This window comes from Camelina sativa, chromosome 8 (genome assembly GCF_030686135.1).
Source record: "Camelina sativa cultivar CO46 ecotype springtype chromosome 8, ASM3068613v1".
Taxonomy (NCBI): domain Eukaryota; kingdom Viridiplantae; phylum Streptophyta; class Magnoliopsida; order Brassicales; family Brassicaceae; genus Camelina; species Camelina sativa.
In genome coordinates this window covers 12,563,553-12,633,124 of record NC_141887.1, presented here as the reverse complement: position 1 = coordinate 12,633,124, position 69,572 = coordinate 12,563,553, and the positions used below count along the sequence as shown (strand labels likewise).

General features: G+C 39.8%; 7 protein-coding genes, 1 long non-coding RNA gene, 2 other non-coding genes and 3 pseudogenes across 16 annotated transcripts; 12 read left to right on the top strand and 1 right to left on the bottom strand.

Moving 5' to 3' along the window:
* The first annotated feature begins 3,266 nt into the window (after positions 1–3,266).
* On the top strand, positions 3,267–6,753 carry LOC147940017 (uncharacterized). The gene is made up of 7 exons (XM_087461110.1): positions 3,267–3,953; positions 4,104–4,332; positions 4,919–4,995; positions 5,159–5,899; positions 6,204–6,214; positions 6,364–6,488; positions 6,545–6,753. Exons 1-7 carry the CDS (start codon positions 3,267–3,269, stop codon positions 6,751–6,753), a joined length of 2,079 nt encoding a protein of 692 aa, XP_087317236.1.
* An 8,269-nt stretch (positions 6,754–15,022) lies between these two features.
* LOC147940016 (uncharacterized) lies at positions 15,023–18,936 on the top strand (annotated as a pseudogene).
* Positions 18,937–23,871: 4,935 nt separating this feature from the next.
* On the top strand, positions 23,872–26,420 carry LOC104773821 (zinc finger transcription factor YY1-like). 2 transcript variants are annotated; one of them, XM_010498487.3, is made up of 6 exons: positions 23,872–24,191; positions 24,279–24,337; positions 24,434–24,633; positions 24,742–24,831; positions 24,975–25,118; positions 25,616–26,420. In XM_010498487.3, exons 1-6 carry the CDS (start codon positions 24,100–24,102, stop codon positions 26,192–26,194), a joined length of 1,164 nt encoding a protein of 387 aa, XP_010496789.1. In that variant the 5' UTR covers positions 23,872–24,099; the 3' UTR covers positions 26,195–26,420. The 2 variants fall into 2 exon arrangements, with proteins under 2 accessions (XP_010496789.1, XP_087319145.1); XM_087463019.1 differs by having other exon boundaries at positions 23,987–24,191; positions 24,962–25,118.
* Positions 26,421–27,728: 1,308 nt separating this feature from the next.
* Positions 27,729–28,169, top strand: LOC147940015 (uncharacterized). Its single transcript, XM_087461109.1, has one exon. It carries the CDS (start codon positions 27,729–27,731, stop codon positions 28,167–28,169), a length of 441 nt encoding a protein of 146 aa, XP_087317235.1.
* A 9-nt stretch (positions 28,170–28,178) lies between these two features.
* On the top strand, positions 28,179–39,770 carry LOC147940013 (uncharacterized; annotated as a pseudogene).
* Positions 35,083–35,189, top strand: LOC147940014 (small nucleolar RNA R71). Its single transcript, XR_015564947.1, has one exon. It is a non-coding gene; the product is annotated as a small nucleolar RNA R71 (small nucleolar RNA).
* Positions 39,771–46,287: 6,517 nt separating the features above from the next.
* On the top strand, positions 46,288–47,289 carry LOC104709439 (uncharacterized protein At4g02000 pseudogene; annotated as a pseudogene).
* A 335-nt stretch (positions 47,290–47,624) lies between these two features.
* Positions 47,625–49,367, top strand: LOC104706980 (ubiquitin-like domain-containing CTD phosphatase). The gene is made up of 6 exons (XM_087462082.1): positions 47,625–48,045; positions 48,129–48,273; positions 48,357–48,471; positions 48,568–48,631; positions 48,722–48,887; positions 48,966–49,367. Exons 1-6 carry the CDS (start codon positions 47,771–47,773, stop codon positions 49,209–49,211), a joined length of 1,011 nt encoding a protein of 336 aa, XP_087318208.1. The 5' UTR covers positions 47,625–47,770; the 3' UTR covers positions 49,212–49,367.
* On the bottom strand, positions 49,346–52,150 carry LOC104774735 (uncharacterized protein At4g06598-like). 6 transcript variants are annotated; one of them, XR_015564008.1, is made up of 6 exons: positions 52,042–52,150; positions 51,818–51,848; positions 50,734–51,419; positions 50,271–50,473; positions 49,643–50,063; positions 49,346–49,550 (listed from the first exon to the last, which is right to left on the bottom strand). XR_015564008.1 is itself a non-coding variant. In XM_087462081.1 (5 exons), the coding sequence occupies exons 3-5, from the start codon at positions 51,417–51,419 to the stop codon at positions 49,888–49,890; spliced, it is 1,065 nt and encodes a 354-aa protein (XP_087318207.1). In that variant the 5' UTR covers positions 51,818–51,848; positions 52,042–52,150; the 3' UTR covers positions 49,346–49,887. The 6 variants fall into 6 exon arrangements, 3 of the variants coding, with proteins under 3 accessions (XP_087318207.1, XP_087318206.1, XP_087318205.1); XR_015564005.1 differs by lacking the exon at positions 52,042–52,150 and having other exon boundaries at positions 51,818–51,959; XR_015564006.1 differs by lacking the exons at positions 51,818–51,848; positions 52,042–52,150 and adding an exon at positions 51,552–51,662.
* On the top strand, positions 51,599–52,631 carry LOC147940012 (uncharacterized). Its single transcript, XR_015564009.1, has 2 exons — positions 51,599–51,872; positions 52,315–52,631. It is a non-coding gene; the product is annotated as an uncharacterized LOC147940012 (long non-coding RNA).
* A 1,438-nt stretch (positions 52,632–54,069) lies between these two features.
* On the top strand, positions 54,070–54,176 carry LOC147940011 (small nucleolar RNA R71). The gene has a single exon (XR_015564837.1). It is a non-coding gene; the product is annotated as a small nucleolar RNA R71 (small nucleolar RNA).
* A 2,219-nt stretch (positions 54,177–56,395) lies between these two features.
* Positions 56,396–58,067, top strand: LOC147940010 (uncharacterized). Its single transcript, XM_087461108.1, has 5 exons — positions 56,396–56,742; positions 56,830–56,956; positions 57,036–57,341; positions 57,427–57,648; positions 57,726–58,067. Exons 1-5 carry the CDS (start codon positions 56,396–56,398, stop codon positions 58,065–58,067), a joined length of 1,344 nt encoding a protein of 447 aa, XP_087317234.1.
* A 5,899-nt stretch (positions 58,068–63,966) lies between these two features.
* LOC147940009 (uncharacterized) lies at positions 63,967–64,698 on the top strand. Its single transcript, XM_087461107.1, has one exon. The coding sequence runs from the start codon at positions 63,967–63,969 to the stop codon at positions 64,696–64,698; it is 732 nt and encodes a 243-aa protein (XP_087317233.1).
* Positions 64,699–69,572: the final 4,874 nt, after the last annotated feature.

The following is a 69,572-nucleotide window of genomic DNA, read 5'->3' as shown; positions in this document are numbered from 1 at the left end:
TTCTACCTCCAGCCACTTCTTTGCACTGTAAACTTGAAACATAAAGCTTCAGACCGCCTTGTTTTCAATCCTTCATCGCAATCGTTTAGTGAGCAAGAGTTAATGTTTCATTTTCTGTTTCCTTTCGAGATCACGTTAAGCGGGGAGAAGAGTTGGACGTCTCGTTTTCACCGTTTAACACCAGCTTCATTTAATTGGTTTTAGTGAAGAAAAGGAATGTAGAAACAATGTCAAGTAGTGGTTTTGGTGATTTGTTTCCCATCAGATCTGAAGGAACCAGATCACGCTTTTGATGTCGTTGGAAAGATCTTTCTACAAAGAAGAAGCAGCAACAAACGGTACTTTGATCCGACTTTGCAGTTTCAACCTGAGGTTTTGGAGAATTTAGGCGATACCTCTGGACTTTAAAGCAATTTGACGATTGTTTCAGATAGAAGGGGTGTTAGGGAAACTTGAAACGAGCCGACCCATTTTTTAAAAAATAAATAATATATAATAATAATAATAATAATAATAATAAATACTCTACAACTAGTGGTCCCATACCCCTTAGCCACCTAACCACACACACACCAAGACAGCGGAAATAACAATACCAATAAATCACCAATAATTCGATAACCAATAAATAATATCCAGTAATAATTCCAATCATAAACTAATGATCCAATCAACATAAACTAGAGAACCAACAATCTTAAACAACATTCTAGGACTCAACTCTAGCAACCTAACAGAAGCCAGACAATCAAGCGAACCACTAGAACATCCTCCTCTTCATTGTCTTGATTCCACGATCACACTTTGCCTTTACCTGCACCACAAACACAAATTGCAATGCATGAGTATTTTATAAACACTCAGTAAGACAATCCCTCCATCTACTGGGCTATACACTTGCATCGACCGACGCATGCTCGACATAGCACGAAAACCCTAGGTTTAAAGCGCCGTCCTTGCATATGCATCGACCGACGCACAAAATGCATCGACCAATGCACATGCCGAGCATCGTTTTTCTCCAAAGCTTCTCACTGGATCTTCGTTCTTACAACCACAAAACTCGATGCCAAGCCACAAGAAAGCTTCCTAACGTCCCAAATAACATTTTAGCAAGCCAAACAACACATAAACAAGCAGATCAGAGAACTCTCCAGCTTAGATAAGCCATGGTCATGCACTTACCTTTGCCAAGATGATTTTGAACCTCAAACAAGCAAGAAAACACTTCCAAGAAGCTCCTACAACGATCCCAGCTACAGATCTTTACAGGAACAGCTTCCAATCTCCCAAAATCCTCAAGAACACTCAAGAACACTTAAGAACACCTTTTCTCTCTTTTCTTTCTCTCAAATGCGGCTAAACCCGACTAATGAGACAGAAACTCAAGTTAAGGGTTTTCCCTAACTCAAAATGCAGCGTTTAACTTAAACTCGCCCGCACAAAACCGACCTTGCATCGACCGATGCACATAGTGCATCGATCGATGCATCTTAGCGGATGTTACAATTCTCCCCCACCAACATAGATTCATCCTCGAATCTCGAACAACCATCAGCCAAGGATTCACGTGCAACCTTCTCCATGGCCTGCACTACCTCTGACCGATGTACGGAAGGTCACCTCTAGAAGATAGACTCACGTTTCAGGCATTATTTGCTCTCGACTTTTGGAGTTTCCTTTACTCATAGGTCTTAACCTTGAGTTTTTATTGGCTCCTCATCGGCCTAACCCGCATGCCATAATATATAAAGAAGTCCAATATTTGTCTCTCGGGTTGCCACCCTACAGCGCGCCCCCGGATCGTCATCTGAATTCGATATACCAACCATACTTCCAAGCCACAAAGTCTCAGAATATGGTAGTACTAGAAGAACTAAAGTCCCCCATGAGTCGCGAGCAAACAATTCTGAACACGTCTGAGTCCTATCCCTAATCAGGTTTCCTTCTTGTGGCTCGCGTAAAACAATACAATGTCCTACCTTACCACATATTCCCTCACTAGAATACCTCATGACCACACAAGGATCATCTAAAATGCCACAAGGGCCGCCACAAAGGCCAACAAATGTCCTAAACAGGACGTCACAAGGTCATTCGTCCCGAAGGACCGTCATGAAGACCTCTCGTCCCGAAGGACCGTCACGAAGTCGACTCGTCCCAAAGGACCATCACAAAGACCTCTCGTCCTGAAGGACCGTTACAAATATGAGAGTTCACACCACCGTCCGTACGTCCCCACAACACTCGAGATGGGCCATCTGTACAGAATAAAGATCCATCATGACAAGCCCTGAAGAGAAGCCTCTAACGGTCACAAAGTCCCTAGATCCTTCCATCAAGTGACCGTTGTCGAGCTCAAGCATGTGGGAACCAAAGAGAAGTCAAACAAGAGTCACATGTTTGTTTAAGGAAGGCATGTCACTTTCAACCATGTAACTTGTGCATAGAATCTTGTAGAGAATATGCTACTTTGTATAGTCTATAATTAGATTGTAACAGATTGTCAAAAAAAAAAAAAAAAAAAATAGATTGTAACTAGGAACCAATTTTAGTAAGAAAAGAGATTATCTCTTTCTCCACCATACTCTACTCTCTCGCACACTCTCTTTAATCTTCTTACACTCTACGGTTTCTACTCTTCTTCCTTACTCTACACATTCACTCATCACAAGTTCATTCTTTCTACATCAAAACTTACATAGTATCAGAGCAGAACGCTCCTCTTTTTGATTCTCACACCCACCAAACTCTTCCGCACCAGAATTCTTAGTCCTTTCGTCGAATTCTAAAATTTTCTTTCTCTTTACCCATTGGACAATTCACTTAACCAACGGTCAGTTTATCAAGGAGAGCGCCAAAACCTTGATTGTTCCAGTCACTCTCAAAGGAGAGAAATACTTATTGTGAGCAAGGACCACAAAAACAGCCCTATGTGGCCGAGGACTTTGGTCCCATATCACTACAAGTGAAGCTCCGAGTAGCAAAACCACTGAAGACAACAAGGATCTTGTCACCAATGGAGAAGACAAGTGGTTCCAAGAAGATCAAGGTGTTCTAGCCATCATCCAAAACTCCCTTGATGCGCCTACTCATATTGCAAAACCGCAAAGGATCTATGGGACACACTCCAAAATGTGTTTGGAAATGTCACAAATGTCAACCGCATCTTTGAGATGAAACACGCCATCAACAACCTCAATGAAGAGGATATGGAGTTCACCAAACACTTTGGCAAGTTCAGATCTCTTTAGGCTGAACTAGAGATGCTTCGACCACCGACTGTTGATCCGGCAGTCCTAAACGAAACGCGTGAACAAGACAAAATTTTTGGCCTACTCTTGACACTAAACCCCTCTTACAGCAACCTCATCAAGCACATTTTGAGGTCGGACAAGCTCCCAAGCCTTGATGATGTTTGTAACCAGATTCAAAAAGAACATGGCTCTATAGGGCAATTTGGAGGCAAAGGAGAGCTTGTGACAGCCAACAAGGTGGAGATTGCTACTGCAAACAAAGGATACTTCAAGCATGAAGACAAGAATCCACCATTTTGTGAACATTGCACGAAGACTGGTCACTTCAAGAGCCGATGCTGGATTCTTCATCCCCATCTTCGTATCAATCGTGGAGGACCAATTCGTGGAGGACCAAGAGCTCACCAGGCAAACATGGTGGGAGAAACAACAACCTCCACACCAAATGGCCATACTCCGAAGGGTAATAGGGCTGCTTTAGCGGCGTCTTCGGAGCTGGTGAGGAAGTCGAACCTGGACGTTCTTATCAAAGCCCTCAAAGAGGCGTCCAGTAACTCTTATCTCGCCTTAAACTCTACTAAACCTCTTATTATTGATTCTGGAGCTTCTCATCACATGATTAGCGATTGTAAGTTAATTAGTGAAATTAAACCAGCAAATGGAAATGTGATTATAGCTAATGGAGAAACAGTCCCAGTTAAAGGCATTGGTAACCTAAAATTATTTGATAAACCCTCTAAAGCTTTTTACATGCCTAGCTTTACTTCAAATTTGTTATCAGTCAAGAGAGCTACTACTGATTTAAATTGTTATGCAATATTTGGTCCTAACAATGTCTATTTTCAGGATATTGACACAAGTAGAGTGCTTGGCCAAGGAGTCTCGAATGATGACCTCTATGTGCTTGAGGATTCGAACCTAGCTCCGTCTCTATCTTCTTGTTTTAGTTCAATTATTGTTAAGGCTAATAGTCCTGTTTGGCATGCTAGACTAGGACATCCTCATTTCCGAGCTTTAGAACTTATGTTTCCCAATATGTCTTTTAAAAATGAAGATTGTGAGGCTTGTCTTCTTGGTAAACATTGCAAGTCTGTTTTTCCTAAGTCTATGACTATTTATGAAAATTGTTTTGATTTGGTTCATTCAGATGTTTGGACATGTCCATGCCTATCTAGAGAAAATCAAAAATATTTTGTCACTTTTATTGATGAAAAATCCAAATATAGTTGGTTAACTTTGCTTCCATCTAAAGATAGGGTTCTTGAGGCATTTACTAATTTTCAAATTTATGTGACTAACCACTATAATGCAAAGATTAAAATTTTGAAATTAGATAATGGTGGGGAGTACACAAGTCATGTCTTCACACAACATCTCGCCAATCATGGAATTATTCATCCAACAAGTTGTCCTTACACATCACAACAAAGTGGGGTTGCTGAAAGGAAGAATAGACATCTCATGGAGGTAGCAAGGTCCATGATATTTCACACCAATGTTCCAAAACGCTTTTGGGGAGATGTCGTGTTAGCCGCATGCTATCTTATCAATCGAACACCTACCAAGATCCTTCAAGACATCTCACCATTTGAGGTATTGAACAAAGAAAAACCAAGTTTTGCTCACTTATGAGTCTTTGGTTGTGTGTGTTATGTCTTTAGACCACGTGAGCATCGTGACAAGCTCGACGCAAAGAGTATTAAGAGTATGTTTATCGGCTACTCTACCACGCAAAAAGGTACAAGTGTTATCAGCCGGACACAAAGCGAGTTCTTGTCTCACATGATGTTAAATTTGTGGAGTCAAAGGGATATTTTGATGAGAAGAATTGGGATACCATCAAAGACTTGACTACATCTCCATCCGATTGAGCCAACAACCTCTGAATTATCCTTGAGAAGCTTGGGGTGGAAACTACTCGGGCCAGACCAAATTCATCGGAGTCAACATCACCTACAATGCCTACTCAAGACGATGGCACCACTCAGCAACCGCCCCTGGCTGATAACAACAATCTTGGTGTCCAAACCGAAAGTGTATCGCCACCGTCCCACGATGATGACGATGGTTTAAATTCAGTTCATATAGATGACAACTCCGGTGAAGCTGAATTTGTACCAACAGATAATGAGGATGAAGTGAGTGAAGTTCTGGAGGCTATAGTTCCCTTACGCAGAAGCGAACGTCTCAAGCGTAATACACGGGTCTACTACAACAATGTGGTCGTGGCTCACCCTATCCAAGCTGTTTGCACTCTTGAACATTTTCCATTGGATCATCAGGCGTTTCTTGGTAAAATTGACAAGCATTGGATCCCACATAGCTATGATGAAGCCAAAGAGCATAAAGAATGGCGAGACACTGTAAGTTCTGAACGCTCGGCCATTGAATCTACCCACACATGGGACGAAGCTGACCTTCCTAAAGGCAAGAAAGTCGTGACATCACGCTGGATCTTCACTATCAAGTACAAGAGTGATGGGGAGATCGAACGCTATAAGGTGCGGCTTGTCGCAAGAGGATTTACACAAACGTATGGGGAGGACTATCTAGATATGTTTGCACCAGTTGCAAAGCTTCATACATTTCGAGTGGTCCTCTCCTTGGCAACAAACCTAGATTGGGAACTGTGGCAAATGGATGTTAAGAATGCATTCTTACAAGGAGAACTTGAAGATGAAGTTTACATGAGACCTCCACCGGGCTTAGAAGACACCATTGGTCCAGGACGAGTACTCAAACTCAACAAGGCTATCTATGGTCTCAAACAGTCTCCAAGAGCGTGGTACCATAAGTTAAGCACCACCTTACTTGAGAGAGGATTTCGCAAATCGGAGGCTGACCATACTCGTTTACGTTGATGATATGTAAGATATAAAGCAGGAGTGCCAAGAGACAAAGGTATTGTAGTCATTCTCGTTTACGTTGATGATATTATCATCACAGGGAATGACAAGGTAGGAGTTCAAGACACAAAAGACTTTCTCAAATCAGTTTTTGATATGAAAGATTTAGGAGAACTTAAATATTTTCTTGGAATTGAAGTATATAGATTTGAAGAAGGATTATTTCTATCACAAAGGAAATATGCTCTTGATCTTTTGAGTGAAGCAGGGAAACTTGGATCAAAAGCAGTCTCAACACCACTTGAAGAAAACTATAAAGCAGGAGGAAAGGGGGAGCTTGATGTAGCTCCATTCAAAGATGTCAAACCATATCGGCGTCTAGTAGGTAAACTCATATATCTTACTATCACACGGCCTGATATTTGTTTTGCCGTGAACCAGGCGAGCCAGCACATGCAAAATCCGACCATACACCACTGGAACATGGTGAACCGGATACTCAAATACATCAAGAGCCACCGGGACAAGGCATTTGGTTGGGACGCAATGAGAGTACTGAACTTGTGGGATATTGCAATGCTGATTATGTGGAGATCGTGAAGACCGTCGTTCAACCACTGGCTACTGCACATTCCTTGGAGGAAACTTAGTCACATGGAAAAGTAAGAAACAAAAGGTGGGCTCACTATCAAGCGCTGAAGCCGAGTATAGAGCCATGAGAAAACTCACTACCGAACTGATGTGGCTCAAAGCTCTACTAAAGGACCTTGGAGTCGAATCATCAAAGCCAATCACAATGCACTGTAATAACGAAGCCGTCATCCATATAGCAACAAACTCGGTGTTCCACGAAAGGACCAAGCACATTGAAGTCGATTGTCACAAAGTCCGAGAACAAATCAAACTTAGAGTTGTTCTCCCATGTCACACTGAAAGCTCGGAACAATCGGCTGATGTACTCACCAAAGCCGCCAGTCCACGAGTATGTGAGTACATTCACTCCAAGCTTGGCCTTAAAGATCTTACTCGGCCATAGGTTCCCAATATGGCACCTACACTTTTTTCCCTTATGTATAGTTTTTCCCAAGTGGTTTTCTACACTAAGGTTTTTTTAATGAGGTGGGTGTTCATGAGTCCAAGCTTGATTGATGTTGTCGATCAAGCTTGAGGGGGAGTATGAGAGTTCACACCATCGTCCGTATGTCTGTACAACACTCGAGATGGGCCATCCGTACAGAATAAAGGTCCATCATGACAAGCCCGGAAGAGAAGCCTCTAACGGTCAGAAAGTCCCTAGATCCTTCCATCAAGTGACCGTTGTCGAGCTCAAGCAAGTGGGAACCAAAGAGAAGTCAAACAAGAGTCAAATGTTTGCTTAAGAAAGGCATGTCACTTTCAACCATGTAACTTGTGCATAGAATCTTGTAGAGAATATGCTACTTTGTACAATCTATAATTAGATTGTAACTAGGAACCAATTTTAGTAAGAAAAGAGATTATCTCTTTCTCCACCATACTCTACTCTCTCGCACAGTCTCTTTAATCTTCTTACACTCTACGGTTTCTACTCTTCTTCCTTACTCTACAAATTCACTCATTACAAGTTCATTCTTTCTACATCAAAACTTACAACAAAGACCTCTCGTCCCAAAGGACCTTCACAAAGACCTCTCGTCCCGAAGGATCGTCACAAAGACCTTTCATCCTGAAGGACCGTCACAAAGACCACTCATCCTGAAGGATCGCCTAAACAGGCCAAACGTCACGAGGGACCGTCACAAAGACCAAACAATTGGCTAACAGCCCGCCATGAAGGCCACACACGTCTCACAAGACCGCCGCGCTTGGAAATTTCTATTTTGGGAAACTTTCCTTTTCCGATATCAGTTTCGCGGAACTTCATATTCCGAACACCACCTCATCTTGTTACTTAGTCGCACAACCAACCATCCCTAAGCGACCAAGTAAACAAGAGAGATGGGCTGGAATACTCCATTCCCGCTCCAGCCATGAACTACAACTGGGACCAGGCTAGACAAGTTCAAGTCGCGACCTGCTTCTTGAACCACTTCTTGAACCTTGCCTTCATCCTCCCCTTTGGCTCCCAAGTCTGCTCCTCAACACCATCACAGTCCCATAGGACTCTCATCAAAGGAATCTTCTTCTTCCGAAGTTCCTTGATCCTCCTCTCGAGCACCCTCACTGGTCTCGCCTCCAAAGTCATGTTAGGCTGAAGATCCTCATGGAGACACTTCCGCAACATAGACACATGGAAAACCTTGTGGAACGCACACATAACCTCAGGTAACTCCAGTCTATATGCTACCGGTCCCACCCGCTCAATCACTCTGAACGGACCCATATACCTCAGACTCAACTTAGTCTCTCTCAATGACCTGTTTGGACCCAGCAACATATCCATCTTGAGGTACACTCTATCTCCCACCTGAAACTCAAGATCTCTCCTCCTCTTATCAGCATAACTCCTCTGCCGATCTTGAGCTTCCTTCATGTTCAGTTGGAGGACCTGAATCTTCTCTGAGGTCTCCTGAACAAAATCTGCCCCGTACATGCTCCTCTCCCCCACCTGAGTCCTGCATAACGGTGTACAACATGGCCTCCCATACAAAGCCTCACAAGGAGCCACCCTAATACTCGCCTGATAACTATTGTTATAAGCAAACTCTACCAAGCTCAAGTGATTTGCCCAATGGCCACCCCAATCCAGCACACACATCCTCAAAAAATCCTCCAACGTCTGGATTGTCCTCTCTGACTGTCCATCTGTCTGTGGATGATAAGCTGTACTCATATGCACCTTAGTGCCCATCTCTGCCTTAAACGCTCTCCAGAACACCGAAGTGAACTTGGAATCCCTATCAGACACAATACTAGCTGTCACCCCATGCAACCTGACTATCTCCTTCACATACTTCTTAGCCAAGACTATTGCTCCATCAGTCTTCTTAATGGCCAGAAAATGTGCTAACTTAGTCAACCGGTCCACAATGACCCAAATAGCATCAAACGTCCTAGACACTGACAAACCCACCACGAAGTCCATAGTAATCATATCCCACTTCCACTCTGGAATGGGAAGACTCTTCATTAACCCTTCTGGGACCTGATGCTCAGCCTTCACTAGCTGACACACATCGCACCTTGCGACCCAACTAGGCACATCCTTCTTCATCCCGACCCAATGATAGTACCTCTTGAGATCACGGTACATCTTAGTCGCCCCTCGATGAATAGAGAACATGCTCGCATGAGCCTCTCTCAGGATCTCCTGCCTCAACTCCTCATCCTTGGACACATAGATCCGCCTATGCACCAAAATAGTACCATTAGCTGAGACCTCATACTCCGAACCAACATCCTTAGAGGCATTCATCAGCCCCAAATCCTTCTCCTGAGCCAACCGCACTCTGCTCAAAAGATCTGATGTATCAGCTATAACCAAACCCAACGGCTCCTGAGAAATCACACACAAACTCAACGCACTGATCTCTCCTACCAGAGACTCCATATCCTGCGCCTGAGCCGAAGCTGCCCGCTTCCGACTCAGAGCATCTGCAACCAAGTTAGCCTTACCATGGTGATAGGCTATCTCCAAATCACAATCCGTCACCAGATCCATCCACCGCCTCTTCCTCAAGTTCAGCTTGGGTTGAGTGAATATGTACTTCAGGCTATTATGATCTGCAAACACTTGTACCTTTACACCATAAAGATAAGATATCCAAATCTTCATGGCAAAAACTACAGCAGCCATCTCCAAATCTTGAGTAGGATAGTTGCCTTCATGCTTCCGCAACTGCCGCGAAGCGTATGCAATCACCTTCCCATGCTGCATCAACACACACCCCAAACCAACTCTGGATGCATCTGTATAAACCACATAGGATTCTCCATGCTCAGGCAAAGCTAATACTGGCGTAGTAGTCAACATCTCCTCCAGGCTTGCAAATTCCTCCTCGCACTCCTGTGACCAAACAAAAGGAACATCCTTTCCCTGTCAACTTAGTCATAAGACGTGCTCTACTCGCAAAGCCCTGCACAAACCTCTTGTAGTAACCTGCCAAACCAAGGAAACTCCTGATCTCTGTGGCATTCTGCGGTCTAGGCCAATCCCTGATAGCCTGAATCTTCTCTGGATCTACAGAAACCCCCTCTGCAGAAACAATGTGACCCAGAAAACCCATCTCACGCTGCCAAAAACTGCACTTGCTCAACTTAGCAAACAACTTCTACTCTCGCAGTTTCTCCAGAACTGCCCTCAAATGCACTGCATGCTCCTCAAGACTCTTAGAATAAACCAGGATGTCATCGATGAAAATGATGGCAGCCACGTCCAGTAACTCCTGAAACACGCTGTTCATCAATTTCATAAACGCTGCTAGCGTGTTGGTCAATCCAAACGACATCACCACAAACTCATAATGCCCATACCTCGTCCTGAATGCAGTCTTCCTCACATCTGCCTCATCTATCAGAATCTCATGATAACCCGATGCTAGATATATCTTGGAGAACCAAGTAACACCTCTCAACTGATCCAACAACTCATCAATCCTGGGAAGAGGATACTTGTTCTTCACAGTGACCCGGTTCAGACCCCTATAGTCAATACACAAGTGAAAACTTCCATCATTCTTTTTAACGAATAACACCGGTGCTCCCCATGGTGATACAGTAGGACGGATGAATCCCTTGCTCAACAGATCCTCCAACTGCTTCTTCAGCTCTGCCATCTCTGCTGGAGCCAACCTGTAAGGAGCCTTGGATAATGGTGTCGTCCCCGGTTCCAGTTCAATCGTGAAAGGATCAGACCGAGATAGTGGTAACCCCTGCAACGACTGGAACACATCCTCAAACTCCTTCACAACCTGAATACCGCTAACCGTAGACTGCCCCACTGACTCTAGCATAAATATAGTAACCAAATAAGCCTCACGGCCCTTCTCGATCATCTTCCCAGCCTGCATGACCGAGATCACAAGACTCCCCGAAGTCGGTCTAACTCCCTCAAAAACCAACTGCCCTCCAGGACGTTCAAACTCCACTCTACCTCGACGACAATCAAGATGAACCTTATGCCGATGCAACCAATCCATCCCCAAGATAACTTCATACAATTCCACTGGACTGACAAGCAAATCCGCTGGCCACGACTCTCCTGCGATCTGAATATCAACTCCCCTCGCTCGACCAATAACTCTTAGAAACTTGCCTCCAGCAACTTTGACAACTCCCGTTCGCTCCCCGCGATCTCCTATGATATCCACACTCTTTGCATACTCCGGAGTAATGAAGCTATGAGTAGCTCCAGAATCAAACATAACATGAGACTTAAACCCGCCCACCAACAAGGTCCCTACACAAACTTCATGTGTTGAGAACCTAACACTTAAGCAGAGGCAAAACATAAAATCTGAACCTACTGAAATTCACAAAGTTTGAGTACCAGAAATTATACATGTGATCGCCCCGACACTAGTTCCACCAGTCTCTGCAGTCGTGTAAACCCGTGGTGCCTGCTCAATTTGTGCCACCTGCTGCACTTACCTGTTGCAAAGCTGCCACTGCCATCGGCTGCAACTTGGGGCACTTGGGCTTGATGTGACCTGGCTCCCTGCAATGATAGCATACACGGACCGCTGCCCTGAGCCGCCGGCGCTGCACTCCTATGGGGACAACTAGCTACCCTGTGTTCTAAACTACCACACCCATAGCACCCTGCACCACTCGGTCTCTGCTTATCTTCCCACTTCCTCTTGGTTCCCTGCGCAGGCTTGCCACCCTTGCTAGAACCTCCATGATGCTGAGCCTTCTTAGGTTGGAGTGCTGGACTAACTGCCACTGACAGTGCCCGGATGTACTCCTCAATCTCTGCTGCAGTCTCAACCAGTTCTGCACGCATAGCATAACCCCGACCTCTACAGTGAATCCTCAAGTCATCACGAAGGGCCCTCATAAACCTCTTGATCTGAGCATCCTCAGACTCCATAGCCCGACCCCCATACATCAGAAGTCGATTGAACTCCAAGTCTAACTCACGCACAGTCTGAGTCCCCTGAGATAGCTGAAGGAACTGCACCTCCAACCAGTCTAGTGCCTCTCTAGGAAAATACTTGTGGTTGAACTCCAAGACAAAGTCAGCCCAAATCATCTCCCTCTGCATTCTCCTAGCAGCCACTGCTCTTCACCATAACTGAGCATCACCAACTAGGTTGTCGACCGCTATATCCACCCAAAACTCCTCAGGACATCTGAGAGACTGAAAGTTACGTTCCACTCTCGTCCTCCACGCATCAGCAACAATAGGATCAGTACCTCCCGAAAACCGCCCGGTACCAATGTAGTTCATCTCTCTCAACATACTGACATAACGAGAATGAACTCCTACATCCGCAGCCAGTGGGTGCTGCACCCCGTCGCCACTGGCGGCACTACCTGTGCCTGAGCCGGAACCACCTCCGGTATCCGCTCCAACAGATGTGTTAACAAGCCCACCAGGTCAACACCTCCTACAGGGACTCCACCCGCCAGGAATCCCACACCCGGAACCCTAGCATCACCAGCCACTCGAGGACCAATACTACCCCCACCGGCCACACTCGTGGATCCCTCCTGAAGGCCCTACGACTCGCCCACACCCTCAGTTGTCATACTCTGGTCCACAGTATCACTAACTTCTGGGCCTCTGCCCCTACTACGACCACGTCCGCGTCCACGACCACGTCTGCGTCCAAGACCACGACCAGCAACAACACCACCTCTAGCCATCTGCACTACCATAACAAAAGACTAAGCAAGCAATTTATAGAACACAAAAACATAATTCACCGTGGAATCACACAGTAGGCTCAAAGAGGATGTTCTAGGACTACATGCCACACACAATTGACTAACTCACATAATCAATCAAGACATGCAATCCCAAACATCTACAGTACAAAGCCTAGTGAACCTAAACCTAGAATCGTAAGTGCTCTGATATCAAACTGAAACGACCCGACACGTTTTTTTAAAAATAAATAATATATAATAATAATAATAAATACTCTACAACTAATGGTCCCATACGCACTAGCCACCTAATCACAAGCACACCAAGACAGCGAAAATAACAATACCAATAAATCACCAATAATTCGATAACCAATAAAAATATCCAGTAATAATTTCAATCATAAAATAATGATCCAATCAACATAAACCAGAGAACCAGCAATCCTAAAAAACATTCTAGGACTCAACTCTAGCAACCTAACAGAAGCCAGACAACCAAGCGAACCACTAGAACATCCTCCTCTTCATTGCCTTGATTCCACGATCACACTTTGCCTTTACCTGCACTAGAAACACAAATTGCAATGCATGAGTATTTTAATCACTCAGTAAGGCAATCCTCCCATCTACTGGGCTATACACACAAGCAATGGAGACATCTCTAACAATCAACAACCCACAATAACAAACCAGGACTCAGCATCGACCGACACCAAGCATGCATCGACCGACACCAGATAGGGTTGCATCGACCGACAAAAGCTTACATCGACCGACGCATGCTTGACATAGCACGAAAACGCTAGGTGTAACGCACCGTCCTCGCATTTGCATTGACCGATGCACATGCCGAGCATCGTTTTTCCCCAAATCTTCTCGCCGGATCTTCATGCCTACAACCACAAAACTCAATCCCAAGCCACAAGAAAGCTTCCTAACGTCCCAAATAACATTCTAGCAAGCCAAACAACACATAAACAAACAGATCAGAGAAATCTCCAGCTTAGATAAGCCATGTTCATGCACTTACCTTTGCCAAGAAGATTTTGAACCTTAAACAAGCAAGAAAACACTTCCAGGAAGCTCCTACAACGATCCCAGCTACAGATCTCTAAAGGAACAGCTTCCAATCTCCCAAAATCCTCAAGAACACTCAAGAACACTTAAGAACACCTTTTCTCTCTTTTGTTTCTCTCAAAAGCGGCTAAACCCGACTAATGAGACAGAAACTCGAGTTAAGAGTTTTCTCTAACCCAAAACGCAGCGTTTAACTTAAACTTGTCTGCACAAAACCGACCTTGCATAAACCAAGATTCCGGTTCGCGGATGTTACAAAGCTATCTGAGTCATCGTTTTCACTGGAAAAGACCGTTGTCAGCTGCTGACACCTTTTTTCCAAATTTCCGTCGAGTCCAATGTTAGGTGTGGGTGGTATTTGCGGTTATGCAGTAGCCTCTTTCCTTATATATTCTTCGATAGTTGCTGAGAATAGGCTCGAGAATTATCTTTGGGTAGTTTGTGATTACATGATGAAGTTAGGTTGTTAGTAACTTGAATGTGTTATGTTAATGTTTAAAGATACATGATAAGACAAGTTTACAAATGGCATAAACATTTGCATGAGAACGAGAATGAGAATGTTAGTGTGGGAGTAGTTTTGCCATGAGGGCCTTACTCTGAGTGTGGGAGTAGTTGTGCTGCAAGGGTCTTGCTCTGAGTGTGATATTTAAGGTGTATGAATGCATGATAACAATATAAAGAAAAGTATAAATGAGTTATGTGTTGCAATTCGTCGATGTGATGATTGTTTGAGGGTTAGACGTTCTGATTCTATGCTAAGTAATGGTCGTGTTTATATTTGGAACGTGTTTACTGTTTGAACAGTGGGAAGAGTTGATCTCCTCACTGAGTAAACTCGTTTTACTCACCCCTTCCTCTTTTCCCTTATTCAGGTCAGGAGAGAAATGTGAATAGCTACACAAGTTTGTACTTTCTTTTGGTGTATTTTGGGAGTGGAGTGTGACAATTGGTATCATAGCGAGGTTAAAGCCAAGTCGGTGCTGACCTGGAAGGCTAAGTTTAAAACGATTTAAAAAAAAAAACTTTTATTGTAGCATTTAAAAGATGGGATTGAGACTTTTCAAAAACAAAACACCAAAAGAAGTAGACTTGCTTTTAGAATTGTCTAAGTAAAGTTTTAGTTTGCGTTGTAGTTCTGAATTTTAATCTTATGCAAGCAGAGAATGGCACCAAACAGATGAGGACGACGTCTTGCAAACCCAAGAGGTAGCCAAGTTGGTGATGCACCAGCCAATGAGCAAGGTCAGCCACAAGCAGGAGAGAATCATGTTGTCGCTCATGCAGAAGAGATTGTTGAAACTCGTGGCAGAGATGCAAGAGCTTCGAAACATGATGCGAGAGATTTTGGATAGACCTGTTTATGCTCCCCCACCACCAGCACCTGCACCTCGCCAGCCACCACCTGCCCCCCCCCCCCACCCCGGTTGCTCCGCCTTAGCCACCAACAGGATTTTAGTTTTCTTATTTTGAGACAATGAAGCTCATGAGTACAATGGGCACGAAGTACTTTACTGGTGGCAATGATCAAGTTCGGGCTGACGATTGGAGGCAGACATTAGAGAAGAATCTTAGCCAGCTAGATGTCCAGTGGAGTTTTAAAAAGATCTTGTAGTGCATTACTTGCGTGGAGATGCAGACAATTGGTGGAGGAATGTTGAGAGGAGCTTACATGTCGGTTATGTGCCTACTTGGGAGGATTTCAGAGAGGAGTTCAATAAGAAGTATTTTCCCTAAGAATCTATGGACCAGCTGAAATGTGAGTTTTTGGAGCTTCGTCAGGGCAGAATGACGGAGAGAGTATGATGCTGAGTTCACTCGTCTAAGGAGGTTTATTGGAAGAGAGTATGGAGAGCACGAACTGATTCGTAGATTTATGAGAGGACTAAGAGCTAATATTCGCAATCGGTATTCTATTCGAGGATGTACTAGTATGGTTGAGCTAGTAGAGCAAGCTGCTACAATTGAAAGAGGAATTGAGGAAGAAGCTCAGGACCTTATAAGGACTAATGAGGGGGTAACTAAAGACTAAAAATCTCATAAGCGTATTTGGGATAAGAATGACTCAGGACTAGGCCGAAATCGTTTCCCAAAATGAGTTACATGTGGCAGACAACATGGTGGAACATGTTGGGAGGCAACAGGGGCGTGCATTAGGTGTTGGGGGACTGATCATTTGGTGAAAAACTGCCCTATCAGAAATGGAGACTGTAGGAGGTGTAGTCAGTTGGGCCATTATGCACAGGAGTGTACTGTGCTTCAAAGAGGGGGACAACAAGGAAACCAAAACCGGAAAAATCTTCCACCACCTCCGAAGAGGCAAGCTTTAGGGTCTGGTATGTTTGCTACATCAAATCAAGGTGTCGCGCCAAACGTTGCCATAGAACAATGTAACATCCGCGAACCGGAATTCCGGTTAAGGATGTGCATTGATCGATGCAGGGTTGGTGTCGATCGATGCAAGGTTGGTTTTCATGAACGAGTTTAAGTTAAACGTTGAATTTTGGGGTTAGGAACACCCTGAAATCGTTTATAAAAGGGGGAACTCAAGGGTTTGGTCGAGTTCAGCCGCTTTTGAGAGAAAAGAAGAGAGAAAAAGAGTTCTTCACTGTTCTTGAGTTTTTTGGTGAGATTTTGGGAATTTGGTGGCTGTTCTTGGGAGATCTGAAGCTAGGAACATTGTAGGAACGTGCTAAGAGCGTAGATCCATCATTTTAGGGTTAGAATCTTCTTTGGCAAAGGTGAGTGCATGACCATGGCTTATCTAAGCTTGAGATTTCTCTGATCTGCTTGTTTATGTGTTTATTTGGCTTGTTAGAATGTTGTTGAGTCGCAAGAGGCTTTGGGAAGTTTTTTGTGGCTTTGGTTTGTGTGTTTTGGTGGTTTAGGGACGGAGATCCGACGAGAAGCTTTGGGGGAAAACGATGCTCGACATGTGCATCGGTCGATGCACTTTGTGTGTTGGTTGATGCAATGCGAGGACAGCGCGGTTTGACCTAGGAGCATCGGTCGATGCCATGTGGAGGTGTCGGTCGATGCAATGCAAAGACTGCATGGTTTAACCTAGGAGAATCGGTCAATGCCATGTGGAGGTGTCGGTCGATGCAACTAGGGATTTCGTGCAATGTCGAGCCTGTGTCGGTCGACACAGCGTTAGTGTCAGTAGATGCAGGTGAACCTTGTATCGGTCGATGCAAGCTTGTGTCGGTCGATGCAACCCCAGTTGGTGTCAGTCGATGCATGGCTTAGTGTCGGTCGATGCAGTGTCCTCGTTTGTTGTTTGGTTATTGTATGTTGTTTGATGGTTAGAGGTATCTCAATTGCTTGTGTGTATAGACCAGTTTATGGGAGGATTATCTCACTAAGTGTTTATAAAATACTCACGCATCTCATATGTGTTGTGGTGCAGGTAAATGCAAAGTTTGATCATGGAATCCAGGCGATGAAGAGGAGGATGTTCTAGTGGCTCATTGATGTGTTGTCTGGCTTCTGTTTGGTTGCTAAAGTTGAGTAAGTAGAGCATTGCTAGGTTGTTGATGTTATGTTTTATGACTTGGTTGAATTATTATTGTTATTGGTTATTTAAGTATTGATTATTGGTTTAATGGTATCTGTTGGTTATTTTCCTATGTTTGGTTGTTTGTGGTTTGGTGGCTAGTGGGTATGGGATCATTAGTTAATTTTTTAATTATTATTATAAAAAAAAAATGGGTCGGGTCGTTTCAAACAAGAACAGGTCAAAAACTAAAGTTCAAAGGTATAAGATTTAAGCTCATTAGAGGCAAGCTTTAAACTTTGTTTTTTTTGGTTCTTCTTTTTGGACCATATTTTATTAGGTTTGTATTCAATTTATTCATTGAATTTCTATGAAGTTGATTTAATGCTTTAAATGGTTTTGAGACCGTTATGTTTTATTCGATTCTTTAATGGTCAGTTGAATCATTTAAAAATTTTATTGGATAAGTTTTGATACCATGATCTATTAAGGATGAAAGCCTAACCGAGCTAAGAATGTTGAATTCGGGGACGAATTCTCTTGAAGTGGGGGAGAATTGTGTGACCCAATCCAGCCCACTAAGGGCCCAGCAACTTTGATTGTAAAACCTATGTGGGTGTGTGCATGTACATACGTATATATAGGGTGTATATACCTCCTTCTACCTCCAGCCGCTTCTTTGCACTGCAAACTCAAAACTTAAAGCATCAAACTGCCTTGTTTTCAATCCTTCAACGCCATCGTTTAGTGAGCAAGAGTTGATGTTGTGTTTTCTCTTTCCTTTCAGGATCATGTTAAGCGGGGAGAAGAGCTGGACGTCTCATTTTCACCGTTTAACACCAGCTTCATTTAATTGGTTTTAGTGAAGAAGAAGAAATCAGAAACAATGTCAAGTAGTGGTTTTGGTGATCCATTTCCTGTCGGATCTGAAGGAACCAGATCATGCTTCTGGTGTCGTTGGAAAGATCTTTCTACAAGCAACAACAAACGATACTTCGATCCGAGTTTGCAGTTTCAACTTGAGGTTTTGGCGAAAGAATGTAGGCGATACCTATGGACTTTAAGGCAGTTTGACGATTGTTTCAAATACCAGGGGTGTTAGGGAAACTATCTGAGCTATCGTTTTCACCGGAAAAGATCATTGTCAAGTGCTTACGCATTTTTCTTCCAGTTTTTCGTCGATTCCAAAGTCAGGTGAGGGTGGTATTTGCGGTTATGTAGTAGCCTCTTTCCTTATATATTCTTCGATAGTTGCTGAGTATAGGCTCGAGAATTGTCTTTGGGTGGTTTGTGATTACATGATGAAGTTAGGTTTTTAGTAACTTGAATGTGTGAAGTTAATGTTTAAAGATACATGTTAAGACAAGTTAACGAATGGCATAAGCATTTGCATGACAACGAGAATGAGAACGTTAGTGTGGGAGTAGTTGTGCCGCAAGGGCCTTGCTCTGAGTGTGATATTTAAGGTGCATGATTGCATGATAACGAGATAATAATAGTATAAATGAGTTATGTGTTTCATTTCGTCGATGTCATGATTGTTTAATGGTTAGACGTTCTGATTCTAAGTAATGATCGTGTTTATGTTTGAACGTGTTTACTGTATGACCAGTGGGCAGAGTTGATCTCCTCACTGAGTAAAATCGTTTTACTCAGCCCCTTCTCTTTTCTGTTATTCAGGTCAGGAGAGAAATGTGAGTAGCTACACAAGTTTGTACTTTATTTTGGTGTATTTTGGGAGTGAAGTGTGACAATTGCTTCAATACCAAAACCTAGGATCAAGCCGGTTAGGTTCATGGCCGTATTTTGGGTGGCAATCAATTTCAGTTTATCTTTCCCAATTAAGGCAAATTGGAATTGGTCCTCTGCCAGGGCCCTTAGGCATTCAACGATTGTATTTTGGTGCTCCAACGTTGGTATCCGAATGACAACCTATCGCTCATTGATTTCATTCCCTTTTGGGTACAAATACCAGAGATTCCTTTCCTGTTTCTCAACAGATAAGTCATTTCTCACAATTGTATACTAAAAATAGTTTTCAAACCAGTAATCACAATGTAAACTGGTTGAGACAAAAGGAGAAAGAACCTAGAGGGAGGTATTGAACTTGACATTCTAAAAGATTTTAAATTATTTCTAAAATCACTTGTTATTCAATTGGGGATTTTTAAAAATCTTTTAAAATCCAATGTTATTCAACTTGACATTCATATTAAATCATTTAAAATAATACACAATCTTTTATTATTCAATCAATAATTTATAAAACTTGCTTGAAATCTCCTGTTATTCAAAACATCACAACTTTTTTTAAAAATGTTATTTTGAATGATTTTAAAAGACTTTATGTTGTTTTTTAGTTGAAAAATATGAATGATAAAATCATACACTTTTAGCTGGAATTTTGATGGATTTCAAAAAGAAAACTATCGATACCTGCAACTTACCTCAATCAAATATTTTCCTATGAAATCAAAATTGAGAGAGAAGGATGACTGCAGAGAGACCACCGACTGGTAATTTGGTTTTTCTTTTTTTCACTTACTTGTTCTTCTTCTTCATCTCTCTCTCTCCCAAATAACTCGCACTCGAAAAAATGAAAGGCAAAAAAGAAGAAAGATTTGGCTCTCTTGATCTGTTGATGCTCTCAACTGGGAGACGATGATGGTGAAGCTTCACAGTCTTGTTCTTTTCTCCATGATTTGTTCTCGTCGCCGCCTTTCCTTCAGCAAGAATCCTCCCTTTCATTAGTTAGCTGAGAATTGATTTTTATTTGGTATATGAAGAGGGTCAAGTTCTTAGCTCTGGTTGTTAGATGAGGTTTCTACTCAGAAGTTTATTAATAATTATTCTGGTTGTTATTTGAGCTCGTGTTTGGTGGTGTCATATGAGGTTTGGCTGTTTTTAATCTTGATGGAATTCTGGAGCAGACTTGATCTTGTTGGTGTGATTCACAAAGACAACTATGATTAAACCCTTTTTGCTGTTAAGAAGGTTTGGAGGCTCAGTTTTTTATAGATATATAGGAACTCTTGGAGGGGGTATTGAAACATGGATTTAAGATGATTTTATGGAATTTAATAAATTTTGGATTTTGGGAGATTTAGGTGAGTTTTTAGAATATTTGGTGGAATTGTTAATTTTTTTGTTGGTAAAAGAGAAAAACAGTTTGTGGTGATTTATGTGTCTGTCTTGACTTGGATACTTTTGTTTGGAGACACACAATCAATAAGGGGGAAAAGACTGTTGAAACAAAAAGCAAAGAACAAAAAATTTCATCACAAGAGCTTCATAGAAAGATGCATCAAAGACAGAGCCTATAGCATATGGTTCTTAAAGATGTTGCTAGTACTTGTAGAGAGAAACCAAAGAATGGTGAGAAAAAGATTTCAGGTTTAAAAGATAATTATCTGTTTCAGGGTTGATTATTTCTTTTTCGTTTTATTTGGCTAAAAACCTCATAATTGAGCTCTGAAAGATTTTCTAGAAACCTGAGAACAATATCTTTCCAGTGATATAAATATCGTCTACTGTTTCCTTGTGGTTTGATGGGAAATTGGTATCAAAGTTGGCTACTCGCAGGTTCAATCATTGCAGATTTTTTCTCGAAAAGTGACTGTAACTTTCAAACTGTAAACCCAAATCGTGATCTGTTTTTTTTTATCTTCGTACGGCTGTTGTTGATATTTTCAGCAAATTTCATAATTTTCTGGGTTGATTTGCTATTATACTTGTGCTCTGCATCAAAACTGATGAAAAATGTAGAATTTAAGTTAGATATCGTTGTAGAGATTGGAGTCAAATTCTCCCTTTTTGTGTTGTGAAATATTTTAAAATCATCCAAAATTTATAATAGAACTAGATAAGGGCCCGCACGATGTGCGGGTATTAAAATTGTTGAAGAGAAAAAATCTAAAACCCTAAACAATTTTTAAAAAATATATAAAAAAAAAAATTATTTGTTGAAGTAAATATATAAATAATTTTAGTTAGAGAAAAAATCATATTTGTATTCATACACTTATATTTTTATATTTTTAATACATTATAACAATTATTACAATAATTTAAAACTAAAATATGCCCCACTAAACTTTTGTCAAATATTCATCATTACAAATACTATTATTGTCAAATTTTAAAAACATTTCACAACTTATTACAAAACATTGTACATGCGAAGAATTCATCAAAGCAACATATTATTTAGTAACCACGTACAATTTTACTGTATATTACACCATTAAAAATATGCTCTTAAACCCTAAATTATTTTATTGTTAAAGTATGCTCTTTATCACCACCTATAAAATATCTTTTAAACAAATTTTATGTTGCTTGACATAATTATAGTTCTTATAATTACTAAAATTGTTTTGTGACATAATTTTTTTAACCATGAATTTTTTTTACTCCAAAGATATTTTAGATGAACAACTGGTGAAAATTATCTACTCTATTACAGTCATTTTATGACCAACCTAATCAAAGTTGAAAAATTGAAAGAAAATTAATATAACATAATAAAAATAAAATTTTGAGTATTATAATCATGATGGTATATAGAAAGCCTTAGATAATTTAGATATACAAAATAGAAACTTTATAAACAATCAAAAAAATGATATATGTCATAATCACATTAAGGATCAATGCCTTATTTACTCTTTAGAAGTATCGCATTGTACCAAAACTACTTAAAACTATGAACTCATCTCAAATATTCTCGAATCGTAAGTTCTCAACTTATTTTTACCCCAATCAAAAGTTCTCATATATTTCTCTACATACCTGGATTTAAACGGTTTACGAACCAAATTTGATAGAAAACCACATAAATCAGGTTTGAAACCAATTTTAAAACGGTTTACCGTTCCAACTTCCCAAATTTCAAAATCGCTTCTCAATTACTCGATCAAGAAGCTCTTGTTTCATTACCGGATTCATTGACATTATCCAGAAGAGAAAACTTTAGATTTTGACCAAATACATCAACCACTGACTAATCTTCGAAGCTTATAACACTACTAACTGTAGAATCACTTTTGGAACCTCCATCATTGTCTCCATCGTTAATTAATTTAGCGAGCTTTATATATTTTGATTCCATTTCATTGTATCTGATAGTTTCCATTGAAGAACCCGCACGAATAAAAGACCCATAATAGATCGGCAAAATTATATCAGGAAAAAAAAATCAAATATCAAAATCGCTTCTCAATTACTTGATCAAGCAGCTCTTGTTTCAGTACAGGATTCATTGACATTATCCAGAAGAGAAAAATTTAGATTTTGACCAAATACATCAACCACTGACTAATCTTCGAAGCTTATAACACTACTAACTGTAGAATCACTTTTGGAACCTCCATCATTGTCTCCATCGTTAATTAATTTAGCGAGCTTTATCTATTTTGATTCCATTTCATTGTATCTGATAGTTTCCATTGAAGAACCCGCACGAATAAAAGACCCATAATAGATCGGCAAAATTATATCAGGAAAAAAAAATCAAATATCAAAATCGCTTCTCAATTACTTGATCAAGCAGCTCTTGTTTCAGTACAGGATTCATTGACATTATCTAGCAGAGAAAACTTTAGATTTTGACCAAATACTTCAACCACTGACTAATCTTCAAAACTTATAACGCTACTAACTGTAGAATCACTTTTGGAACCTCCATCAGTATCTCCATCCTTGATTAATTTAGCGGGCTTTATATACTTTGATTCCATTTCATTGCATATGATAGCTTTTATTGAAGAACCCGTACGAATATAAGACCCACAATAGATCAGCAAAATTATATCAGAAAAACAAAATCAAAGATTAAAGCTTTTGATATAAACATGTAAATTTTATATAGATATAATGTTATTTTCTTAATTAGTTGTTCCTATTACGTTTCAAAAATAATAATTCTTTTGACATAACTTATGTTATTTTTTAAGATTTGTTATTCACTATTTTTTTATTAATAATAATATACATGCTTAATGAATTATTATTTTTGTTTATATATGTCAAAATCTAATTGAGAAAACACATAAAATTTAGGAAAAATATATTAGTTTTGTTAATTTTCCTTTTTGATTTAGAAACTTTTTTTTATAGATATAAAAATCTTAATTTTATGTAGATTTAATATTATTATCTGAAAAATAATAATTTTTTTATACATGTTATCAGTATATTTGACACATGTCATAATCTTGTTAATGACTAATTTTGAAAACCCAACTTTATATAATAAAATAAGATCTCACGGAATCATATTTTATTTACTTTTTTTTTAATAGAAAAATTTTAAAAGATAATCGATTCTTCAAAAAAATCTTCAAGCAAAATTCAAAAATAGTAAAATCATACAAAAATCCTTAAAATGTTAAATTCAATCACCCTCGAGGCCGATAGAGATATTGGTTAAAAACCGGGTCCAAGAACCGGCATAAACACAGTGTTAATTGAACCGGGACTCCATTATCAAAGTACAATTGCTTAAGGTCTCTCTCGTTCTTGTCCTCTCGATCGTTCTTTCCCCAGAACCCTAAATCATCTTCCCCAAATTCCAAAACTCATCTTACTCAAAATCAACAAAGGAACCACCTTTCTACAGAGGAAATCGATGGAGCATCCCAACTATCCATATCAAAATCCTTTCGAGAGGCGTCCCATCCTTAAATCGAAAGCTCCTGCTGTTAAGTGGATCAAAGAGTGGTAATATTCTGATTCCGTCACTTTTCAATTCTTAGAGGCTTATGCGCCCATGAACGATCTCTTAGATTACGGCTTCGTAATGTTTAGGGTACCACAAGATATTGTTGCTACAGGTGGGAAGTGTTATCTTCACAAATGGGTTACAGGTGAGATTGATTGAAAACTATGATTTTTTTGATCTAATTTTTTTTTAAATGTAATTGTATCATTATGTTATGTTTGTGTTGTTGTTGTTGATACAGAGGACACTCTGAAGAGACTCACAGAAAAAGAGAAAGAGCCTGATGTTCCAGAGCCTGAGCCAGAACCAACGACAGAGATTTTGTTTCTCTGCAGTTACGACGGATGTGGGAAGACTTTCTTTGACGTTAGTGCGTTAAGAAAACATTCTCACATTCATGGAGAAAGGCAATATGTTTGCAATCACGCAGGATGTGGGAAGGTAGTATAGTATAATTAACCTCTTTTAGTTGGGTTTATTCACCCTGATTAAACATTCACTTTTATGATGATATATCAAGCCATCTGATTTTTGTTTTTGCTGTAACAGAAATTTCTGGATAGTTCAAAGTTGAAGAGACATTATCTTATTCATACTGGAGAGAGGGCTTTTGTATGTAATTATGAAGGCTGTGGAAAGGTGATTGATTCTGTTACTTTCAGTAGCCTATTTTATTTGTATATATGATATGCAATTAGGCAAGGGACCGTGTTACCTGTGATTAGTAACTTTAAAATTCATTCTCATGCTGTACACTTACATTTCGTAGATGATGGATGCAGGCATTCTCCTTGGATTTTAACCTCAGATCTCACATGAAGACTCATTCACAAGAAAATTATCACATCTGTCCATACAGTGGGTGTGGGAAGAGATATGCTCATGAATACAAGCTAAGGAACCACGTTATTGCCTACCATGAAAAGGTATCACTACTCAAATTCAATATATTGTCATTAAATACTTTTCTTTGTTCTCTTGTCAGGGTCTTATCAGAGTTTAGTAGAAACTGTGTTGCTTTGGTTACTTCAATCTTATTTCTTTCGAATCCTGTGTCTTTATTTTTTACGCCTGGGTGTAGTTTTTCTTTGCTAGAGGTTGGCGTAACTACTCTTGTCAAGGCTTCCAGTAATCTCACTCGATGCTTGCTAACTTCCTTTCTGGAGCATAGAATTCTATTTTTATTATAAGTTGCATGATTAGAATCACAACTCTCTTAATAGGTTGAAGTTGCAGAATCCAACAGTTCTTTGAATTCAATGATTCTGGTGTCAGAAGTATTCATTGTTTATACTTAAAGTGTACTGTGGCAACGCATAGGCAGAACAATGCATTGGTTCATTCATGATTACACCCCCTTATGTATTCATATTTGCAAGCTTCTTAGAACTTATCTCTCTAAATTTCACTACCGGTGTAACAGAATGGTGCTGGAGAGACGCCCAAATATACCCCACCCGCAGAGAAAGTATCGAGGACTGTCAAAACACCTGCAGCAGTTTTTGGTGCGTCTCCGGATCGACCGTACGCATGCCCTTACGAAGGGTGTGAGAAAGCTTACATACATGAGTACAAGCTTAAGCTCCACTTGAAGAGAGAGCATCCAGGGCATTTACCAGAAGAGAACGCGGAGAACCCCACACTGAACAAGCACAGCGGCAATGACACGAATGATGTGGATAATGGGAGTGACCAAGATGTTTACAGGAAACACGCTAGTAATGGGAAAAGCCAGACACATAAACAACCGAGCAGAACTAAGCCAAACATGAGGACACCACCGGCCAAAGTTGGAAAGAAAGGTTCAACCTCTTCGCCAGCCAAAGTGAGGATTGCAAATAAACCATGGCAAGCAAAAGAAGCTTTTGAAGAAGTAGAAAGAGAAGAATTAGAAGAAGATAGCGAGGAGACAGAGGAAGATAGAGAGAATGTGGATGATGGCTGGAGGTTTGGCGAAAACAACGAGGAGGATGATGATGAAGAGACAGAGTATGAAGACTAGCTTGAATTTCATCGAAGTCATAGTAGACGCATAGGATACCTTTTGCTTACTTCCCATATCTATATGCGATGGTGACTTTAGTAGCTTTGTTTCGTTTGCCTTTTACATTCTTCTTCATTTTTAAACCTTTGTACAGTGTTCTGATAACATTTTTGGAAAGCTCCTCTTATAGGGTTGGTCAACTTTTTGAAAGCTTTTCTTATAAATTAACTGGTTGTTATTGTGATTTTTAAATCTATATAGAATTGTAGAGAGGTTATTGGTTTTATGATTTTAATGGATTTGAAAATCCAAACAAAAATCATTAGTTATTCAATCATTGATTTTGGAATATTTATTAAAATTATATGTTATTGGTTATTTGCAAAATACTTGTTAAAATCCCATGTTAGTCATTTAATGATTTGTTTTTGGATTTCAAAATCCATATTATGTTTTAGGGGTGTTATTCAACAATGTATTTTAAAAGAATCTGATGTATATTGAAATAAAGCGTTATTCAATTAGGTATTTTAAAAAATCTATTAAAATCAGTTGTTATTGGATTATGTATTTATTTGATGGATTTTAGAATATGTTAAAAACTCTGTTATTCAATGTTTATTTGATTTGGTGTCATTTTAGATTTTAATGTATTTCACTCAGAAAAGATGAACAAACACAATCAGACGTATTTCTCAAATATTTCAATCTCTTTCTCTCTCTTTCTCTTCAGAATTGATTCAACAGATTAATGGAAGAATTAAGAACTACTTTTCGACTATAGAAAGAAAAAAAACTCTCTCCCCTCCTTTCCCCGACATCGGTCTCACGCCGACGGTCGGAAATTTCTCCATGATTCCCAAGAAGAAGAAAAAAGCCTTGCATGGGGTTGTTCCAGGGTCATCAGAGTATGCCCGGATCTCTGTCCTTGTTGCTTCCGGCTCTCGAAAACCGCCGTCGTTGCCTGCTGCGACCGCTGGTTCTGAGCCTCTTGGCCTCCTACCGCAGTCGCGTCTGATTTCCCACCCGCTCCGGCAACGCCAGCTGCTCCCACTCCAGATCTTTCCTTGGCAGATGCCTCGGTTTCGGTTCCTGAAGTAGATCTGAGATCTACCTTGACGAGCCCCTCAGTCCCCACCGTTGAAAATTCACCCTCCGGTGCTACTGTTCCTTTCGTTGATGTCGTTACTCCTCCTACGAACGCCGTTGCAGGTCCAGCCTCCGGTGATGGCTCTTCCCCTGGCCCCTGTTCATACTCGACAGTGGCTCGGGATCCTTCCTGTTTGGAAGAGATTGGTACTCCTTCTCAGCACATTTCTGGAGTCCCTTTCGTATTCATCCCGGATGAGAATATCCAAACCGCAAAGATTGAGTTTCAGAATTTTGTCTTTGCACAATTCCACGGCCCCCCTCCGCCAATGGGTAGGATAATTGGGGTAGTAAATACTATCTGGGTGCTGGTCCGAGAATCTTTGTTCATCGCATTGGGGATGGAATCTTCTTGCTAAAGGTGACGAATCCACGGGTCAGAGAAACGATTCTCAGCCGTAATATGTGGAGTATAGTGGGTCATCCAATGTTTGTTGCCCCTTGGTCACCTGATTTCAACCCCGATACACCTCCAATCTCCTCCGCTGTCGTGACAGTGGAATTTAGGGGAGTTCCATACCTGTTGTTTAACAGAGAGAGCCTTGGTCGCATCGCAACTGCATTAGGAAAGCCAATAGCCCTTGCACCTGAAACAGCCAGAAAGGAATCTGCAAAAATTTTGGTTAGGGTGAATCTGCTTAAAGAGCTCCCTACCCGTGTCGTCTCTGGGTTTAGTGATGGTCGTGAGATCGACATTGATGTCTCCTATCCCTGGCTTCCCCAGAAATGTGCCTCTTGCGACCAATTTGGACACACTACGACTCTGTGCCCACGGAATGCTCCTACGGTCTCAGTGCAAAAAGTGTCTAGGATATCTCCTAGCAGTAGGGGAAGACCAGCATGAAGGGAGGGGATGTCTCGTCAGGACTCTCTTCTTAGTAGGGTGCGTTCGAAAACAGTCTTAGGCTCGCGGTTTCTCACCCCTGTTGCACCAGAACGAGAAGCCGCCAACTCCAACACCACCTCAAATTTGGGATCGGATCAGGAGAAGACTGCTGCTGAGATCCCTACCCAAGGCTTGGTCAGTTGCAGTCATATTCAATCAGTTACGGGGGAGGTTGACACCCCCTTCATTTTGGTGTCTTGTCGTAGGTCCAGCCGCAAGGCTGCCTCGATTCATTAATAACCCATTACCAATATGTTTTTTGTGTGGAACGTAAGAGGATTGAACAGCGGTTCGCGTCAGACTATGACGAAGGATTGGATTAATATCAGTAAGCCTCTTTTTGGCGCTTTTTGGAGACTCATATTAGAGAAGTAAACTTAAGGAGAATTGGGAGTGCTATTCCGATTGGTTGGAAAATTTTTGGTAACTTTGATCATCACAACTCGACTAGAATTATGGTTGTTTGGGATCCGCGTATCTCTCTGGTGGTTTACCATGCCTCGGCCCAAATGGTAACATGCGGTGTCTTTCTGCCTACGGATAACCTGAGTCTCACTGTCTCATTTGTCTATGGCTTCAATCTGGTTGAGTAAAGAACGTCTCTCTGGGAGGATTTGGTCAGCATTAGTGCCACCACACCTGTCTTGGTGACTTTAACCAAATTCTGCCTGTTTCGCAGCATTCAGATCATCTTAACTCGGAGGTTGATTTGCCAGGAATGGAGGACATGAATTTGGCTCTCCAGGATGCATACTTATTTGAAGCTCAGGCCAAGGGGCTTCTTTTCTCTTGGTGGAACTGTAGTGACGGGCATACGATTTCTAAGAAGATTGATCACACCTTGATTAACCAAGAATGGGCCTCTACCTTTTCGGAGGCGTTTGCAGAGTGGCTAGACCCAAAACAATCTGACCACACTCCTATTTGGTTCAGTGTTCCACAATCAAGACGCTTTATTCCGAAGCCTTTTCAATTCTTCCACCATGTCATCGACCACCCGGAGTATACAGAAGTGGTAAGTCAATCCTGGAACTGTAGTGCTGTGAGTGGTTCCAATCAATTCAAGGTTTACAAGACCTTGAAAGCACTAAAGCCGGCTCTCCGCAGACTGAACAAGCGGCATTTTAGTGGTATTTTTGAAAGAGTGAAAGTTGAAGAATCCAGACTGGATGAGTTACACAGAGCTATCCTCACAGCCCCCACCCCAGAGCTAGCAAGGGAGGAACATCTTGTTCGCACTCGTTGGAAAATGTTAAGCAAGGCTGAGGAAAAATTTTATCGCCAGAGATCTCGCGCTAAATGGATGCACCTTGGTGACCGGAATACTAAGTTCTTCCATAAAATGCTCTCAGCAAAGTTAAATGAAAACCATATTCATTTTCTTCAGGATCAAAGTGGAAGGAGATTATCTGACTGAAACAAGTTTATTTTGTGGTGTGAATGATGATGTATGCAATGGTGAGATATGAATGGAATGATGGATGGGTGTTTCAATTCCCCTTATGCTATTGCAGTACAAGAGGTATCAATCCTAAATGAGTGTTTGTGAACAATTAAGATATGCATATGAATCTAAGTTAAGACAAATGTAAAGATTGTTTGTCACTAACAATCCTAGGAAGAAAATGTAAAATGCAGAAAATAAACTACAAGAACTAACAACTAGATGCAAATGAAACTGAATGATTGAAACAGAGATAAAGCAAGAACAGAAACAGAGACTACTACTAATGAACTAATGCAAGATAATTAATGAACTGAAAACTAAATGTATGCAACTGGAATGAAACAAGAATGAAACAAGACAAACACAAATCATAGACACAGAGTTCTGGGGATGAACTCGAGCATCACTCGACCGAGTGTAGATCGAGTGGGTGGTCGAGCTAGACTAGACGCAGAAACAGAGCAATGCAATAAAAACAGAGTAATGCTAAATCCAATCAAACAACAAGCAAGCAACAGGATTAAGACTAAGATTTCAATAAACAAAGAAGGTCCTGAGGAAACTACTCACAACAATACATGGTGATCAAAGTCAAAAACCCAGAAAATATTGAAACTTGCATTATCAGAAAGATTAAACAAAGATCTTCAATATTGATGAAAGGATGAAACTCAAATTCTCAATATCTTGAAAGTTATATAACCAACAAAATATAAGAATCTAGTCTTCTTTCATAAGGAAGTACAAGATCTTAAAAATAAAAATGCAAAAGGAATAAAACTAAAAAAGGTAAAAACTAGGTTTAGGGAATATCTAAAAAGTTGCACACTTTGGTGGCTGCAGGTACAAGGCCTTATATAGGTGAGGAGGTGGAAGCCCTAAAAATAGAAAAAGTCAAAGTAGTCAACGGCTCAGTCAACTCGACCAGTGCTCGGTCGAGTCCATGGTCGAGCTGGCTTCTCTCGTGCACACTCCACTCGGTCGAGTCCATCTACCCACTTGGTCGAGTGCTTGGTCGAGTTGGACTCTGGACCTTGGTTCTTCAGCCTTAACTCTCTTGCTTTCCCTTCAAGATTGCTTTACTTCTCCTCAGGATTGTTTCCATGCTCCTTAAGCTCCAAAATCACCTGTTTATGCATGAAAAGATGCAAATGCAATGCAACTAAACTCTAATGCATGATTAGTCCTAAAGCTACACAATAATGATGAAAATGGCTAGCAAAAGATGCAAAAGATGTGAATAAACTAAGGGAAAACATGGTAAAATATATGAACATCAACACCCCCAAACTTAGTCTTTGCTTGCCCTCAAGCAAATAAACAAGACATAAGAAGGTAGATGAGGTTTGAAAGTGGGATCTCAGCTCCTAAAGCTTGCAAATAGACTATCTAAAATCAATGTCCAAGTTACTAGTACTATGATGCAAGTTGGATGAGCTATACTTAAAAATTTTAGACAAGCATTCACAACCTTTACTGATTTAAGCCTTAGATATCCACATGCATTCAAATCAACCAATTCCTTTAACATTCATTAATCAAGAACATGAAATCAATTCTATGCAATGCTTAAACTCATTTGGCTTGGTAATAAAGGGTTTTGAGACAATGATGGTCTCTTTTTTTTTTTTTTTAGAGTGGGGCTTGTCAATATCAAGGTTCTCTCATAAAAATGGATTGAGCTTTAGAAGAATGCTAAAGGTAAGAACACCTAGACACATACAAGAATAAAGCCTTGTCTACCCAAAGGTACCCAAAGTGTTTATCCTATCAATCTAAACCCAAATGATCCTAGTGCTACCCTTTAACTTCTTCTTTTCTCTTTCACCCTTTTCTCTTTTGGTTTTCAAGTCTTAGGAGAGGTTTCTTAATTGATCTTTCTAGTGGAATGGGAATTTTTTTCTTATTGCTATGGTTCTCTTTTCTTCTTATTCTCAAGACATATAAGCTTTTTGCTAAACTTCACTTTGCTTTCTTTTCTTTTCTTTAACTAGAACCATCTTAGATAACAATTTTTACTTCCCATCCTTTCACTAGACTTTAGCTTTTGCTTAAACTCATTCCCCTCCTAAAGACTCTACCCCTTTTTTTTTTTTTTTTTTTTTTTCTCTTTCTCTTTTCTTTCTTTTCTTTTCAAAACAGCCAAGTCCCAAACCCAACAAGTGAACCACCTAGTCCTATCTAGTTTGAAAAATGCAAACTAGAACTACACAAGGTTTTACTCTTGTCAGTTCAAACCTAACACTTTCTACCAAGCTCAATCCCAAAAATAGGCCTCACACACACAAGAATAAACATGGCTTGAAAGAAGGTTTGGTTAGGGGTAGGGAAACTGATTTAAAAGTGAAATCAGCTACTTGGATCAACAAGAGTGGCAAAAGGAGAAAGATGATCCAAATAAGTATATGGTATCCATGAGTTTAAAGCAATGCATACATTGATAATTAACAGTCAATATTAGGTTCTTATAGATAGGAAATGGCATCAAATCACAACATGCTTCCATTTAGACCAAATGCAATTCAGGAATTCAAGGCTTGGTTCAATCTTATGCTTCTAACCACTCAACTAGCATCAAAGTACTATTAACTTGGGCATTGATCTTAGTCTAGTGAATTAAGCAAGCTAACAAGGAAAAACTCATCATAGATCCCTAATGCAAACAGTCCTATATGCTAAACAAAACTCTTAAATATGCAATGCAAACTACATGAACACTCTTTTTTTATAAAGATTTTTGCAAAAAAATTTCAAATTTTTATGGTTTTCGTATGCCTTAGATGATTATGCAAGTGCTAACATGATGATGATAAAATTTGAAATAAGAAAACAAAACACAACATCAAATGCTATCTCAAACCCTCCCCCAAACTTAAATCACACAGTCCCTTGTGTGAAAGAAATTTGCTTGAGGATTCAAGACTTAAAACAAAACACAACATATGAAATGCTATGGTATATACAATGGTAAGGTGATAATGTTACCTCAAGGATTGGAGAAGAAGCTGTCCACATCCTCCTGCATACTATCAAAGGTGTAGCTGGGATCCTGCTGGTGACTGGAGAAAGGTGATTGGGGCAGCTCGACAATGCCAATCGACCGTGACTCGGTCGAGTGCATGTCCGAGTGGGGGGGTCGAGCTGGACCGCGAGTCTCCGTTAGCTGTCCCTTCCTGTTCTATTCAGACTCCCTAGCTTGCCTAACCATGAAAATACGAAAGCAAAAATCAAAATACTAAAATTCCAAGGCAATATGTACAGAGATACCTTAGGGATTTCCTCCCTAGTGAGCTTGTTTAAAGTCACTAAGCTTGACTTTGATTTCCTTCTTAGACTTGATCTAGATACCAAGGAGGTGATGAAATCCTCCCTGGAACCTCTTGGTCACTGTGAAGTTGATCCTTGATCACCTCACCCTTAGCACACAAACCATATTTCTTCTTGATTTTGAGCCTTGGTCTTGCTTTCCTCAAAGACCTCTTGTTCAGCTTTACTTGAAGATCCTCAACCATACTAGTCAACTCTTGAACTGACCTCTTAAGCTTTTCGACAGAATCCTCTTGAAGTGGGAGCTCAGCTTTTGGAGTTGCCTTATCACTTAACCCTTCTTGACCACCTTTGTCCTTGATAGTAAAAGGCTGGTCATTAATGGTGGGAAGGTTGGTTGGATTGTAGATATTGAACTTCATAACTACATCTTCAGCAATGTTCAAGGTCACAAGACCTTCCTTGACATCAATAACTGCTCCAACAGTAGCTAAGAATGGCCTCCCTAGTAAGATTGGATCTTCAGGCTCCTTGTCCATCTCTATCACCACAAAGTCAGTGTGGATCCTTGCTCTTCCTATCTTGATTGGGACATTCTCTAACCTCCCAACTACCTCTCTATTTGTCCCATCAGCTAGGCACACATGGAGTCTAGTAGATTTGAAGTCAGTTCTCCCAAGCTTTTGAGCTATGGAATATGGCATGACACTTGTTGAAGCTCCCAAATCACAAAGGCATTGATTGTAGTGGAGGTAACTGATTGTGCAAGGCAAGTAGAATGGCCCTGGATCCTTAAGCTTGATTGGAATGATAACTCCTCCAAGGTCCTCAAGATCCTTCTCATCTTGAGCTTCAGCCTTCTTCTTTGACAAATCAAGCAAAAAGTCTTTGTAGAGAGGATATGGATCATACTGTTCCAAAGCAGGTCCTCTCTCCTCTTCCTGGTAAGCAATGGTGATTTCTTGTATAGCCAACACTTCTTCTTTTTTCTCAACCACAGCTTCTTCCTTCAAAACCCTCTCTTCTTCTTGTTGCCTAGCCATCATCTCCTTTCTCTCAATGATTTCCCTAAGCTCCTTAATCTTTTGTGCTTTGAAACATTTTGGGAAAGGTAGTGGAGGCTTGTAGGCAGGAGGAATGTACTTGGCAGGTTTGTCAGCCTCGGACTGTCCAGCTCGATCGACCACTCGAGCACGCACTCGGTCGAGTGGCTGCTCGAGTCCATGGTCGAGCTCAGGTGCGAGCTCCAATTGCTTGTTACAAACATCACTTGGGGCTTCAGTAACTAATGAATTCCCCCAAACTTGAACTGCACTGTCCTCAGTGGCTTCTTCCTCATGAACTTGAATGGCTTTGGCTGTGAACTCCCTTGGATTTTGGACAGCTTTTCCAGGGAGTTGGTTGGGTTTTGGAGCTGAAGAAGAGGCTATGTTACTCTCCATGTACTTAACTCTGGAATTCAGACCCTCAAACTTCATATTCAGATCATTGTATTGAGATGTGAGCCTTTGGTTTAGCTCAGCAAACTGTTTGGCTTCCTCTATCTTCCCTTGTGTTTGACCAATCAACAGCTGTTGTACTATGGCTCTAAGGTCTTGTTCCTGGCCTTGGTTAGTCTGAAACCCTGGTGGGGGACACAACTGGGGCTGGAACACCTGCTGCTGTTGTTTGGGGATATAGTTTTGGTGCTGTTGAGGCTGTTGAGGAGGGTAGACTTGATCTTGTGGGTTGGCCACATTTGTGCTCCTATAGGACAGATTATTGTTCCTAAACCCTCCTTGGTTATAACCCTTGAAACCTCCTTGGTTTTGCATATAGCATAACTCAGCAAACTCATTCTCTCCCTCTTGAACTGGAGGCTCCTCTTCACTAACAAAGTGAATAGACTTTTGCTGACTTAGCAAGATCCTATCAAGCTTTTCATTCACCATTTTCAGATCCTTCTTGTACTTGTCTTCTTGATCAGTTGATGATGACCTTATGGTTCTGTCATAGTCCTCATTGTAGTTCCCATCAGACTGTGCAAGGTTCTCTACTAACTCCCAGCCTTCTTCCACATTCTTATTGAGGAAGTTTCCATTGGAGGCTGTATCAAGAAGCATTCTGAACTTGGGAAGCACTCCTCTATACAATGTGCTCAACAAAGACTCCACACTGAAACCATGATGAGGACATTGAGTTTGGTATCCCTTGAATCTCTCCCAAGCTTCACAAAAGCTTTCATTACTCCTTTGAGCAAATCCAGAGATCTCATTCCTTAGTCTTGTTGTCCTAGCATTGGAGAAAAACTTGGCCAAGAAAGCCTTCTTGCATGCATCCCAAGTAGTGATTGCACCAGTAGGGAGAGTCTTTTCCCATAAATGAGCCTTGTCCCCAAGTGAGAAAGGGAACAACCTCAGCTTGAAACCATCTTCACTTACTCCATTGATCGTGGTAAGACCACAGATTCTATCAAACTCATCAAGATGATCTAGTGGATCTTCCATAGGCAATCCATGGAATTTATTGGCCTGAATCATTGAGATCAATCCACTCTTGATCTCAAAGTTGTTGTTGGCAACAGTTGGTGGCACAATGCCAGCTCTTTGGTTGTGAGTGTTGGGTGCATCTCCAGCACCAATGTTCCTTGGTCTCTGAACCTGATCCTGTTGATCCATAGCTACTATAACCTCTTGTTGTTGCTGAACAACTCTCCTTTGCTTAGCTCCTAAACCCTTGGTCTTTTTGTTGATGTTGTCAATAGGCCTAAGAAGATTGTCCTTTCCTTTAGACCTTGTGTGCATTAACAGACACAAACGATTTTTGCTAGGCAAGCGACTGAGCACAGGCTCAAGTAGGAGGTCAAGTCGACTGGAAAATGATGGTTATAGAGATCCGGCTTCTGGCTCGAGCAGGTGCTCGATCACGACTCGGTCGAGTGGTGGTCGAGTGACTGGTCGAGTGGTACCTGAAATGGAACTTCAACCCAGAAACAGAAGATTCGAGTACAGCAACCTCACAAGCGTATAAAAGAACTTAATCTTAGACTAATATGGATCCTAAATGTCACAAAAACACACTCAAATGGGCAACGGCGCCAAATTGAAACAAGTTTATTTTGTGGTGTGAATGATGATGTATGCAATGGTGAGATATGAATGGAATGATGGATGGGTGTTTCAATTCCCCTTATGCTATTGCAGTACAAGAGGTATCAATCCTAAATGAGTGTTTGTGAACAATTAAGATATGCATATGAATCTAAGTTAAGACAAATGTAAAGATTGTTTGTCACTAACAATCCTAGGAAGAAAATGTAAAATGCAGAAAATAAACTACAAGAACTAACAACTAGATGCAAATGAAACTGAATGATTGAAACAGAGATAAAGCAAGAACAGAAACAGAGACTACTACTAATGAACTAATGCAAGATAATTAATGAACTGAAAACTAAATGTATGCAACTGGAATGAAACAAGAATGAAACAAGACAAACACAAATCATAGACACAGAGTTCTGGGGATGAACTCGAGCAGCACTCGACCGAGTGTAGATCGAGTGGGTGGTCGAGCTAGACTAGATGCAGAAACAGAGCAATGCAATAAAAACAGAGTAATGCTAAATCCAATCAAACAACAAGCAAGCAACAGGATTAAGACTAAGATTTCAATAAACAAAGAAGGTCCTGAGGAAACTACTCACAACAATACATGGTGATCAAAGTCAAAAACCCAGAAAATATTGAAACTTGCATTATCAGAAAGATTAAACAAAGATCTTCAATATTGATGAAAGGATGAAACTCAAATTCTCAATATCTTGAAAGTTATAGAACCAACAAAATATAAGAATCTAGTCTTCTTTCATAAGGAAGTACAAGATCTTAAAAATAAAAATGCAAAAGGAATAAAACTAAAAAAGGTAAAAACTAGGTTTAGGGAATATCTAAAAAGTTGCACACTTTGGTGGCTGCAGGTACAAGGCCTTATATAGGTGAGGAGGTGGAAGCCCTAAAAATAGAAAAAGTCAAAGTAGTCAACGGCTCGGTCAACTCGGTCGAGTCCATCTACCCACTCGGTCGAGTGCTTGGTCGAGTTGGACTCTGGACCTTTGTTCTTCAGCCTTAACTCTCTTGCTTTCCCTTCAAGATTGCTTCACTTCTCCTCAGGATTGTTTCCATGCTCTTTAAGCTCCAAAATCACCTGTTTATGCATGAAAAGATGCAAATGCAATGCAACTAAACTCTAATGCATGATCAGTCCTAAAGCTACACAATAATGATGAAAATGGCTAGCAAAAGATGCAAAAGATGTGAATAAACTAAGGGAAAACATGGTAAAATATATGAACATCACTGACATATCTGAGATTAAGTCTCACGCTTCTGCTTATTTTGAGGAGATCTGAGGGACCACCACTTTGGCTCAATCCCCATGCTCTTCATCCTCCCTTGCTGAACTGCTCCCCTTCAGATGCTCTGAAGCCCACAAATCTTCCTTGGAGGCTGCGGTTTCCGAGGAGGAGATAATTCGCACCGTATTTGCTCTGCCTTTGGACAAATGTCCTGGTCCGGATGGTTATTTCGTGGAGTTCCTCAGAGCCTCTTGGAGTACAGTAGGCAGTGACATTGTTGGGGCGGTGCAGGAATTTTTTCGAAATGGGAGGCTCCTTAAAGATTTCAACACTACAAAGATTGCTCTGATTCCCAAATTCCCTGAAGCTTGCAAGCTAGGAGACTACAGACCCATCAGTTGCTGCAATTTGGTTTACAAGATCATTTCTAAGATAATTACTAACCGGCTCAAGCCCATTCTGCAGGTCTGTGTTTCTCCTAATCAAGCAGCTTTCCTGAAGGGTAGGCTACTTGGGGAGAATGTTCTTCTTGCATCTGAATTGATAAGGCACTACAACCGACCTTCCTCTCCCCATAGTTTTATGATTAAGGTGGATATTCGAAAAGCGTTTGATACCGTCTGCTGGGACTTTGTTCTCAAGTTACTAGATGCACAGGGTTTCCCGCCTCTATTCTGCTGTTGGATTAGGGAGTGTATATCTTCTCCAAGATTCTCGATCGCTATAAATGGTGAACTTGCGGGTTTTTTCAAAGGAAAGAAAGGTCTAAGGCAGGGAGACCCTCTGTCTCCTTACCTCTTAATTATGGTGATGGAGGCTCTTTCTAAACTTCTGGAAAAAGCTGTGGATAATGGCCAAATTGAGTTGCATCCAAGGTGCTCTACACCTAGAATTACCCACTTATTGTTTGCGGACGATCTCTTGGTATTCTCTAATGGCTCAAGATGATCCCTTACTGGAATTGCGGAGGTTATGAGCAGGTTCAAGGAGATGTCCGGTCTTGATATGAATCCGTCCAAGTCGGAAATCTTTTTTGGTGGTTATTCGGAGGAGGATGCTCAATCTTTGGCTGTGTTTTCTGGTATCCGGCGTGGTTCTTTTCCCACTTGGTACCTTGGCTTGCCTCTCAGTACGAAAAGGATCACCTTTGCCATGTTACAACCCTTTCTGGAGCGAATCACGAGGAAGCTTCACTCTTGGACCGCCAAATTTCTATCCTTTGCCAGAAAAATCAGGCTGATATCGTCGGTTATATATGGTATGGTGAACTTCTGGAGCAATGTTTTTGTGCTGCCAAAACTCTTCTACGTTAAAGTGGATTCTTTATGCTCTGCTTTTCTCTGGAAAAACAAGACTGGCTCGGCGTCAGGGGCTCGAGTAGCTTGGGCAGATGTGTGTAGACTTAAGCTTGAAGGGGGATTGGGCATCAGACACCTGGAAGATTCTCAGCTGCTCTTCAGGCTTAAGTTAGTCTGGAACTTCTTTTCCCGTTCTAGTTCATTATGGGTTGCCTGGCTTACAGGAAATATCTTTTCGAAAAGGAGTTATTGGCTAACAAAGGAGGCTAATCGTTTCTCTAAAACGGTGAACATCATATTGCAGCTCAAACCCATTATCACTGAGTATCTCAAGTGTGAAGTGGGTGATGGGCGTTCTGCCTCATTCTAGTTTGACTCATGGACTGAGTTTGGTCAGCTTATTACCTTCCTAGGTGAATCTGGTCCAAGACAACTCCGCATTAGTAAAAAATGCGCATGTTATCGCCGCTTCGAGAAATGGGGATTGGGTACTACCGCCTGCTTGATCAGATAACTCTCAAGCGCTTTTGATTGCTCTTATTGAACTCCCTGCTCCCCTGGATAGTAAAGGCCGGGATTCCTACCTTTGGCGTAACGCTGCAGGATTATATCGCCCTTGTTTCTCTGCCAAAGAGACATGGGAGCAGCTAAGGATTCATTATCCGATCGTCCCTTGGGCTAAGGTTGTGTGGTTCAAAGAGCATGTGCCAAGGTTTGCCTTTATTACATGGTTGGCTATTCTCTCTCGGCTTCCAACAAGAGATAGGCGGCGTAGCTGGGGGTTGAATATCCATGCATCTTGTGTTCTTTGTCAAAATGGGATTGAGACACACGAGCACCTTTTCTTCACTTATCCGTTCTCCACAAACCTCTGGGGGTTCTTTGCTGCTAAGTTCTTTCCCAATCCTCCTCTTACTCTTTCAGATATTCCTGCATGGATTCTCAATCTCTGTCAATCGCATGTCGCCAAGGCAATCACCAGCATCAAGCTTTTGTTTCAGACTGTGATTTATCACATCTGGAAGGAACGAAATGCCAGGATCTTCTCATCTGCCGAATGCTCCGCCACATATCTCAGCCTCTCCATTGATCGTACGTTGCGAAGTCGCCTCCTCTCATTTCCTGGGACCATCTCGCAGCCAACCTCTCTCCTGGAAGTTTACTTTAGTCGTCTCTCTTATCCCCTTAGCTTTAGTAAAATTTTATGTTAGTTTTTCTCTTCGTTCCTGTGGTAATGGGTTATTTTTTGTAATCGGTATCTAACTATGTAAACTCTAATTTGAAATGGAATCTTCACATTAAGACCAAAAAAAAAAAGAAGATGTCATTCCCCATGCGTTTCTTCACCGGCGGTTCCCGTTCGTGATCGGCTTTTGCTTCTTAGTCAAAATCTGTCTGATGGCCTCCTCTCCCGGTGTTTTTGCGATTCCGGTGAGGTTCCTCCCTTCAATGGATTCTTTTTCCTCTGCCGATTTTAAGGTCCCGTCTTCCACTCCCGATGCATTCGGTCACTTCCCTCATCTTGAGGCCTCCTCCAGCACCGCCATCGGAGCCTCCTTCTCCGTGGACTCCACCTGACCATCCTCCTCAAATCCGTTCCCTCTCCGGTTTCTCTCATTCTCCGCTGTCGCCGTCCTCTTCCTCTCTTCCAGCGAGCCCTAGCAATGACGGCTTCCCATCAGTGACTTTAGCAGATCCACCCAACTTCTCCCTCGTTATTGTTGCAAACCAACGTAATGTATTGAGTGTTAACAATATTAATTCAATATATTTTTACCTTGTTTTTGCTTTCTAGTTAACAACACAATTATTAAGTTGGTAATTTATTTTATTTAACTTCAAAAATAATAAAGTCCACTAGTAATGACTTTCAAATCCATTGGTAATGCCTTTCAAATCCACTATTCATGCAACAAATCCACGTTAAATGCATTAGAAAACCATTGAATTTTAAAATCCACAGGTAATTGAAATCAATTAAATGCTTCCTCCAATAACACCCCTTAAATGGATTTGAATGGATTTGAAAGTGTAAAATAGAAGGATTCAAATCCAAGGATAAAACATGTTATTACAAAATCCTAATAACAGCCACATAAGAGGGAGTTATTGGTTCTATGATTTTAATGGATTTGGGAATCCAAACAAAAATCATTTGTTATTCAATCATTGATTTTAAAATCCTTATCAAAATTATGTGTTATTGGTTCTATGATTTACAAATATTTGTTAAAATCTCATGTTATTCATTTAATGATTTGTTTTCGGATTTCAAAATCCACATTATGTTTTAAGTGGATTTGAATGGATTTGAAGGTGTAAAATAGAATGATTCAAATCCAAGGATAAAACATGTTATTTCAAAATCTATGTGTTTTGATTTTTCTAATTTACAATTCCACATGAATTTAGAAATAACCTCTTCAATAACAGCCCGTTAAATTATGAAAATTAAAACACATGGATTTTGAAATAACATGTTTTATCCTTGGATTTAATTGAATCATTCTATTTTACATTTTCAAATCCTTTAAAAACATAATGTGGATTTTGAAATCTATAAACAAATCATTAAATGAATAACATGGGATTTTAACAAGTATTTGTAAATCATAGAACCAATAACACATAATTTTGATAAGTATTTTATAATCAATGATTGAATAACACATGATTTTTATTTGAATTTCCAAATCCATTAAAATCATAAAACCAATAACCCCATCTACAATACTAAATCTCAACCTATTGCATAATTAATTTCAAAAGAATATTTCTTAATTACGACTTTTATTAGTTATTACATCAATGATCTTTTGAAAATATTCCTTAACTAGTTGATAAATGGTATCAAACTTATTAGAAATTATTAACAAAATCATTGACTACGTGTTTTGATTGAGAAATTTTATTGAAATTAATTAAGTAATAGGTTGATAAATCATTGATTTCGTGTGTTAAGAAAAGTTTTTTTTTTATAATTATTTTATCCAAATAGTATTATTTTGTTTTACAAAAATCAATAATGGAATAACTTATAAGAGCTGTAATTAGAAAATATTCATTGAAATTAATTATGTAATAAATTGATAAAATTATTGATTCTATGATTTAAAATATATTTTTAAAATTGTTTTACCTAAATAATATTATTTCGTTGAGAAGATAATATTAATTTGTTAAGAATAATTTTCATATTTATAATATGCTTCGTCAGCGTTCTAATCATGCCCCATGAGCATCCACGTCCACGTCATGCCACGCTATTATTTTTTTACAGTCGGCTATGATTAAATTAGTCAATGCTGATTTTGACACGTTAATAAGAGTTCAAGTAGTTTATTTAAATTTTTTTAATGATTCATGTTGAAATATACACGGTCTTATTGTTTGGGTAGGAAAATACACTTTATAAATTGTCCTGGTTGAAATTTACACTTTCTCTTACATTACAGGTGGAACAAGGAGTTCTGAATTATGTCTACGTATTTACATTTTTTAAATAGTACGTTTCTTAATCTTGTTTATTGGCTCTTTCTATATATTTTTTTTGTGTTTTGAAAATATTCTACAACTCTTGAACAAAAATCTTACATACCAAACTTTTTAAAAATTCCCAAAAGAAACAACTTTGTAACACATCACTTTTGTTGAAATGATGTTCTTTCAATCAACCAAGTTTAATACATGGAAAAGGAAAACATTATATTTGCTTAGCACAACTATTGCATCATGCATCATAGCATATAAAGTCCGAATTTTGACCTCGTCTCTGATGTTTCATAAGTATGCTTTTCAAAGTATATCTCTTTATATTTTTCTAGTTTCTTTTTAAATCTTTCTGTATAACTTTCTATTTTACACTTTCTTAGACATCTTTTTATTCATGTTTTGCATTGTATATAGCCAAACCTTAGCATTTTTAGGTCCTTAATCTTAGGAATTTGCATTTAGGTTATTTAGGGTGCTGCATTGTCGCATTTGTGCATTTTGGATGAAAACATGTGCTTTGGAGCTTAAAAAGAGCAAGAATGAGGTGAAACTCGAGCATGTACCTGATAGTGTGATCGTGCAAGACGAATAGTCTGAACCTTAACACGATCAAGAGGATCTGAGTGCAAGAAGAACAACCCGAAGCCTAACACGAGGAGGCACCCGACCTAGCCTCGTGTAGACCTTCAGACAGAGCTGGGCGGCTAGGTCAAATGGGTTTCCATATATAAACCCTTTCCTATTCTCTCACCCTAGGCAGCCGCAGGCACTCACGAACCAGAGAGCGAGAGCTACTGAGAGAGAGAGAGAACAATTTTACATTTTTCAAGCTTTGTTAGGGTTTAATTTTACTCCTTTTCATCTACTTTTCAATAGCTATTCTGTAATTACGTTTTTTTGTCTCCTTTTCAATATATTTTATTCGATGCAATTCTCATTTGTTTATGCTTGTATGTCGTTTATCATGAGATCTGAGTAGTGAACCAAAGTTTCTAGGGATGAGTTAGGTTAGTGTGTGTTCTTAATCGATTAGGATGTTTTAGATTGATTGTTCTTATTAAAATTCCCTTCTAAATAAGTGTTCTTAATGCTAGTTTCAGGCCGAGAGGTTGAAACTAGATCTAAGGTGTTTTGCCATCGAGAGATGTTTGTTGAAATGTCTGAATCAACTTATGCTAGAGATTTACTCACTTAGCCTAAGAGATTAGATGAGTAAGGAGTTTATTGAAAATAACGAATCAGATTTTAATGCCTGCTTAGCCATGTTTCTCCAAGTGGGTAAGGAAGTGACTAGGGTTGATTGTTTCTACCACGAGAGTGGATTAGCAAGGTTTAGAGATTTATTGTCTAGGAAATAGATTGCTTAAGGCTTGTAAAATGTTCTAAATCGATTAGGAATACTTATGAACTGATTACCTCATCCTTAGGAGCTTTCATATTTTGATTGTTTATAGTTTTTACATCAACTAGACCCCTTTACCCGAACCGGTACTCGATTATCATCTTCGTGTATATTCTCGAGTTGTTCATCATTGTGTTCTTGATTTTTCCATTACCCGATTACCTACTTCATCCAGTACTCGATTGCTTGCATCGTGTACTTAGGCCAAGTGGTTCTTGTTTTATTTCTTTTATTTCTGCTCACTTTAGGTTATTAGACAAAACCCCTATTATTGATTGGCTTGACTTGCTTGTTTCTGATTGCATCATATCTGCTAGCATAACAATCATTTGGATTGATAACCATTTGTACTACAATTGCATAGAGAATTGATACCCTGAATGAAAATCCTGTTATCACTTTCAAAAATAATAGTTTTCATCTATTTCTTTATAGATCTCGGTTTAATTGGTTTACTTTTCACTTAACCAACTGATAAAGTATATTAACCTGATTAACCTGATTTTAATATGATAGAAAACTAAACCCCCTTAAATCAGAAACCCTAAAATCAAATTACCTCTTTCCCTCTCTCGACGAACCCTAGAAATCGAGATTTCCAAATCGAAGCTCCCCTTTCTTCTGTTTTGTCGAACCTTAAAATCCTAAACACAAATTCTGAACCAGGGCTTTAATTCTCTAAAATGCTTTTGAGAAACAATATTACGGCGAAGAAACATAGGATAGATATAAATTTCACTTTGAGAAGCTTGCTAATATTTTACAGAAGTTGGAGAATCAATTCACGTAGATATGTACTCGGAAAGTGACGACGAAGAAGAAGAAGGTCGTGGTGATGGTCCAATAAGATAATGTGGAATTACCATTCTTTCTACAATGGAATCACATTCCAAGAGTGTATCATGGATTATGCACTTCCTATAGGTTATATAATCTGAAGCAATATATGTATGAAAAAAGATAGAATCAGATTTAGATATGTTGGTGCTGAGGGAAAATGTGAACTCAGAATGTATGTTGCAGAAAAAAGTGTATATTATTGAGTTTATTGCCTTGGAATCGAATGCACTTTTTGGGATTACAATGCCCTCTATTTATACTAAAATATGTAATCAATTATACATTTAAACACAATTATTCTTCTTAAATGTGCCTGTTTTGATATTTGTAACGCTCGAATCTCTGGGTTGGCCGAATCTTCCCTTAATCCGTAAATCTTTCCGTTTGATCCCTGATTCCTTGCCTCGTACACCTCTTAACATCGAGCTTACCTTGACTTCTTTGAGTCGAGAAGTCTCGAACCGCTCGCTCGTGACGTATGTCTTGAAAACAAGTCTAGAGTCAGCGCTCCAGGCCTATGATCGAGGACTCGGGCCCGGTAGGGGTTCTGGGCCGAACAACAACCAAACAGTTTGAACAACCGAACAGTTTTACCTGATTCACTAGACGCCGAAAGAAAATCCGATAAATATTTCTTTCTCAAAGAGAACGCTTGGTCAAAATATAAAAGTTCTGAATATTTACTAAAAGAACCAAAACGATTTTTTTTAATATCTTTTACAAAAAGAATTTTTAATTAAAAGGACCATTTTTGTAAATATCACTAAAATGAGTTATTTTCTCTCCAAAAATACAATTTTTAGTTTTTTTATCCCAAAAATACCACTAAAGTGTATTTTTCCATAAATGCACAAAATTAAACTTAAGTTTTGATATTAAAAAATAATCTCTAAATCCTAAATACTAAATTCTGTCCCCTAAAAACTATACCCTAAATCTATAATTGTCAACGCGGACCTTAAAAATAGTATTTGTTCTACACTCTTAAAAATCATTTTTTTTGTGTGTGGTTGTGGTGTTTTGGAAAATAAACCTTTTTAGTATTTTTGAAAAACAACTGATTTTGTGATATTTTTGAAAAAACTTAAAATGTGGTACTTGGAATAATTTATTTCGTAAAAAATTATGGCCATGAATGGAAGAGGTTTTTAGATTATAGTTTTTGTTTTTTAGTTTTTGTAATTGTTTTAATTTTTGTTTTTTTTAGAAAAATATTTACATAAGAAAACAGAAAAGATTGGAATCGTAAGTTTTTCCTAAAATCTCTAATTATTAGGATTCTAGTTTTTGTTAACATTTATAATCAAAAGCTAAAATTAGTTTTCATATTTTTTAGGGAATTTAGTGTAAAATCTTGAATAGAGAAAAGTGGGTTTTTAAAAAACAAAATCTAAAAAAAACGGATTAAATTCTGAGGAGCTCTCTACTCTCCATAAATAATTCTGAACGCTCTCCTTTAATCTCCTATACTCCTCTACTCTTAATGACATTTTCAATATCCAAATTTACCCTTACCAAACCGATTTAAACCAAATAACCAAACTGAATTTTAATTGAACTGATTAATTTTAAAAATAAATTTGACCAATGAGAAGGGGAATATTCAACCAATCAAGGAATTCCACATTACCCATCATCATCATCATCATCATCAAGCAAAAAAAAATCAAACACACATCCCACGTTCTTCCTCTTCTCGTGAAATCGATGCACCATTGAGAATCTGTAGACTAATAGATTCTTAGTTGTACACGATTTTGAGAACAAAAATTTTCAAAATTCAATCGAAAAGAAGAAACTGATATGAAGTTGAAAATTTTTTATATTATAAATTTTTTTATATAAAATATCTTATATTATAAAACGAAGAAAATATAATTTAATCACTAAAAAACAAATAAAATTAACAAACAAATATAACGTAATGTTAGTCATAAGTAACTTGTCCCAGTGCAACTTTTAGATTAGTTTAAATAACGTAATGTTAATCATAAATATCTTCCTTACCAAGATCATGGGGTCTAGCTTCAACGATTCATGGAAGAGTTCTGGATGGTACTTTTATTCAGTTTCTTTTTCAATCAGAAGTAGATCTTATCTCAGTGCAAAGAAGAGAACTATGGATTTTCAATAATTGGTTTGTTGCTTTCCAAAGATGGGAGGACTTTCCAGGCTTAGACTTTCTATCTACTATTGAGCTATGGGTTCAAATTCGGGGTATCCCCTTGCCATATGTTACTGATGAGACAGTGACACTTATAGCTGAAAGACTTGGAGAAGTAGTGACTGTCGATTTCCATGAAGCAACAACTACTCAAATCACTTGTATCAGAGTACGAATAAGGTTTGGAATTACTGATTGTCTTAGGTTCTTTCGAAGAATCAGGTTTAGATATGGAGAAACAACAATGATAAGATTTCAGTATGAGCGGCTTAGGAGAATCTGTAGCAACTGTTATAGAATGACTCATCACAGGAATCAATGTCCGTTTCTTCAGCAGCCTCCGAGTAATAGGATTAATCCTACGATTTCAGAAAGACTTGATCAGAATAGAGTTGCTGAGAATGATGAATCAAACAGAGATAATACTAATTCTCAGTCTCATATATCGGATAGATCATTTCCAGCACCAATCTCTGAACTTCCAAGAGTGGATACTCCTCGTCCTAACCCAGAGGAATTAGCTGCTGTTAGTCCTTACTTTCAAGATTTCAAAGCTGAAAATGTTCAACACTTTGCAGTACCAATTCCACAACATGCATCAAGGCTGAGAATGCAATCCTCAAATGGTTCTAATGTAACTCCATCTGATGTTCATGAAAGCACTTCAAAAGCGTTAAAGAATTCTGGATTGGGTGAATCATCAAAATATGAAATCGGTGAGTCATCCAAGCATCCAAGATCTGAAATAGTTAAAGATGAAGAAAGAAAGCTAAAACAAAAGTTTCAAGTTTATGAAGATGGAGGATTTCAGTTACCTCCAAAGAAAAGATAATTTCACTATACAAGATCTGTCAATCACTTTTTGGCGATCCTGCAGTATCTTAAGCACGATTAGTAAGAAGTTTGTTTACTTTTCAAGTATGGTTAGCATTTTTTGGATCCTGCTTGTCTAGAATGCAGGTGGAAGATGAAGAAATGGTTGCAAATCAGTTTGTACTGATCTTTGTTCATCTTTTTGGCTAGATCAACTGTTAAGTTTACTGATCTAAACTTAATCTTAGATGAAAGAAGGTTTAGCCACTTTTAGTTTAAGTTAAAATGGGATTATCTTTCTTCTTGTGATAATCCATCTTTTGTAATAGGTGAAATGTGGCGGTTTCGGCAGTTGTAATATTGGCTACTTATAATACAATCTATAAAATCAGAATTGAGAAAAAAAAAATTAATAATAATAACTTGTCCCCAGCGTACACCGCGGGTTAAAAATCTAGGTAAGTAGAAAAACCAACCTTCCGAAAGTCAGATCAAATTAAATGGCTTCCTCTTCCTCTACTCCTCCGGCGGCGCTCTCTCCTCTTACGGAAGAGGAACTAACTTTGACGGTTAAGTGGAATGGAAAAGAGTACACCGTCCGAATCTGTGCCGATGACTCAGTGGCCGAGTTAAAACGTCGCATCTGCCTTCTCACCACCGTCTTACCGAAACGCCAAAAGCTTCTTTATCCCAAGATCGGAAACAAACTCTCTGACGATTGTCTTCTGCTCTCTTCGATCTCCTTTAAGCCCTCGCTTAAGATGACAATGATCGGGTCAGTCTCATTCTTTTCTTCAAAATTTCTTAAACCCTAACGTAATCGATCTAATTGATAACGAAACACCTCTCATTTTGCAGTACTGTTGAAGATGATATAATAGTGGATCAAGCAGAATCTCCAGAAATTGTTGATGATTTTGAGCTTGGTAAGGAAGAAGCTGTGGATGTTAAAGACAAGGAAGTCAATAAGCAGAAGTTGAGGAGAAGAATTGATCAATACAAGGTGTGACATTCATTATTATTTTAGGTATCTATGTGTTAATGAGTCAAAAAGCTTATACAACATTTTGCCCACAATTTTTGTAGATAAATCTTCGAACGCCTTGTCGCAAAGGCAAGAAACTTCTTGTTCTAGATATTGACTATACATTGTTCGATCATCGTTCTACAGCGGAGAACCCCTTGCAGCTTATGCGTCCTTGTAAGCCCCTATACTAATACAACCAGCTGTTTATGTTTTAGCTGGTTAGTTAGTTATACTTTCTCTCTGATGGATTGTTTTGATTACTCAATGCAGATCTCCATGAATTTCTTACTGCTGCATATGCAGAATACGATATCATGATATGGTCTGCTACCAGGTGATGTTTTTTAGTATTGTAGCTTTTCTTGTGTTACTTTATTCCTATATACAGTTCTGATGCTGGAATTATCCACCTTGGCTTCTGCAGCATGAAGTGGGTTGAGTTGAAGATGACAGAGCTGGGAGTGCTCAACAATCCTAACTACAAGATCACAGCTCTTCTCGACCATCTTGCAATGATCACGGTCCAGTCAGACACTCGTGGCATTTTTGATTGCAAACCACTAGGCTTAATTTGGGCACTACTTCCTGAGGTATTCACCTTACTCTTTACACATAAAATCTTGATCTTTCTTTGTAATGGCTAGGTGTTGTTATTGTGACTTGTGCAGTTCTATAATCCTGGGAACACGATAATGTTTGATGACTTAAGGAGGAATTTTGTAATGAATCCTCAAAACGGTCTAACAATCAGGCCGTTTAGGAAAGCTCACGCAAACCGAGATACAGATCAAGAGCTTGTGAAGCTGACTCAGTACCTTCTGACAATAGCAGAGCTTCATGATTTGAGCTCTCTACACCATAGCAGATGGGAATCATTCTCCCAGGACAACGTCAAAAGGCGCAGACAGGAATGACTTGGCATCCATATTATTGGGGTTTTGTTTAGTTTCTTCAACATTCAGATGTCACTTTTTTGTTTGCTTTATTTTAAGGGGTGTAAGCACTGTCAGCGTTTTATTAGTAGTATTCCACAGTAACAATCAAAATATTTCTTAAGGATTTCTTATAAATGATGCGAGTTTGGGTTACACAAACAGATGGAACAAAACAAACAACGCCATCAAAAAAAGAAAACAAAACAAATAAACAAATAAAACAGTTTGAGACAGAGCTTACATCACTACACATTCTACATGGGAACATTCTCTTCGGACACACGACACAGGCAATGAACATCCCAAGATTTTAGAGCCCTAGAATGAAGCCAGTATCGTGATAAGGATTGCAGTCTATTGAGCAGACATGCCATGAACAAATGAGTTTTAGTAATATCTTAACATAATACCTGATGTGCGCAGAGACAGACCAAACCACCTCCGGCGAACCCTTTGTTTCATTTATGCCATCAATCGCTGGCACTTGGTAATCGAGATGCCAAACCAGGTCAACAAGGATAAAAATAAACTAAGAAGCATGCGCACAAACAGGAGCAGCTAGGGAAAGACACACAAGAAGCTGATCTCGAACCATGAAGACAGCTCAAGCTCAAGCCATAAGCATAAAAATATTTTTGGCAGGAACTTTGAACCCTTAGGGCCTCAAGGACAGATTCGTGAATTGCGACTCTAGATCTCTACTTTTAGAACGCTGGTGGCTAGATGATCCTTGCTTTTTTGGCTGCTGTTGCTGTTGCGGCTCGTGCTGCTGTTGTAGCTGGTATAAAGCCCTCAGCCTCACTATCTCTTTCTCCAATACTTCATGTTCTACTGAAAAAAAAAAAACCCCAAAATGACGTTAACATCTCACATAATACCCAGGGAAACTAGAGTGCATCATTGACAAAGCTTTCTAGCAGTACCATAGCTTGAAGTAAGTTTTCTAATTAATATGATGTGATGGTATTATTATTTTATCCTAGCACTGATAAAAATAGACATCAAAGTGATAAGAAATTAAGAGCCTGAAAGACTTACAGTACTTGATAAGCTGTTCTTGTGCTAAGCTTTCCAACCGATTCTTAAGAGATTTGTTCTCCAAGCTGAGGATTAGATTCTGCTGATTGAGAAACTCAAGCTCCGCCGACACTTCAGAACCCTCTACCTGTAACATCTGGACGTTCCTTTCCAGTTCAGCTATGTACTGAATTTTACGGACCCGAGAGCGTTGGGCAAACTGCCTGCAAAAGAAAAACAATTTGGTTTGATTAACCAGAGTAAAATATCAGCTGACCTAAGGGATTTATTGTTCTTGTATGCATGTCAGCCTTGTTTTTATATAACAAGGCACGAGAAGATATAAAAAAAAGGGTGTTTAATCAGGCAGGCCTAATATTTTGCCACACTTTTGACCTCCCATCAAATAAACCATGAACATTTCATATATATCATCAGAAAACAGTCCAAGACATACTAAAATATCAGAAAAAGGACTACGTACTGTCTAGCACGTTTCGTATCTGCCTCGGAAGTAGCAGACTTAGCCAGAGAATAATCCCTTTTATCGGAATTATTAATGAAATGCATAGAAACATCTTTCTTGGCATCAGAAGCACAAGAAACCTTGTCTGCTTCATGTAGGCTACTGGATGACCCTGATCTTGGGATAGAGGCGCTCTCCAAACAACCAGAAGTACTACTGTTTGGGCGAGCACCAGAATCCCATGTTCTCATTTTCTGTTTGGGCAAATGAGCTGAAGGGTAGAAGGGGAGGTAATCAGACTCCTTGGGACCACTGGCGTGACCAGAGAAACTGCTATTGTTATATCTACCACCATCCCAAAGTGTGTAATCAACATCAAAACCAACAGGGACATCTACATATGCAAATGAATCACTTGATGACCGTCGATGGCCTCCTTTCCGTACAGGTGTCTCAGGTTCGTTGAGAAGGTCGTCAAGCCAAGAAGGCTGTTCCTCAATCAGAAAGCTCTCAGACGAAGTTCGATGATGATTGATGTTTCCTTCTCCCAGCTTATGAACAGCCTTAGATCCAATCACACTAGTTGGAGCAAAATCTGCACAGAATGTTGGGCCACCAGTAAACGGACTTTTCGGAGGAAGTAAAGCCTGCTTCCCAGCGCATGGGAGATTTCTAAGATTCTGAGACCCCTTCGAACTTTCCATCTGCCCAACATACATATATAATATTACTCAAGAGGCAGCTCTTTAAGGTAGAGAGAGATAAAAAAAAAAAACTTCTTCTACCTAACAGAGAGAATAGATGAAGTTGGCCTAAGCAAGTAATCTTAGTAGTACCTAACAATGTAAACATAAAAGCTCCCCTTCTGCTATCAATATGCAATACCCTGAAGAGTATAACATCAAAAAAATTGCTTCAACTGGTAAAGGTACTTCTTTTACCTAAGATGCAAAGTCCAAATCCACCAACATGTAAATGTGAGCGAATTATCAGAATTTGTTTTACATAAGATGTTGTAAATCTTCCCTAATTACAACATTTCATCAACAACGAAAACAGAAGATGCAAAAAAGCCCTAAACTTACAAAAAAAGTCTTCTTACCTCTACGAATAAATCGACAAGGAGACGAGATCTGCAAAATCGAAACGACGATTGGGTAAGAGAATATGGATTGTGTTGTCTTCTTCTTCTAATGAATGAATCTGTCTATTCTTTGTTTTTCTGGTGGCAGAGGTTAGAAAGGCTAGCTGGATTGATGAGTAAAAAGGCCTAAAAATTAACGATGATTTGTTTTATTTATTTTTCCAGTTATGTTTTTTCGTTACCTGTGTTCTCGCGCTGTCTTCAACTTGAGCGTAGGTTGTGTGATCTGACTTTGTTAATAAGTTTTTTTTTTTTTCCTTTTATCTTTTTTGTTTTAATGACTTTGTGAATATTTCCTATATATTAAAACAAAAATATTCTTAAAGAAACCTGACGTTGGAAGCTCTTTTGGGCCAGTGGTTAGCCTAAAATTCATTAATACTTGGAGGTTTGGGGTTAGAGCCCCGGATAATGCGATTTTTTAATTGTACTGATTAATAGAGGTAAATTTACAGACAATTTCCAATGATGTGCGTTCGCTGTGATTCTACATACACATGAAGGTGAACATAGAGAAAGAAGGTGATTATCAAGAACATAAAGCAGAAGAGCAAGAGTGTTTGTAGTGAATCTAATAGGATCGGAAGGAATTGTCCATGGTAGAATCATATGTAATTGTTCTCATAATTTGCAATTAATAATAAATTATGTGCTCAACTTATTAAATGTTGCTTTGATGATTTTGTTGCATGTAAAATATTTTGTAAATAAGTTGTGAAACGTTTTTGAAATTTGACAATAATAATATTTGTAATGATAAGTATTGGCAAAAGTTTTAGTAAGATATAATTTAGTTTTAGATTATTGTAATAATTGTTATAATATATTAAAAATATGTAAAAATAAATAAATGTATGAAGGTAAATCAAATATTTCTCTAACTTAATTTATTTATATATTTACTTTAGGAAATAAAATATTTTTATACATTTTCAAAAAATTGTTTAAGGTTTAGGATTTCTTTGTCTTCAACAATTTTTAAACCCGCACATCGTACGGGTCCTTATCTTGTGTATATATATATATATATATATATATATATATCTTATTATATAAACATTAGTTATTAAAGTTAGTAATTCATATAATCGCAGATTTGTCAAATTTATTGATAATATTTTGACATGTGTAAAACAAAAATTTGTTTAATAATTATAGAAAATTTAACAAATCCTAAAAATAAAAGAATTACAACTAATATTTTTGAAAGTATATAAAATCAAAAGTAATCTGTTATATCAAAAATTTTAATAGGAAAGTTATCTATTAAATTATTTATTTTAATAGAAAAATATATGCAATTTTTTTTTTTGACAACAAAGGATTAGCTCATAGAAGCCAATTAGGTGGGAAGTTATGTACATACAAAACATGTTGCGGACTTAAACGCGCCTTACGCGCTAAAGCGTCTGCACGTACATTCAAATTTCTAGGAATAAGAGATAAAGAGAAAGAAATAAACTCCTCCATGTCAAACTTGATATCGGCGAGGTACGTCGAGAAAGCCGACCAGTCTTGTTGTTCATCTCCGCAAAACGTTTGTATTGTCCATAGCAGCGGATGCTTAGTTTTGTATCATTTGCTGAATTAGGCCGCGGACGTCAGCTTCTTGGTTTTGGCTCTGCTGTCCTTGTTGTTGTTGGAATCCAGGTGGGGCAATAGGTTGTTGGTAGTTACCATAATATTGCTGCTTAGGAGCATAGCCTTGATTGTATTGGACAAAAGGCTTTTTCTGGACCTGGTTCCCTTGAACTGCTGATGGGTAGATTTGGTCTTGAGGATTGGCAACATTTGGGTTACGGTATGACATATTGGGATTCGTCTTGTAGTTGTTGTACCCTTTGTTGTAACATCCTTGGTTGTTTATGTAGTTCACATCCTCTAGCTAAACATTCTCCCCATCTTGTTGTAAAAACTGCTCTTCCTCTGAGATTGCATGAACATGCTGCTGCTGGTTGAGGAGCTTATCGAGCTTTTCATTGAGGGCTTTCATGTCCCTCTTGTATTTGGTGTCTTCCTCTCCAGTAGATCACACAGTGCGATCGTTCTCCTCATTGTAATGCCCATCAGATTAAGCCAAGTTCTCCACTAGATCCCAACCTCCATCAACATCCTTGTTGAGGAAGTTACCATTGCTTGCGGTGTCCCGCAATATCCATATTTTAGGGACTACACCTCGGTATAGTGTACTTAGCAATGAAGCATTGCTGAATCCATGATGAGGGCATCTGGTGGTGTATCCCTTGAAACATTCCCAAGCTTCACTGAACGTTTCATTGTTCTTCTGAACAAAGATGGAAATGCCATTTCGCAGTCTTGCGGTTCTGGAGTTGGAGAAGAATTTAGCTAGAAACGCCTTCTTGCATGCTTTCCAGGTGGTGATGGACTCCTTGGGGAGTGATTTCTCCCAGATGTGTGCTTTGGCTCCCAAAGAGAATGGGAAAAGCCGGAGCTTGAATCCATCTTCACTAATGCCATTAATCTTGGTTAGGCTACAGAGCCTATCAAACTCATCCAAATGGTCCAATGGGTCATCCATGAAACTTGTTGTTCTGTATCATCTGGATGAGACTACTCTTGATCTCAAAATTGCTGTTCTGGACAGCAGGTGGCACAATGCCATTCACTACAAGAAAACAAGCCTTTTGCGAGGACACATTGCGACAGAGTACAGCCGTCGCAAATTTGCGATAGATTTGCGAGGGATTTAATAGGAAATAAAAAACCGTAGCAAATCCCTCGCAAATTTGCGAGGAACAATTCCGTCGCAAATCCGCTGCTCATTTGCGACGCATTTACGACAAATTCGCTGGGAAGGTCCCTTTCCTCGCAAATCCCTCGCAATATTGCGACGATTTTGCCAGAACAACCTCCATAGCAAATTTGCTATGGAATTGCGAGTAATTTGCGAAAGCCATAGCAAATTTGCTATTACAAAACTTAATAGAATTATTCTGAAATACATTTGAATGTGTTCATAAGGTGAATTTAGTAACTTTTAACATTATTTTGATGGTTTTTACAAATTAGATATTCAAGGTTTGCGACAAATTTGCGACTGATTTGCTAGAGCCATAGCAAATTCGTCGCAAATCCATTGCAAAAGACCCAAAACATAGCAATTCCTTCGCAAAAAAAACTTTAAACCCTTAACCCTAAACCCTAAACCCTAAAGACTTATTACATTACTATTAATGATTAAAAAGGATGAATCCAAAATTGTTAATCAAAGATAGCAGTGCAACACAAAATTGTTAGAGAATTGGAAAATTTGGCAAATATTTGTCTCAATGTATTGAACATATATGTGATATAGTGTAGAACATCATCATGTTTAGAGTAAGATGCAAAATTGGACAATTTTGGAAAGTTTGATGATAGAAAAGAGTATGATGACACCATTGGACCTTATAATATACTTGAAAGTTAATTTGACTAATTTGTTACAATTATTTTGATGGTTTTTGCAAATTAGATATTCAAGGTTTGCGACAAATTTGCGACTGACTTGCTATGGCTTTAGCAAATCAGTCGCAAATCCATTGCAAAGGTCTCAATACATAGCAATTCCCTCGCAAATAACAACCCTAAACCGTTGAACCTAGACCTTTAAGACTTACTTTGCGAGGGATTTGCAAGAGTCCCTCGCAATTTGGTCGCAAAAACCTGTAAATAAGAAAATTTATATTAATTATTGTTTGCGATGCTTTTGCGAGGGACTCTAGTTTGCGAGGGAATTGCGACGCCATTAATTTCTTATATAAGTAAAAAACCTAGTTTGAGCGAAGCTCAAACCATCACCCGCAGCCGACAAACCCTAAAAACTTCTCTTCTTCTTTCGATTTCATTCTTCTCTGGTTGTCTTCTCCGGTTGTCTACTCCTCATCTCATCCCTTCTCCGGTTGTCTACTCCTCCTCTCATCTCTTCTCCGGTGTCTACTCCTCCTCTCATCTCTTCTCCGGTGTCTACTCCTCCTCCCATCCCTTCTCAGGTTATGCTACTCCTCCTCTCATCCCTTCTCCGACTAATCTCCTCCTCCTCTCTCTTCTTCTGTTGTTTTTTAGATGGGTTTCGATTTAGGGTTTGTCGATTTAGGGTTTTTATTTCAATTTTTGGGTTTCGATTTAGGGTTTTCCGATTAGGGTTTCGATTTAGGGTTTTCCGATTAGGGTTTCTATTCGATTAGGGTTTCAATTAGGATTAGGGTTTCGATTGGGATTAGGGTTTCGATTCGATTGGGATTAGGGTTTCGATTGGGATTAGGGTTTCGATTGGGATTAGGGTTTCGATTGGGATTAGGGTTCCGATTCGATTGGGATTAGGGTTTCGATTCGATTGGGATTAGGGTTTCGATTGGGATTAGGGTTTCGATTGGGATTAGGGTTTCGATTGGGATTAGGGTTTCGATTCGATTGGGATTAGGGTTTCGATTGGGATTAGGGTTTTTAATTCAATTCGATTGTGATTAGGTGTTTTAATTTTTGTTTTTAATTTAGGGTAATGATTAATTTTACATATTCTCCTTCTCTTCTCAGATGTCTTCTCGAGACCAAAACAGATCTGTCAACCAAAACCATTACTCAAGGTTCATATCTTCACAAGGATTATCTCCTCCCGTCCCTTCTCGAGGGGTACGCTCTACTGGCTCTGCTCAAAGGCTACATTCTACCGCCTCTTCTCAAGGTACCTCACCGGTGCAAAATGATCTTCCTCCTCTGCAAAATGATCCTCCTCAGCTTAATGATCCTCCTCAGCAATCAACGTCGTGTGTCAACGGTGCAAGTGCCTCTCAAGTGTTTTTCACTTTGGAAGAGTTACTTGCAAGTCCCGGGCGTGCTGGCTTACCAAAACTGGATCCTAAGCGACCTCCGGGTACTATGTGGTGAGAATGTTATGTATCTAACATATAGTTTATCTTTATGTTTTGTATTTTCAATGATCCTAATTCCTTTTATCTTATGTTTTGTAGGTTTGACCAGGATTCTTCGGTTGCTGCTACTGTCCGGGCCATTTTTGAAAGAGATTTCAAGTCAGCTCATGCCAATTGGACCCAAACACCAGGTCCGGTTGTAAACCGGTGGTTTGAAACTTTCGCGGTAAGTTACAAATTGTTGTTGTGTTTAAATTTGAATTTGGTTCTGATTCTGTTTCTGATTCATTTTATGTCTTTACAAGCAAACATACAATTGGGATGCGTCGATCAATGGAAGAGTTAGAGCTGAGTTTGAAAAGAAGTTGAAGACCCGGATGAGTGATCAAGTGTCTCGGTGGAAGGGTAAGTGGAGGAAGAAAGGTAATGACGCAATGCCGCGGTGGCTTGATCCTACTGTATGGGATGGCTTGGTCAACTTTTGGTGTGAACCAAAATCAGAAGCAAAGAGTATCAACAGCCGTAATGCTCGCTATAGTGATCCTGATGGCACCGGAATACATAAGCATCGTTCTGGTCAGACCTCTTTTAAAGCCCGAGCACGAAAGCTTGTAAGTATCTATGTTTAACACAAGTTCATTAATCATATCATATATACAATATAGTAATATAGTTGTTTGATTTCTCTGTTTTTAGTCTGAGAGTACTGGTGAGCCACTACCTGATTTCCTGCGAGTACTAGAAGATACTCATAGGAAACCTGATGGGTCGTTTGTTGATGGACTGTCTGAGAAGGTGTTCAATGAAGTGTCGTCAAAGATAGCTGAAGCTGAGTCTTCCCTAATATCAGCGGATAACATGGAGAGTAGTGTTTCTGGTGGGTTATCACTAATTGTGAAGAACCAAATTTATGCCGAGGTAAAACATGCTTCATTGTTTATGTTAATGTTTGTGTTTGTGTAAACACTTATGGTGTCTATATGTTTTGTTCGCAGGTTGCTCCAAAGAAAAAGAACCGGATATATGGTGTTGGTAACATGCAAGCAGAAGCATCTTCAGCTCATATTGTTCAACCGCCTCCTCCTTCTGAAGATCCACTTGTTCTAGCTGCGAAGCTTGCTGCTGCCGAAGCTGTTCTTGAAACTCAGGCAACTCAACTACAGGCCAATGCACAAAAGATGAAAGAAAATTCAGAGAAGATGCATAGTTATGATGCATACTTTGATTATCTTGCATCTAAAGATCCAGAGTTTGCTGCTAGATTTCGCCGAGAAGATTCACCGGCCAGACCTGCCACCGGAGATGGAACCACCGGAGATGGAACCACCGGACAGTAAACAATGATGAACTTGTTTTGTAAACTTAGTACTCTTTACCCTCTCATATTTAGAACAATATCGGTTATTATGTTTTGTTATTGTAAACTTAGTACTTTTAATTTGCTTAAGTATAAAGTTTAATTATAATTCCAGGTTTAATTTTAATTACAGGTTTAATTTAATTACCAAAATGAAAATTCTATTTTTTTTTACAATTTGCACCGAAATTTGCAACGGAAATTTTAATTGCAAAAGCCTCGCAAATTTGCGAGGGATTTACTAGATCCAGAATTGCTAGGATTTTGCTAGAATAGTAGTTCCTCGCAAAAATGCGTGGGATTTGCGAGGGACAACGTTTCCTCGCAAAAGTTGCGAGGGAATTGCAACGTTGACCGATTTGCGAGACGCGATTTGCAAGGAACGGACTTTCCTCGCAAATTTCTCGCTTTTGTCGATTTGCGAGGGATTCACGATAGATTTGTCCATCGCAAAAGACGTGTTTTCTTGTAGTGATTCCTTTGAGTGTGAGTAGATGGAGCATCTCCTGTCATATGTTGGTCCTTGATTGAGGAGCTGGTGGACCGTTCTGATTATTCATTGTCTCCTCAATTGTTGCTAGTTGCGGTTGTTGAACTTGTTGTTGTCGGAGTAACAGTGGTCTGTCGATGTTGTCGATGAAAGGAATCAAGTTCTGGTTACCCTTGGATCGTGTTTGCATGCACAATCAGCGGACCGAGTGAGTACACGAAGGTCAACTCGATCCAGGTGATCGAGTGACGGGTCAGATGGGTGCTCGGGTTGTACCTGAAATGCAAAACAAACAAACACGAAAGTAAACAAGTCAATACCGAACCAAATTGTATAAAAGAACTTGATCTAGCAAGTGCTAAAATCTTAAACGTAGCAAATTATATTCAACCAAATGGCAACAGCGCCAAATTGATAACAGGATTATCACCCAGGGTATCAATTCCCTATGCAGTTATAGTACAAAGGTTATCAATCCAAATGGTTGTTATGCTAGCAGATGAGATATGATCAAAACTATGCAAGTCAAGCCAAGCAATCAATGGTTTGATCTAACAATCCTAAAATAAACAAAAGAAAGCAAATAAACAAGAACCACACGACCTAAGCACTCAATGCAAGCATTCGAGTACAGGATCGGGTGTGGTGATCGAGTAAACAAGATGAGTACGAACAGCGTGAAGGTGTACTCGAAGCAGGTGATCGTGTACCTATTCGGGTAAGTGATCGAGTTATGAATGAAAATGTAAACAATCAAAATGCGAAAGCTCCTAAGGATGGGGTAATCGACTCCTAAGCGTTCCTGACCAGAATTGATGTCCTACATGCCTCAAGCAAATATTTCCTAGACAATGAATCTCTAAAATCTTGTTAAAACATTCTCGTGATAGAAACAATCAACCTTAATCACTCCCCTACCCAACTCTTGTTGGAGAAACATGACCAAGCAGGCAATACAAACCGATTCATTATTGTCAATAAACCCCTTACTCATCTAATCTCTTAGGTTAAGTGAGTAAATCTCTAGCATTGATTGATTCAGGCATTTCATCTACACCTCTCAATGGTAAAACACCTTAGATCTAATCTCCCCCTCTCGGTTTGTTGATAGCATTAAGAACACCAATCTAGAAGGGAATTTGTGAAACATAAACAACCAAACTAAGACATCCTAACCGATCAAGAACACAAAATCGTCTATCCCATCCCTATAAACCTTACTTCACTACTCAGATCTCATTGCAGAAAACATAAAAACATAGATAAACAAAAATTGCATTGTATTAAAAATAGAAGTAGAGTTGAAGAGTATAGAATCGAAAAATACAAAAAGAAATGAAATTAAATCCTAACAAAAGCAGAGAAAGTGTTTGAGTCGCTCAGTTTCTCTCCCAGAAGCTCTCGCTCTCTATTCTAATTGTCTGCGGTGTGCTCGTTTGAGAGGAAGAAGAGAGGGGGTTTATATATGGAAACCCATTAACCTTAGCTTCCAAGTCCTGCCCGAGGGTCTGCTTGATGGGATGCATGAGGATGAGCTCGGGTTGCTCTTCGGATAGGTCTTCGGATTGTTCTTCCTGCTCTTGGATCCTCTTCGATCGGGTTGGTGTTCGGGCTGTTCTTCCTGCTCAATAGCTCCTTTGGGTACATGCTCGGATTTTACCTTGTTTCTCCCCATTTTAGGCTCTAAAGCACCTGTTTTTATCCAAAATATGCAAATGCAAGAATGCAACACCCTAAATGGCCTAAATGTGGATTCCTACAGTAAATGACCTAAAAATGCTAAGGTTAGGGTAAAAACAATGCAAAACATGGACAAAAAAGGATGCTTAAAACATGTAAATTAGAGAGTTATCAATAGCCCATAGGATCCATGGGGATAGAGGACCGGCATTTTGCTTTCACAGTCTGGGCGATGCCCTCCTGTATAGAGTTAAAACTCGTTGGTTAGACTGGGGGATAAAGTGGAGTTTGCGTCCAGATATGCACAGCAAACGAGCAATGGAAGAATAGGTGGAGTTCAGATTATTCACTCCCGCAGTGGGGACAACTAGCTGTCGTGCATACTTGACGGTGAATCAGATTATCACCCAGTAGTAATGCATTTTGTGCTAACTTCCAAAGAAACATTTTAACTTACAAAATTACTAAATCAAATCTCTTTGTAAAAAGTAATTTTGCTCATCTAAGATTTTATCAGGAAAATCAATTATATTCTAATATCAATTTATTTTCCTAAGTTATTAATTATAGGTAATCAATCAAGAATTAATATGAAGAACAACCAGAGATGAAGATCATAAAAGATAATGAATCCTAAATAATAACAGATCTAATAAACCATAAAAACCCTGTGAAAAACCCTGAACCTAACAAGCAAACTACTCACACATATTTAATGAAGAAACAAAACATCTTTCTGAATAAAAGCAATTGATATTAAAAGTAAAAGAGGGAGTTTAGAAATCTTCTCTCTACAAAAGAATTCAGATTCGTCTCTCCCAAAAGCTCTCAATATCTTTCTCTCAAAAAGCTGCTAGCAATAAAACTTAAGGGTTTCTAAGACCTAAAAACACTATATATATGTTCTAAAACATGTCAAGGTCTTGTGTTACAATTGTGGAAATCTTCGGAAAGTTTTGTAAACTTCCAAAACTTAGCTCGTGTGTCGGCTTATGTGGGTGTCGACCGACACCAAAGGTGTCGACCGACACCAGCAGTCTTTGATCAGCTCCGACTTGATTTCTCCGGTTAAATTCTCCAAAATGATCTAAATTGCTCCACTTTGCTCCATCCGAGCCAAAATCCTTGAAAACCTGAAAAGACTCAAAAACATCCTACAAAACAAATCAAAAGACTCAAAAAGCACACTTATATCATGGTTAGAAACTGCAAAAACCATAATATATCAACTCCCCCAGACTTAGCCTTTGCTTGCCTTCAAGCAAAACAAAAACTAGACCTGTGAAAGAGGTTTGAAAATATATGAACTCACTCAACTGCTAGAAACTGATCTTCGCACTCTTCATCGCCTTGACCCTCAAGAACTTACTTCATATACTTTTTCAATGAAAAGCATCAACATTCCTTACTCAAATCCCACAATCCTCTAGAGTCTCTAGCTTCACCGTTGTTATCTCATTACATAAGTTAAAACAAATATAGGCGAGTTCTTACCTTGGGAATATCGATAAATAGCATATGGACTCTATTCTTGCCAAGACATTCTGCATACATCTCCTTTCCTCTCTCTTTTCTCACTTCCAAGGGGTTGACTTTTCCCTAATTTTCTAGGGTATCATTTTATTTATTTTATCAACCCCTTGCTCTTTTTTTATTTTTTTTAATTTTCTTAAAATAGTAAGGTTTCCATGAGTTTTCGAAATATACACGAGTTTAGATCGCATGTTGAACGTACCAAGACGAAGAAGTAAACCAAGTTTTACGACAAAGAGAAGAAGTCAAGATCAAGCTGAAGAAAGAAAAGGATGGAGACCAGATGATGTGAGCACGAACCCAGACTCGCGGCCAGGAACGCTTATACCAGACCAAGATGCCGAGGACACGGTCGAGACGCTTACACCACTCATGGGCCAACAGCCGGCCAACGCACCAGAAATCACCCCGGGAGCTACGACGCGATCAGAGAGCTCTTCCAAGTCCACCAGGGAGAAGATCAACCTGTTCGTGCAAGCATTCGTCCGTAACAACGACCCAACCGAAGCAGTTCAAACGGAGACCGTTTGCACGGCCTTCATCCTTACCCAAGGATGAAGGCAACCAAGACGTTAGAGCAAGGAATCAAACTCTTTTTCCTCACTCCGGGTTTGTCCCACGTGGTTTACCAGAGGAGGTTTTTACGAGGCGAGGACCTTTAGCGCAACTGTTTGAATACAACGACGCTTCCTGCGCCAAGACCAAAGACGTGTTGTTCTTTTTTTTACTTATGCTTTGCATTTTGAACAATTTCTATAACTCTCTCTTTGTAACGTTAAGTAGAGTGACGTGTGTGGTTGTGTTTAAACCACTTAGATGAGCGAAATGCTCTATTTCAAAGAGAACACGTCAAGGGCAACGTGTGCGGACCATTGCGAGTCCGCGTGTCCCTAGTCTCTTCTAAACCTAGCTCTATTTAAACCCTCTCTTATTACTTGTAAAGGCAGACTTGATTGAAATAAAAACTTTCTTTTCAAAGAGTGAATCTTTGTATCTTGTCTCACTCTCTCCTTAGACTAGTCCGAGACTACCTATTGAGAAACCCTAGCCGATCTCAAACCGGGTTCGCCATCGACTAGCCGGCCGTATCGTGAGAAGAGTCAGCCCTCACGTGTCGTCATTCAATCCACCTTCGTTCCATTCTCTCTAGTCGAATCACCATTTGGTTCACTAGCCGTTTCGTAATCTCGATGGCCGTTCGTATCGATCCTTCCGTACGACCCGAGTTGTGACCAACGACCCTACCCGCGTTCTACTCGTTTGTTTTCCATCAAACTTGGTTTCCACCGTTTATTTCCTCTCTTCGATCGTTCCACCAAGTGTGACCCGAGAAAAGTCGCTTCTTTTCGAAGCATCCCAAAGACGAGCCGTTCTGTCTGTTCCGCAAGACGACCGGTGCTCCCATCAGCTGGTATCAGAGCCCAATGTTCCTAACCAGAGGTTGTGTCTTTCTGAACCCAGAAACTCGTTTCCTTTTTAAAGTTTGAATCTTGAGCATTTCTAATAGTTTCGTTAGCTTCTCTTTATTACACTTGTTCCGTTTAATCGTTTGGTTTAAATTAGTGCATGCGTAGTGTTGTTAGTCGCTTGTTTAGGTTGTCTTGTGTTCATCGTGTTCATAGCTTTGTTCATCCGTGTTCTTGCATAAGCATTGTTAGATCGATAAAGTTTTATTTTTGCTTTCGTAGTAGTGTTGTGGTCCAAAAGAAATTTTGTCGTGACTCGCTTTTACTTTTGCTTTTTGTTAGTCCTAGGATTACTTTTGCACCGCTGTCATCAATCATTGTTGTGGCATAAGAAAATATCTCTTTGTGGTCCATTGAACGTAATATACTCACAAATATTCGTTCTTTGTTTTTGACGAGGTTTAAAACCAACCGGACAGCACATTGTGTCGAGCCACATCACCTTTGACCGTCCGTACGAATCCTATGGCCGAACAACAACATCCGCTGGAGATTCCTTTACCTCCACCAGAGAACGCTTGGCCGAGCGCATGAGACGCCTTGAGCTCGCGAACCCTCCTAGAGAAGACCCATTGCCCATGCGACGCCAGCGTCAAGAGCCGGAGCAAAGCGACCAGTCCGAGGAGGACTCTGAGCCACAACCAAGGCGACGGCACTGACGTGATGATCAGTTCGAGGACGCACCGCGGCCTAACGAACCTGGGCACAAGATGACGGCGCCAACCTTTGCCGGCAAATCTGATCCGGAGGCCTATCTAGACTGGGAGAGCCGAATGGACCACCTTTACTCATGTCATAACTATCCGGAGCTACGCAAGGTCACTTATGCTATGGCACAGTTCACTGTCTATGCGTTGACATGGTGGGATCGACTAGTATCCGAACAACGCCGTAACCATGACCGGCTCGTCGTAACATGGGAGGTCATGAAAGCCGTGATGAGGAGGCGATACGTCCCACCGTTCTATCACCGGTTGCTCCAAAAGAAATTTAGGAGGCTCACTCAAGGCTCGCGGTCCGTTGAGGAGTATTATGAGGATTTCGAGCACCTAACCAACAGGCTCCAAGTCGATGACACCGAAGAATCCCTCATGGCGCAGTTCCTTGATGGTTTGCAAGACCGGATCGCGCGCAAGGTCGAACGCCAACCTTACCAAGGGTTCGAAGAGCTGTTGCACCTATCGGTGCAAATTGAGTCCCAAATCAAGAAGAAGAACGCTGCCACAAGTCGCACCAGAACCCAAGGAGTTCCAAACTGGTCTCCAAACGCATCAAGCTCCGGCCGGCAACAAGAAAAGCCTAGAACGGCCAATGTCAATTCAAGGTTCAAGGTAAAGGAGCCGGCCACCAACGAACGTCAAGAACAGCGACGTACCACCAATGACGTCCGGAGCCGAGACATCATTTGTTACAAGTGTCAAGGACGGGGCCACTATGCATGAGAGTGCCCAAATGCTCGCAACATGATCATCACTGATTCCGGAGAGCTCGAGTCCGAAGGAGAGGCAACCGAGGAGAACGATCAGGCCGACGCAGAACTGGAGGAGGCCATAGCCGAACCAGACGTTGGAGAACTTTTGATGATCCGACGCGTCCTTAACACCAGCGTGGAGACCGACGACGTGAGCCAGTGAGACAACATCTTTCATACGCGTTGCACTGTAAGTGGGCGAGTTTGTGGATTGATCATCGATGGTGGGTCTTGCACTAATGTGGCAAGTTCCAGCATGGTCAAGAAATTATCTCTTACTACCACAAACCACCCTTGACCTTATAGACTCAAATGGTTGAATGAAAAAAAACCGTGATTCATGTCAAAGAGCAAGTCACGGTTCCGTTTAGTGTGGGACCTTACAAAGACCAAGTCTTATGTGATGTGGTGCCAATGCAAGCTAGCCACCTCCTTTTGGGGCGTCCTTGGTAGTTTGAAAAAAGGGCCTCTCACTGTGGCCATACCAACCAATATTCTTTTGTTCATGATAATAAGCGTATTTGTTTGAAACCGTTGAGCCCTACACAAGTTCATGAAATGCAATCGAAACTGTCTAAGGATTCGGACTCTAAACCGAACTTTCTAATTCAATCTAGTGATGTTAGAAAGTCCCTTAAGGAGTCCAACCAAGTTGTATTGATGGTTTTTCGAGATTTGTTGGTCGTAGGGCTCGAAGGTTCGATGGAAGCACTATCGGAGGCTATCCGCGATGTTCTCCGACGCTTCAAGGACGTGTTCCCAGATGAGTTGCTCGAAGGACTATCACCGATCCGAGGGATAGAGCATCAGATCGATCTGGTGCCTGGAGCTCAATTGCCGAACCGTCATGCGTACAGAGTCAACCCGGAGGAAGCCAAGGAGTTGGAGCGCCAAGTGTGAGAACTCATGTCCCAAGGCTATGTTTGAGAGAGCCTCAGTCCGTGTGTCGTTCCTGTCCTCCTTGTACCAAAGAAAGACGGCACCTGGCGTATGTGTGTCGATTGTCGGGCCGTGAACAACATCACCATCAAATACCGACACCCTATATCGAGGCTAGACGACATGCTAGACGAGTTGAGTGGTTCGAGTATTTTCTCGAAGATTGACCTCAAGAGCGGCTACCACCAAGTCCGAATGAAAGAAGGGGACGAGTGGAAATCCGCATTCAAAACCAAGCAAGGTTTGTACGAATGGTTTGTAATGCCATTCGGTTTATCTAATGCACCTTTGACCTTCATGAGACTTATGAACCATGTTTTGAGGGCTTACATCAACAAATTTGTGGTGGTTTATTTTGATGATATTCTTGTGGATAGTTCTTGTCTATCGGATCATGTCATGCATCTTGAATATGTTTTAAACACTCTCCGCGAAGAGCAATTGTACGCTAACTTGAAAATGTGCGTCTTTGCTGCTAATGAACTAGTTTTCTTAGGTTTTATTGTAAGTGAACAAGGATTAAAGGTGGACGGCGAGAAGATTCGAGCCATTGAGGAGTGGCCCACGCCTACCAGTGTTTCACACATTTGATCGTTCCACGGCCTCGCCAGTTTTTACTGCTGGTTCGTGAGAGATTTTAGCACAGTCGCAGCGCCTCTTACTGCGGTGATCAAGAAGAACCAAGAGTTCAAATGGGGAGAAGAACCAGAGCGAGCCTTCAAAGAACTCAAACGGCATCTCACCCAAGCTCCCCTACTCATCCTGCCCGACTTCAACAAAACGTTCGAAGTGGAGTGTGATGCGTCCGGTGTAGGCATCAGAGCAGTTCTCACTCAAGGAGGCAAACCGGTGGCCTATTTCAGTGAGAAACTAAGTTGTGCCACTCTCAACTACCCGACATAGGACAAGGAATTGTATGATTTTGTCAGAGCCATGGAGATCTGGCAGCATTATCTTTTGGCGCGAGAGTTCGTGATTCACACAGATCATGAGACATTGAAGCATTTGCACGGCCAGACTAACCTCAAGAGGAGACACTGGAACTCTGCTTTCTTGTGGTGATGATGATTGGTGAATGATATGAGATATGAATGAATGGGTAGAAAGCAAGGGGTTTCAATTCCCTTTATGATGTTGCAGTATAAAGGGTGTCAATCCAAATCTGAGTGAGATGCAAGCAATCAGGACATGCACATTTATCTAAGTTGTGCCAATTATAAAGGATGTTTGTCACTAACAACCTAATGATGAATGTAAAATGCAGAATGTAAAAGCTTATAAAACTAGATGCTAAAAGTAAAGAGAACAGGATGATCTAAACAACAATGCAATGAAACAGAAATAGAAACTATAGTAATGCAAGTAATAAACTAATGCAAGGCAAGTAATGAACAGGAAACTAAATGAATGTAACAGAAAAGCAACTAAAATGAAACAGGACAAACACAAAGCATAAACAAGAATTCTGGGGATGAGCTCGAGCAAGCACTCGATCGAGTGTGCGATCGAGTACAGGGTCGAGTCGGACAAATGCGAGAAACAGAGCAATGCAAACAAAACAGACCAAGACAAAAGTAAATCAAACAACAACCAAGCAACATGATTTAGACTAAGAAATCAATAGACAAGGAAGGTCTTGAGGAGGGATTCATGGGCTGGACTAATGATTAAGGTCATCTAAATTCGTCAACAAATCTCAATCAACTTGAGCTAATCTCTAGACAATGATCTCCTAGAACATGTTAATCCACTCTCATGGCAAAAACAATCAAGCTCATATATTTCTAGACTTGTTCTCACAAAGCAAAGAACTTATACAAGCAAGCATTAAGCAACAGATTATTTTTGTCAAAAATCAAACAAGACATCTAATCTCTTAGCATGCCTAATGATAATCTCTAGATCTAGCCTTATCTTGCAACCTAGACATTGGTGTGATGCTAAGAAGCTTAAAATCAAACCCTACCCTCTCGGTTATAGGATCAACATAGAGTACATCTAGCCTCAAAGAGATCTATAACTGTCAAGCTTGACCTAGCTAAACACACCTCAACCACAATCCAGCCTAACCCATCCTCAAGATCCTAAGCAACTACTCACAAATGCTAAACATGATGAGCAAAGTCATAAACCCAGAAAAGTACGAAACTTGCATGATTAGATAGATGAAACAGAGATCTACAATATTGAAGAAGGAATCAAACTCGAATTCTTAATATTTTGAAAATTATGAAACAACCAAATATCAAGGAATCTCTTGTTTTTCTTCAAAAGTAGATGAGAGATCTAAGAAAATAAAAGTGCAAAGAGCATAAATTCCCAAAAGGGTGAATACTAGGTTTGAGAATATCTAAAAAACTGGACTCCTTGGTGGCTGCAGTGTACAAGGCCTTATATAGAAAAAGGAGTGGAAGCCCTAAAAATGCTAGAAGACAAAATAGCTAGGCGGCTCGGTCAGCTCGACCAGGTGCTCGGTCGAGTGACCGGTCGAGTTGGCTTTTCTTCTGTTCCCTCCACTCGGTCGCGTCCTTCTCCGCACACGGTCGAGTGTCTGGTCGAGTGGGCGGTCGAGTAGAACTCCAGACCTTGGTTCTTCAGCTCTAACTCCCTTGCTTTCTCCTCTTCAGCATTGCTTCCATGCTCCTTAGGCTCCAAAATCACCTGTTTATGCAAGAAAAGATGCAAATGCAATGCAACTATACTCTAATGCATGAAAAATCCTAAAACTATGCAATAATGGTCAAAAAGGATAGCAAAAGATGCAAAAGATGTGAATATATTAAGGGAAAACAGGGTAAAATATATGAACATCAACACCCCCAAACTTAGTCTTTGCTTGCCCTCAAGCAAATAAACAAGACATAAGAAGGTAGGTGAGGTTTGAAAGTGGGATCTCAGCTCCTAAAGCTTGCCAATAAACCAGCTAGAATCAATGTCCAAGTTACTAGTACTATGATGCAAGTTGAATGAGCTGTACTTAAAGATGTTAGACAAGCTATCACAACCTTTACTGATTTGAGCCTTTGATATTCACATGCATTCAAATCAACCATTTCCTTTAACATTCATTAATCAAGAACATGAATCAATCTTATGCAATGCTTAAACTCATTTGGCTTGGTAATAAAGGTTTAGAGACAATGATGGTCTCTTTTTAGAGTGGGGCTTATCAATATCAAGGTTCTCTCATAAAAAATGGATTGAGCTTTAGAAGAAGGCTAAAGGTAAGAACACTTAGACACATACAAGAACAAAACCTTGTCTACCCAAAGGCACCCAAAGTGTTTATCCTATCAATCTAAACCCAAATGATCCTATTTCTACCCTTTAACTTCTTCACTTCTCTTTCACCCTTTTCTCTTTTGTTTTTAAGCCTTTGGAGAGGTATCTTATTTGAATCAACTAGTGGAATGGGGCTTCTTTCTTATTTGCTATGGTTCCTTTTTCTTCTCATTTCTTAAGACATAAAAGCTTCTTGCTAGACTCTTCTTTTCTTTCTTTCTTTTTCTTTAATTAGAACCATCTTTAACAATCTCATACTTCCCATTCTTTCACTAGACTTTGGTTTTACTTAAACACATTCCCCTCCTAAAAACTCTAACCTCTTCTTTCTCTTTTTCCTCTTTTCTTTTCAAAACAGCCAAGTCCCAAACCCAACAAGTGAACCACCTAGTCCTATCTAGTTTAAAAATTGCAAACTAGAACTACACAAGGCCTTACTCTTGTCAGTTCAAACCTAACACTTTCTACCAAGCTCAATCCCAAAATAGGTCTCACAGTCACAAGAATAAACATGGCTTGAAAGAAGGGTTGGTTAAGGGTAGGAGAAACTGATTTAAAAGTGAAATCAGCTACTTGGATCAACAAGAGTGGTAAAAAGGAGAAAGATGATCCAAATATGTGTAT

Excerpts from the sequence above, each read along its gene's own strand:
- LOC147940010 (XM_087461108.1), top strand. The coding sequence starts at position 56,396 with ATGTCTTCTCGAGACCAAAACAGATCTGTCAACCAAAACCATTACTCA. Across the intron at positions 56,957-57,035 it reads GGTGGTTTGAAACTTTCGCG|CAAACATACAATTGGGATGC; the intron begins GTAAGTTACAAA and ends TGTCTTTACAAG. Across the intron at positions 57,342-57,426 it reads AAGCCCGAGCACGAAAGCTT|TCTGAGAGTACTGGTGAGCC; the intron begins GTAAGTATCTAT and ends CTCTGTTTTTAG.
- LOC147940017 (XM_087461110.1), top strand. The coding sequence starts at position 3,267 with ATGCTTCGACCACCGACTGTTGATCCGGCAGTCCTAAACGAAACGCGT. Across the intron at positions 4,333-4,918 it reads TTGTGAGGCTTGTCTTCTTG|ACCACGTGAGCATCGTGACA; the intron begins GTAAACATTGCA and ends TTATGTCTTTAG. Across the intron at positions 6,489-6,544 it reads ACCATATCGGCGTCTAGTAG|GCGAGCCAGCACATGCAAAA; the intron begins GTAAACTCATAT and ends GCCGTGAACCAG.
- LOC147940009 (XM_087461107.1), top strand. The coding sequence starts at position 63,967 with ATGACGGCGCCAACCTTTGCCGGCAAATCTGATCCGGAGGCCTATCTA.
- LOC104706980 (XM_087462082.1), top strand. The coding sequence starts at position 47,771 with ATGGCTTCCTCTTCCTCTACTCCTCCGGCGGCGCTCTCTCCTCTTACG. Across the intron at positions 48,046-48,128 it reads CTTAAGATGACAATGATCGG|TACTGTTGAAGATGATATAA; the intron begins GTCAGTCTCATT and ends CTCATTTTGCAG. Across the intron at positions 48,632-48,721 it reads ATGATATGGTCTGCTACCAG|CATGAAGTGGGTTGAGTTGA; the intron begins GTGATGTTTTTT and ends TGGCTTCTGCAG.
- LOC147940015 (XM_087461109.1), top strand. The coding sequence starts at position 27,729 with ATGTGGAGTATAGTGGGTCATCCAATGTTTGTTGCCCCTTGGTCACCT.
- LOC104774735 (XM_087462081.1), bottom strand. The coding sequence starts at position 51,419 with ATGGAAAGTTCGAAGGGGTCTCAGAATCTTAGAAATCTCCCATGCGCT. Across the intron at positions 50,474-50,733 it reads GATACGAAACGTGCTAGACA|GCAGTTTGCCCAACGCTCTC; the intron begins GTACGTAGTCCT and ends TTTCTTTTGCAG. Across the intron at positions 50,064-50,270 it reads AGAACAGCTTATCAAGTACT|TAGAACATGAAGTATTGGAG; the intron begins GTAAGTCTTTCA and ends TTTTTTTTTCAG.
- LOC104773821 (XM_010498487.3), top strand. The coding sequence starts at position 24,100 with ATGGAGCATCCCAACTATCCATATCAAAATCCTTTCGAGAGGCGTCCC. Across the intron at positions 24,832-24,974 it reads ATTATGAAGGCTGTGGAAAG|GCATTCTCCTTGGATTTTAA; the intron begins GTGATTGATTCT and ends TGATGGATGCAG. Across the intron at positions 25,119-25,615 it reads TTATTGCCTACCATGAAAAG|AATGGTGCTGGAGAGACGCC; the intron begins GTATCACTACTC and ends CCGGTGTAACAG.